Raw genomic sequence first — 72,089 nt, 5'->3', positions numbered from 1 at the left:
TGGGTGTGTGTTGCACCTAAAGGAATTTTAAGACATGGGTAGCACTGGAAAAGGAGTTTCAAGTCAGTGCTTCCAGTCAAGATTTATGTCAGGTGGCCGAAGTGAGTAATGGGCACGTTTACTTTTCGCATCCTGTGTCTGCCTGCTGTATCTGCAGTGTAACATTGCCTCAAGCACCGAGGCCTCTGCTGAACTGCCATGCTGTGTCTGCCTGCTGTATCTGCCGTGTAACATTGCCTCAAGCACCGAGGCCTCTGCTGAGCTGCCATGCTGTGTCTGCCTGCTGTATCTGCAGTGTAACATTGCCTCAAGCACCGAGGCCTCTGCTGGACTGCCATGCTGTGTCTGCCTGCTGTATCTGCAGTGTAACATTGCCTCATGCACCGAGGCCTCTGCTGAACTGCCATGTCAAGCGCTCTACGCTGCTGGCCTTATAATGTGTGAAGACTGCGTCTCTCAAGATGTGCGGTTGGGGGCCGAAGTGTGACCGGGGATCGCTGTGAGTAAAGGGCGCATCAGACTGTCTCGCCTGTGGTGTCTACCCGCTGTAGTTGCTGAGTAACGTTGCCACACAAGGCCACTGCTAAGCTGCCTGGCTGGGCACACACCCTACGCAACTGGTCTTGTGTTGGAAAAGACTGCACACTCTCTACACAACGCGCCTGTTGGAGCCAGTCCCCTACCGTTTTGGGTCAGTGTGCAGTGTGGAGGTGGATTCATCAGTTCTGATCTGTGGCTGGGGCATTTCTGAAGGCGGAGAGTCATGGCTCATGTGACACATTAGAGGAAAGGCTGTATCCTCTTTCTGAGTAGACTGTGTGGTTTTCAGTAGAAGAAAGTACCTCGGCAAGCAAGACCCAGCAAGACATTAACCCTTTCAGAGCTCCCCTGGCATTTAATTATGGCACGTTCCTCAATTGTGATTCCACCCCCATTTGTGGCACAACAAGGTCAACCTTCAATTCAAGGAGCGGAGTGGATAGACCTGTTTGATAATTACATTATTGCACTGGATGGGCTGGAATTCACTCCTGAATGGAATAAAGCATTGTTATTAGACACCATTAGCAAGGAGGCTCATCATATTTTTGAATATTTAACTTGCTGAATAGTGACAATCAGCCTGTCGAGGATGTGTTCAAGGAGGCAAAACTACCTCTGGAAAAAAGGTTTGCCAAGGAGGAAAATATTGTAATGTAATGTTACGAGTTTTATAGCAGCCCTCAAAAAGCAGGCAACTCTCTGGAAGACTGTGTATCAGACTTATGTAGTTTGAGAAAGGTCTATAGTCAAGTGAAATAACAGGAACTTTAGAGCACTATATGTGAATACCACCATTAGAATTAATGGTAGTAATTGTCGAGAGTAAGTAAACTCACCACCCAAAAGAACAATATTGGATTATGTACTTTATTTATTCAAATATATATATATATATATTTATTTTCTTTTCATAGAGGTATTTCATCTTTATGTGACAATAATGTTATATACATATATATCTATTTTTTTCTCATTTTATATATTCATTTTTCATATGACTAATTTATAGTTCATGAGCATATAGGTTTAAAATCATTTACAAACAGACATTGGACATGGAACACAATGAAGTGATATAGGCAATACAGCAAGGTAGTTCACAACGCGCATTTCGGCCAATTAGCCTTCCTCAGGTGGCCGTGTATTGTAGTGGGACAAATTTATCCAAACCGTATGTTAGTAGCGACAAACTGCTAGATATCACGCCTCATTTCTTGTAAATAAAACTAATGTAGACTGGAGTAAACCATGATGATCAATGCCACACTTTGGCGGTTTGTTAATGACAATATCGTGAAGGGTGGGTTTTCGTATGGCGTGTTAATATTCCTATTTGTAGCTGCAGCAACTTGATTTGATAATTTCTATGTCCAAGCTCGACTCGGGCCTGATGATAAGCCAATATGGATGTGAATATCTTCCGGGTATATTGAAAGTTTTAATTTACGAGACGTTCGTGGAGCAACAGCTCCTCCATTCTAGTCCTGAGCGTATATAGATACAGACGCCGAGAGTCAAGATTCAACGGTTTTGTAATATCTCCTTGTTCGTGGCTCATCAAGATTCGATGATTAGGTAATATCACCTTGTTCGTAGCATGGAAGACTGTTTTCCGGGTATGACTCTCGATTTTATTTTCGCACCATGACAGATCTTCAGATACCGGCTGGCTGGATTCAGACTTATGTACACATTCTATAAAATTTAATTTTGGCCAAATGACCGACGATCAGGGACCAATATATTGTCCAGTGGCAGAGTAAAAAAACACAAGAGCATCTGTGGGCAGCAAAAAATCCTTCCTTGAAGGATGCCATCTCCATTGCCAAGGTTGTTGAAGAATTGGAGGGATTGTATGAAAGAGATGAGTAGGAAAGAGGCTGTAGAAGGGGAAGTTGCTGCAGTTGGAAAGACCGAGCAAATACAATAATCAAGCTCAGAGAGAGGCAAAAGTGAATGGTTGCTCCAGGTGCTGCAGTGAGTGTCATACCAGTGACTCAAAGTGGTGTTTCACTTCAAACAAGGAGTGCAGAAGATGTGGGCATAGAGGTCAATATGCCCTGGTTTGTAAAGAGTCTGACAAATCCCGTGCTGCAGTTACCGATGACTTCAGTTGGGAAGACGAGAATGAGGATTGTGTGTTGATGGTTCTCCCTGGCTTGGTAGAATATGTCAGAAGGATTCATCCAAAGACACAGTTGTGGCCAGCATGGCTCACGGATGGGCGGGCCGGGCATGGGGTCACGAGGGAAGGGGGGTCGCGTTGGGAGGGGGGTTCAATCATTTAAGAAAAATAGAACCTATCTTTCTGCCGGCCTGGGTCTTGCATCTTCACTGCTCGGTATGCTCCTACTTTCCTGCCTCCGGCTGGAACAGGAAGCAGGCAACCTCCCTCCCCTCCCCTAAGCCAATCACAATGCTCCAGTGGAGCGTTGTGATTGGCCGGGACGCCACCCTACCAGGGGCTATAGGGGATTGCATATTCTCCATGTCGGCTGCAACCCAGAATACTTATGACTGGTTTGGGCGGCCCAAGAGGGCTGACCAAACCAGTCATGCGTACTCAGGAGTGGGCAAACCACTCCTGCCCTGCCCGGGCAGCTCTGCCCACCCCCCGCCCCCCGCAGTTTGGAAAGAAACATAAAATGGTAATACCCAAAATTTATTATCATTTTATGTTTTGGCTTTCTCGCACTGCGAGAAATCAGTGGGCCAACGCTCCTCCGTCCAGGAGGAGGAGCCGCCCCTGCAAAGGCATCATTCAAGATTCTGGACAGATGGGTGGAACTGATGGATCGACTCCAGCTCTTTATTGAAGATCGTACCTGGAGAAACGAGAGGCCTTATGTTACGTTTCTTCCCAAAGATATTAATCCTAGAGGTTACAGGGAGAAAAGATAGAAATGTTGGGATTTTTTTCATCTCCCATTGAGTTCAAATCACAACAGGTCGTGGGAAAAGCTTATGTGGCTGAAGATGGGCCAACGATTTTGGGGTTGGTCCATCAGTTTGACCTGGGGTTGCTGCTTCTGGTGAGTTATTACTATGTATAAAGAGTGGCCAGGCGAAGAGGTAATACGACTGGCTGGCTCACCTTAGTTCCCTTGCTGTACTCTACTGGAGCATCCCAATCGGTGCAGTGACACCGCAGCTCTTGCCTCCTTGCCCAGGACAGTACTGTAATGCCGGTCTATTCTATGTGGTCCTCCGTGTTGCAAGCTCCAAACATCGTAACACCTGGGCACCCGGCTCGCACACCTCCTATGCAGGTGCTGGTGCAGTAAGGTCGGCTGCCAGAGATGCAGGGGGTGCAGGGGTGCCGGGGGGGTCCTCCTGTCTTCAAACAATGCTGGCCGCTGCTGCCGCCCACCGTCTTCTATTCACCTGTGCGGCGGCGGCAACAGCCTCTCAAAAATGCAGGGAGTACGGGCGGGGTCCTCTGTATTGAAGTCTTGCCGGTGCCGGTGCCGCTGCACGCCGCCTTTTCTTCACCACGGCGGCGGCGGCGGCAACAGCTGCGAGTTAATGGGTTTCGCTCGGAGATGCAGAGAGGGGGTGCGGGAGGGATCTTCTTTGCCGAATCTGATGTCTGCTTGCCGGTACTTGCCGCTCCCGCAGCCCGCTGCCGTCTCTTCAACTCGGCGGCGGCGGCAGCGGTGGCAGCTACGGATTTTTCTGCGGGTTTTTTCAGCTTCTCAGCTCCTTTAGAGTTCGGCTCTGCTCCTCCGTACTGCTGCACCCTCCGCTCCTGCTCTCACTCGTTGCTCCTCCTCCTCGACACAAGTATTCCTGTTATGTCGCGAACTCCATTCTGAGACCCATAGAGTACAAACCGGGGTTTGTTCAAAATTGATGTGAAGGTATTGGAGGGTTTTTTAATCCAACTTTAGAGTCTGATGCTTGCAAAGTCTGATCGAATTCTTTTGAAAATCAGTTTTTCTTTGAATGATCTTATTCTTTGTCCGAGAGCTCCTAAAAACAACGTCTCAGTTAGAAGACCGTCTTGTCTGTCTTTAATTCAAATTAATACTCCGCATCCTATATTTGCCTACTACTACTGCTAAGTCGGCGCCCGTTTAGACTGAGACTGGTGGCGATCAAAGCGGGGGGATTGCTGAGAGTTGGGGTCTTCACGTCCCCACAGGCAGAAGTCACTACGGAGCTCAGGTCTTCACGCCGCCACAGCCAGGAGTCACAAGGAGTCACACCAAGTATTCCTTTAAGTCAGTCCCCTTGCTTTAAGCGGGAGTGGCAAGGAGTCCAGAGCAGGCCCCAAAAAAACTGCATAATCCTATAGGAACGAACTTGGGGAATTGGATCTGGGTGCTGGTGCTGGTGCTGGCGTTGCATGAGCGGCGCGCCGGGCATTGACCCCGAAGTCTAACTACCCGACTGTGTTTATTGGAAGCAGGCACTTCTATCGTGGGTTAAAAGTAGGGAATAGAAGGGGAAAATATATATAGTCTCCACCCCGCCTGGACCTCTGGACAACAACGTGTCACCTCTAACTGACCTAATACAGTGCAATGGCTTATAAGAAGCTCAGATCCAGAACCATCTTCATGAAAAGAATGGGAACGGACGACGCAATCAGGCAGTAAGAAACGGAAAGACAATAGCAACCCCTGCAATCAGAAAGTATTTTGCAAAAGCAAACCCAGATGACCAGGACCATATAGTAAAAGAAAAGGCAAACTCGGAAACAGTAGGTGTCATGGAGGTTGGAAACGGCACCCAAATAATCCCAGAAGCAGGGGAAAAAAATACCTTTATGGAAGAAGTGGACTCAACCTCAGATTTAATGGCAACCGGATCAATAACACCGGATCTTTCTAAAATACAACAGTCTTTCGACTGCAACATCATCTCCCCAGACACCAGTACCAAGGATGGAATATCTCAAATGAAACACCAAAGGAGGATCGACAACATATAGATCAGTACGGTATAGAGACAAAATATCGACTCCAAAATATCGACTGGACATAATATTGAGTTTTAAATATAGACTGGACAAAATATCGACTGGACATAATATCGACTACAAAAATATCGTTTTTCAGGTAAGTGAAGTAATATCGACTGTATAAAATATAGATAGCAAAAATATCGATTTTTTAATAATATATAATATTTTATAGTGTATTTTTATGTAATAATATGTGTGAATAGTGTGTATTAATGTTATAAAATATTTTATTACATGAATTTTGTTTTGATAATAATTGCGTAATGTGAGGGGTAAAGGGGTATTTTTAGGGTTCAGGGTCAACAAATAAGATTTAAAAAAATTATTTTTATTATTTTCATTTATTATTTTATTATTATAATTTAATTTAAGTCGTTTTAAGTATATTTTAGTAATTAAAATGTAATATTAATTTAATTTAACACTGTTTTTAATAAAGTCGATATTTTTTACATCTATATTTTTGTTAACGATATTTTGTACTCGATATTTTTGTACTTACCTGTTTGTAGATACAAACTCGATATTTTGACTGTCGATATTTTGTCCACGATATTTTGGCAAGTCGATATTTTGTCAGTCGATATTATTTCAGTGATCCGATCAGTACTCCACAAAAATCAATAGATATAGAGGGCCAGCTCGAAAATTCACCAGATCTTTCTATCTTTAAAACCACTGGCCTGATCAATCATTACACTCCAGTTTCTAAATCAATGTTTGTTTTACAAAATATCCTGGAATCAGTCCTCAACCATTTAGGTAACATATTGGAAAATTCTGATCAAACACAAATTGGAATTCTAAAATTCCTGGTTGAGGAAAAAAAGAAGAAAGAACAAATTCGGTCATCAAAAACTAAAAAAATAACAGGAATCTGTGGCAAATGTCAAGAGATAACTGGTGATGACTTAAAAATAAAAAAGGACACTATGCCGCCTCCCTCGAAAAAAGAAATTGCAACAGAAACCGGGAAGAAATCATCTGGCGAAAGTGTGGGAAAGCAGAGTGACATCACCGTATATTCCCTCAGGAAACTCTTTAAAGAGCAAACTAACTTAGAACCACATCAACAATCTGTGACGTTCTACCCAATATTTACAAAAAGCAAATCCAAATTAAACATGACCAATCCTGTAATACCTGATCCTGGAACAAACACTGGGTTAACTAGTGAAGATGTACAAGACTCGAAAAAAACAAAGAAGGAACGGCAAAGAAAGATAAAAAAGAGAAAGGCGCTAAGAAGATTCAAAAAGAAGAAGGCCACAAAAATCAAATCTCAGATTACCACTCCCCTACTTAACGCCTCACCAGGTTATGAAGGAAGACCAACACTGCCCCCGACACCGAGTATGAAGCACCAGAAGATACAGGTGAAAACCAACAGCAAAAACCTTTACCAATACTCCACATTAAATCCAAAGGCTACTGATTTCATACACAGCTCGGAAAGTGCAACTTTAAGTGGAACACTCGTAGGACATCCAGAATCACAGAGAAAAGAATCCCAAGTAGAGGAGATAAGATCCAACTACTTACAAATCACAGAGTTATTCCCTATTGATGAAGCTCCACTCAATCTCGGCCGAATCATTAACCTACTGCAACAGATACAGCCGCTAAAAATTTTAGCGCAAAATGAGATCAAACTAGTAATGTTTCCGGACAAAGCGAAAACAAAAATTGCAATTGTAGAATTCTGGTCCCCAGCCTTACCAGGAATTATCCTTAAGGAGAGCGAGATCCTCCACAAATGTGGCTATGACTTTATCCCAGTATTAAAAAATGAAGTCTACAATATGATGTATCCGCTTGAATCCTCTCAAAAAACGTACCAAACCATAAATTAAAAAAACTATCCCTTAGATCAATCAGCAGCAAATCTATTTGTTTCAGTAAAGAATGGCGAAAGGGAAATTTGGAGCAAAAGCACTTGCAGTAAGGAAACAACACAGAGGGACCAGTCATGGGACTGGATCTCTGAGCCCCTGAACAGTAACAAACAAACGAAGGACACTAGCTCTTCTGTTTAGCACAGGCTTAGTAATCTCTTCTTTGAATATAGCTGGAAAAACTAAAGAAAAAATGGCAGAATTAGTAAAAAACTCTCCCGCTATCGTGGCCCTACAAGTAACCTGGAGTACACAAAATTTCAATCTCGAGGGATACTTCATGATGTCCCTGCCCTGCGGGTCAAGCGGGGGCACGCGAAGGGTGGGATTGCAATTTTACTAAGTGAAGAGTATGACTGGGCCCAAGAAATAATCTCCACGGATTCTTATAATTACCAATGTATTAAGGTCAGGTGCAGACAAACCTCTCAGACTCCCAAAATAACGTACTCATCTGTAATGTATATATCCCGCCTGGAGGAAAAATGGACGGAATGATGACAGAGATCCTGGATGACATAGATCAAATAATTGAAAGGCATGATTATCCACCGTTGCTCATCATGGGGGATCTAAATGGAAAAGTTTCCAACAAAGAAATATCAAAATGGTCTAACTGGTATAAAGAAGAGGCGCTGGAAATTTCCACACCATTATTCCCCAAAGGGAACAAGGCGGATCAAAGAGGAAAAATTCTACTAGCATCACTCCCAACGCTAAATGGAATAATATTAAACGGGAATGTGGAAGGCGACATCCCCGCTTCAAATACGAGACAGGGGAATAATAGCAACACACTTTTGGATTATATGATATCCAGTCTCGACTTGTTCGGATCCGCCCTACAACTAAAAATAAATTGTGTTCACGGAAGCGATCACGCTATCCTACAGTTATCTACAGAGTGGAAAATACTTCCATGTTCACCTACTCAAATCATGTACAAGCACAGTACAGTCATGGTAAATCAAAACCAAAGGCGGATTTATTGGAACTCAGCGACACTTAATAAGATAGCTAATATAATAGCCACTAACCAGCTTCTTCAAACAACACACTCTGTGAACCCAATAATGAATTTTGAACTGATCATAAAAGAACTAACGCAAAAATTGCAGAAAAAGCTGACGCAACCGAGAACTACAAAGACTAAAAACCAAAATCCAAAATTAGATACTGGAACAAAGCTGCTAAATAAACTGATAAGAGCACAGTTCTTAGAAGCTTCACCATCTAGGCAAGCAGAAATTTACAAACTAAAGAACCAACGGAGGAGAGAAAAAGAAAAACACAAGAGAATAACCCAAGATCAGAATTGGGTGGATCTGCAGATAGCAGCTAAACAGAACAACCAACGTGCCTACTGGACCATAATCGCCAAAGAAACGGGCACGAAAAACACATTACAAAGTATTCCTGTGCCCCCAAACGAATGGGAAACCTATCTCACTAATCTATACAAATTAAACAATAATTCAGAAATTGCCTATACGTTCTCTAGTAATTCAGAAACTGAAATCTCAAATACAGGAACATCGACTCCCCTCTCTATTGAGATACACATAAGAAGGGCGAGATCAACAGGAGCAACTGGCCCAGATCAAATCCCAATCAAAGTCCTCCAGATCAATCCTAAAGGGTGGAGCAGGATGCTTTCCCTCCTCTTCAACTACATTCTCAGCACTGGGGTAATCCCGAAGTCGTGGAAGGGGAGTATCATCACACCTATACATAAAAAAGGATCAAGACTACAACCTGGTAACTACAGACAAATCGCTTTGCTGGATGCCACTGGAAAGATCTTCACGGCGGAAGTCCTGGATCAACTTAAAAACTGGGCCTTCTCATCTGGATTGATCCCTCGATATCAAGCTGGCTTCAGACCAAAGCATTCAGTCACGGACAATATTGCCATCCTTCAAACTATCCTAGATAAATATGTGTCCATCAAATCTCAGGCTGTTTACGCAGCTTACATCGACTTTTCGACTGCGTTCGTTTGGGTGGACAGGAGAATACTCTGGGAAAAACTTAGTGAAATGGGTATCCCTGACCAGTTACTACGAATATTAATATCACTGCATACAGACACCTGGTGCCAGGTACAAATGGGGAGAGAAAAGGGCCTAACCAGCCCTATCCCGACCCCCAATGGCCTCAAACAGGGATGTCTCCTTGCTCCCCTACTCTTTTCACTCTATCTCAGTGATATGCCTCAATGTCTCCAGCAAGCACGCAATTTTCCACCAAAAGTTGCCTTCCAAAACATACATACACTGTTATACGCAGACGATATTGTCATATTAGATTTAACACCATTTGGACTACAAAGCAATCTCCAGGCACTGAACAAATATACGGAGGAAAATTACTTAATCCCTAACATTACCAAAACAAAAATAGTTTATTTTTCAGGAAAGAAAAATAGTTCTAAATATAACTGCGGAATTCGCGCCGCGGTGATGAAGTTAAGACCCGATGTGAGCTGGCAGAGTGTTGTGAGTGGTACAGTGCTAATGAGGGTGAATTAAAGCTAGCTGCAATATTTACCGCATACTTTTATTCTGGCTGCCTTATACTAGGGTTAGAAACAGCAAGGAGAACATACCAGGCAGTGTATGAGTAGGTATACAGCTCATGGCGGGTGGCTCACTATGGGCCCGATTCACAGAATGAACTTAAGACTCAATCCTAAACTTACTACTATTTTGATATTCACAGATTGAATTTACTACTTTTGGTATTCACAGAAGTTATGATTTTGTCTTAAGTCTGTCTTAAGTTTGTCTTAAGACAAACTTAAGACAAAATCCTAACTTCTGTGAATACCAAAAGTAGTAAGTTCAATCTGTGAATGCCAAAAGTAGTACGTGCATTCTGTGAATACCAAAATAGTTGTAAGTTTAGGATTGAGTCTTAAGTTCATTCGGTGAATCGGGCCCATTGAGTTGTATACTTACTCATACATTGCTCAGTATGTTGTTTTTCGTTCCCCTACAGGTACCACCAGTGAATCCACCATCTTGCTACCCCTGGATCACTGGTCTAGTATCAAATTCAGTTTACTGAAACACTTACCATTCTTGTTATTTCTTTTCACTATTACAGCAGTAGCTCACTCACTATCCTGAAGAAAAACATGATACTTTCAAGGTCATAGGCTGAAACATGTCGACTTAAGTTGAGGATGACTTGAACTAATGGTTCCTGTCGTACCTCTTTTTCTCCTTGCTGTTTTTAACCCCAGCACAAGGGGTTTTGCTTGGTCTTTTGCTTTCTCGCCCTAAGTGCGGCGGGTATGCCCCCAGAAGTGGGTCCCGGGCTCACTGTACCAGTGGATTCAAGTTAGCCTGGCTGATGAGGGGGTTGAGATCCCGAAACTGGTCCCAGAATGTTTATTTCCAGTCCAGGGAGGACCTAATTTGGCAGTTCAGGCTGGACTGTTCCCATGAGGCACAGGGTCAAGACTGATTTGCATATGGCCATGTCTAAACTGGGGTGGCATGGGTGAGCAAAAGAATGATGGATTTAACCCAGATCTATTGACTGGGGATGAATGTTCTGATTTGCTCGCCATTCCGTCGGTCAATTTTGTTTGGCGCTACTGCTGGAGGTAAGAGCGGTGGGGCAGTTGGGCCGGCTTGAGGGGGTAAGGGGGATTTTGAGAGACAACTACAAGGGAAAATTAATTATTCATTTAATTTTCCCTTGTGGTCGTCTCTCTAAATCCTCCCAGCCAGCCCCACCGCTCCTACCTGCAGCGCTGATTAGTGTGTCTTTTGCTGTCTCACCCTAAGTGTGTGAGGTATGCCCAGATGTGGGTCCCGGGCTCACTGTGCCACTGGATTCAAGCTAGCCTGGTTGATGAGGGGTGAAACCCCGAAACCGGTCCCAGGATGCTTGTTTCCGATCCAGGAAGGACCTGGTTTGGCAGTTCGGGCTAGACTCTTACCATGAGGCACAGGGTCAAGACTGATTTGCATATGGCCAGTTCTAAACTGGGGTGGCATGGTGAGCAAAAGACTGATGACTTTACCCAGATCTCTTGACTGGGGGTGAATGTTCTGATTTGTCCTGCATTCCAGCCATCAATTGTGTGTCTTTTGTAAATGTGAATGTCCAGTATTTGTAATACGCAAACAGTTACCCGAAGGTGTCAAGGCGCTGGGGGCCGTTGGGAAGATTAAGCGAGCTATTGCCCAGAGTCACATGGTGCTGGGCAGACTCCTGCCGTCGGAGCCGGGGATCGAACCGTGCTTCAAAGGATTATGGTGGAGCTTTTCAGAGATCTGGAAAACCTAAAGTTTTTCCAAGATAATTTTCTGGTTTTTGGAGAGTCCATTCAAGAACACAGCAACATCTTAAGGCTAAGGTAGGCTAAGGGAGGCTGGTCCTACCATAAGGAAGGAGAACTGCAAGTTCCTTGTGGAGGAAATTGAAAACCTTGGCCGTACGATTTTGGGGCAGGGCATCCAACCTAAAATGTAATTTTTGAAAGCTATTAAGTCTGCACCTATTTGACATGATAAAGACCAGTTACGTTCATTTATGGGCTTGGTCGAATACTATACAATTAATTTTCCCAATTTTGCAAACAAGACTGAGGAATCTAGAATGTTATTGCGGAAGGGGTGTGTTCATTGGGTTAGGGCAATGCTCAGCAAAGTGATTTTGATCGTGTAAGGAGAGACATTTGTGAGGCGGGAATTCTTGCACCTTTTGACACTCATCTTAAAACATTTCTAATGGTGGATGCCAGTGCGCATGGATTGGGGGCAGTATTATCCCAGGTGTGGATGGGTACGCAAAAAACTGTGGATTGAGGAAACGTGAAAGCAACTATTCAGTTATAGAGTTTGAGGCCCTAGCAGCTGCCTGCTCTGTCGAGCATTTTAGGACCTATTTATGGGGTTTACATCTTTGCATACACACTGATCACAAACCCTTGGTGAAAGTTTTGAGTCCTGGTGGTACTGGTAAGGGCTCAGTTAGGCTAGCTAGACTCGCTTCCAGACTTTAGGAGTATCGTTACAACGTTGGCCACATATCAATATGGAAGAACGCGCACGCTGACTGCCTTCTTGTATGTCTTTGGAGTGTCCCGGGGAAAACGGTCACAGTGGGTCTGCCTGGGATCAGGAAGGGGCTTTGGTTTCATTGTGCGATGTGGAAGAATGTAGCAGTGGCTGGGTCTGTGCTGATGAATTAGGTTCGCAGGAAGTCAAGTGGGATGAAAACTGGGGGAGGGTCTCTCAAAGGGGTGTGGCCGATGGTATTAAGAGCGTGGCTTAAAACATCTAAGCTAAAAACCTATGCTTAGCATAGTGTGCCACCAGACAAATATTTTGCTGCTTCTGTCATTGCATTCACATATATAATACAGCACAGAAGATTTCACCTACAACAAACTAGGACTATTGGCTTTGTCATTGGTTGTTATTTGTATAAGATAAATAAGCAACAACTATGGCTTTGTTGTATATAATATTGAAAATACTTCCGTTCTGAAATGAGACTGTGAGAGAACTAAAACGAGGCTCTTTGAAGTTACATGAAAGGCAGTGAAGGATGGCACTGCTGCAGAGTCAAGATTTTTTTTTTCACCCTTTGGGTAAGGTCAAAAATGGGGAGCCCATCTCAGTACCTGCTTTTTAGAACTGCCAGTGCGCACCGGCAGGACCTGGCCCGCTTAACGCCTTGGGTGTTCGTACATGGATCGGGACGTAGTGTTGAACAAATGGTAGTGCATGGCGAGCTTAGGGAGAGCATGGTTGGTCCTTCTGTGAGACCATTTGTTAAGATTCTGGATGAACTAACTCTGAGTGACACAAAAGTTCTAATGTGAAATTACAAGTTTGTACCACCTGAGGGTTTGAGGTGCTAAAACATTATCGTGAGGGGCACTTAGGGCAAACTTTGGGAAAAAACGGGTGAGGGAGAATTTTTGATGCTCCTGTATGGATGATCAGATCATGGCTTGTGTGTGGATTGTGAAGTGCGTAAGGAGAGGGGAAAATGGCTTAAGACCAGTGTCCTTACAGCAGAAGGACACATTTAGTACCCTGATGCACCTTGGAGTACGGAGTACGATACCCTGAATAATAATTAGGAGAAAACTAAGGCAGAAAAGTGATGTTACAAATTTATATATATGATTTTGTTTAAAGTCCCATTTAGTATCATACCCGGGCCTTTCAGACTCTTAAAACAACAACAACGGGTCGGTATTCATCTTGTGGAAAGGGGTCAACCCTACCTGAGGTGGCAGCATAAAAAGCACAGCATAGACACCTCAGGGCAACAGGACCCCCCACCCCACAATTAGCATGCATCCCGCAAATAACACACTAGACACCAGTGTTATGTTGGGAAGAAACTGTCGCAGGTTTATTTTATTACATACAACGTTATGTAATCATAGTGGGTTATCTGACGGGCAATCCAAGGGCAGGCCGCGTTCTCGCCACCTGCCCGCCTGATGAGCCAGGCAGCACCGTGGCGAACCACCATGTGCTGCCCCTTATGGTAAACATACTACTCACGCCCCTTGTGGGGCGTACTAGGCAAATCCCGGTTGCTCAGGCCCACAACCGCCCGAAGGACTAATGGGGTGCCGACACGCGTTCCCGGAACCTCCCATGAGGCCCCTGGTCTTAGGCTCTGGCACCCCTATGTGCCCGCTGAGGTCCAGTGCTGAACTTCTCTGCTTCCGGATTGCCCTGTAACTCCGCCACAGCCCGGCCGGCGGCAACCGCCGCCGCCCGGGCCCCCCTTCACCACTTAGCTTCTTTCCTACCTGCAACCTTTGTACGTATGACTTTCACATAACCTTTCACAGTTAGAAGTGCATTCTTATAACCGGACTGCTTCCTTCCGGTTGGAAGAAAGGTCCCTCCCACAAAAGGGCAGAGAACCTATCCCCCCCAAAGTAGGCCGAAGCTGTTACCCAAAACATTCTTGCCGGCGTAAGCCACTGAGGCTGACAAAGAAGGACTATGTAGACCCTGCGCAGAGCACACTTACTCTACATAAGACTGAAGGGGTAATGCTATCCCTCTGTGCTAGGGAGTTATGCCGCTGAGTTCCGTATGGATCATACTCTGACCCCGTTGGAAGCTTGCAGCACACTCCGACATCTCTAACCTGATTGTGAGATATGCAGCATAACCTTCATATTCTACGTTAATGCCTGCACAGGCCTCTCCCTTATTCCAAGGCTACCTCTAAGATAGCCTTAAAACCACCCACTAAGGGATTGCTTAGACTGGTACAAGGTGCCTCCAGTGAATTGGAGACAACAAACATCAGGCAAACAGCTCACATTGGGGGGGTGGGGTGGGGGGCTCCATGAGAATCTAAGGATACTCCAGTATACCCCAGAGGCTGTTCCGACACCGGCCAGTTCGTAACGCCGAGCGTTCCATTCCTAAAAGAAACACCCTAGCCAAGCCACCCCCCTCTGAGTGAAACAAGCAAAGGGGGAGAAAAGTTCCCAGACCGCACCATCAGATCCCCCCAAAAGCTGGAAAAGGTGTGAGGGCCACTTCCCAAAAAGCGATAAGAGCAGTACCAATAGCTAAAAACACAATGACACCTAATGGCACCTGGGGGGAACCAAAGGCAGACCCAACAACCGGCAGGCTGCCCCCACTGAGCTAACCTCACACCGGATAGTGGTTCGCGTTGGCCCCCCCCAAGGAAGGGCACTTCTCAAACTTTGGTCCTGTATTGTAGAGAAAAAACATCCATTAGAAGCACCGCACACCTTCATAAACCAATCTGTAACACAGAAGCGGGAAAGGTGCCGTATATGCTCCCACGCTACCAAGGCCAGGCGTGATTGTCCAGAGGCTCGATTACCAGTCAGTACTCCATACCTAACAGGTTCCCCGAACGCTGGAATAGCAGTGGCGGGCCCTGCCGCACCTAAGTAAGTTCGGGCAGGCACTCTCACTTGGTGAGGTTAAAAGTTAGAGAGACAAGTGGGAACCCCGCAACTCTAGGCGAGGAAAAGGAAGGGCCCCTCCCCCCCTAGAATGGCACAGGTTGGCTTCTATTCATGGATGGTGTACGCATGCAATATATTGTGCCCCGGCATAAAAACCCCCAGCAACATGACGGGGAAGACAATAGCAGAGCCTAGCCATGCGAAGCTTGGCACAAATAGACAGGCAGTACATCGTGACATAGCAGTCCTCCAAGCCCTAACAGGGCTGCAACACATAGCCCGCTAGAACTCTATGCTAAGGGAAATAGCCAACTGTATACACGTACTACCCTCTAGTACCTGTCAAAGGACATGCCCCAAGAAATGCCGGGCGGTCATCTCTTATCTTGCACTAGTTAGAGGCTCCCAGGACCTGCTGCCCAAGTGACCCTAGGTGTGCAACCAACCATGCCCCGGATCACTTGCAGCCGCAAGATAGGTAGCCCTCCACCCGCGAGTGTGGCATGGGCATGCCTGAATCTAGTGAAGACTGGCAGGCATCTGAATATGCAGCGCTTATGCTACCAGCGCCCTGCCCATTTTGATGCCATTACCAATTACCAACCATGCGGTGGGGCCAGCAGTGCCCCTACGCCACCAAGGCCAAACCTGCTTGTCAGGTACGAAAACTGGAATGTGCAAAGTACCTACTCGTGAGGGTAGGGTGTGGTAAAAACATGCCTACCTCCAGCCCTATGGTCAATGGTGTGGAAAGTGTCATGTAACTACGACGACCTTACAACTGTTATCTTGAAAAATGTAGTGCTTGCGTCCACCACAGCTTACGAAATAGTTCTAGTGGAAACTTCTGACATGAGAATGCATTTATACCTCGACATGTACCTAGAAGCATATGTAACTTGCCCATAAGACCCATATCCACTTGAAATGGCTAGTTAGCTATGCCATGACACATTTGCCCCCATAGGTCACATATCTACCTGCAACTGGTGTTAGCTATGTAAGATGGCACAAATCACAATAGCAGGGCATGGTTTGTGTAAGTAGAAACGCTTCCACTCGCCTCCTGTTCCTAAGCAAGTCTGGCTGTTTCTATCTATTCTGGAATTATGAAGACCAAAGTCACTGAATGCAACTGGTTCTATGTGATGCGCTTTTGACCCCTACGCTGTACCTGACCGGCCCGAAACAGATGCCAAACACCTGAAAGTGGCTGGAAGTAAACACAATTGGTACAGTAATTCCACACTGTTTGTGGCCTGCATACATTCTGTTATGGCAGGCGCAGCGCTTACCAGTATTGAGACAATGCTAGATGTGTTCCAATAATACGCTCCAAATGGCCTCACAAAATGCGCAGGAACAGTTGTCCATACCTATACACAGAGCGCCCGACTACGCGTCTGCATGGTCTTAGCGTGCTGAACACCGCAAGGAGCATGCCGGGAAGCTGCCCCTTGCATAGGGGAAGGAGGAAGACGTGCAAACATGCCCTAATGCAATGACCGGGCACATGGGAGTGAGGATAAATGTTTACCCCTCACCATTACTCACAGGACACCTCATCCTAGACCTTCAAAATTACCTCAACCAAATACAATTGTGCCCCCTAGTAAAAGGGGGACCATACATAAAGCTAGCGATATACCCCTTGCTAAGGAAGTGTCTTACCAGATGTTCAAGTGCTTCGGAGTCTGCCCTATAGCGCAGTACTAGCCTTCTACCTGCGTTTGGTACTCTTATGTAACCTGCACCAGACACTTATCTCTTGTAACCTAGATAGTGCTCCTTCTGAGCATGATTTTTGTTTCCAGTACTTGCCCACGTGCCACTATAGCCTACGGAAACATTTGTACATGAGTTTGACTGCCTTTCAAGCATACCAGAAAGTCTCTTCCTGAACCCTGAACGCTTCTGTAACTTGTGTTCACGACACATTACTTCTTGTACTGTACCTTTTGCTACCTCTAGTGTAGCATAAAACAATTCAAGCCATAGTCATCTTAGAATCTCACCAGGTACTTCCAATTCGTAGGCAGATGAGTACGTGACAATGCACCGCGGAGGGCTGCGGAGCGTCAGTAAAGCTAGAACCCAGAGTTAGCCCCGAGAACACAAACAGGACAACCTTCCATACCCACAAGGTGCACTGGGATATTTGGACTACTGCTGGTTAATACCTAGCCCACCGACTCATTAGCCAATACATAGCTGCCAAGCTTTCAAATTGCTGTGTGTGACATTTTCATAATTTCAGTCAAATTATGAGTGACATTTCAACGACTGCCTCTCCGCTTGACAAAACATAGTGTCAGTTAGGTCAGCTGAGCCCAGCCCGCGGCGGCACCAGCGCGCAGTTCTTCTTAACTTGCAGGCTCAGGCAGCTTGCTAAAACTAAATTATTATGAATGTGTTAAATCAGAAAGCAACATGAATTGTCAGACCTGAGTTGCGATGGGACGAGGATGATCTCTTCTGTCAGCACAGGCCGCATTGTGGCGGCCCTCAGATTACTAGAGATCTTCCCTCTGCACAGGTGACTGTCCATAAACCGTGTAATGCACTGTGTGCAAACTCCCTTAGAGCTCGCACACAATTATCGCTTTGATTTGGTACACAAAGTAACCTGCACATTTCACTTTCAGCGCTGCTTTAACCAAATCAGATGTTCCGGTTCTAAAATAATACCAATAACTTCGTGGAGCCCCAGGTCGATGACCTGACACGGGGGCATCACCTGCGCCGTGCTAGGTCGCCTACGCTTCCCCCCCCCGCTCGGGGAACCATAGATTGCTGCATGAAGGCCCTCGCTCTGCCGTGCGTACTAATCATTCCGTTGGCTGCCGCGTGCGAAGCAAGGGGCCGGGCCTAGCATGAAATTAACCATGGACCCATGTGCGCATCCGAAAAAGTCCCCCCTCCACCCCGGATCAGGACGTATGTCTTGGGATAAGACAAACCTCTAACCCTGCGAGAAGGCCACAGGACAAAAAGGGAGGGGGGGGGGGGGTAAGCCTTGGGTTACGAGGGCTGGACGCCGCTTCTTGAACAGTGGGGGAGCAACAGGAAAGTTGGCACAGGGCGGAATCGCAGAACATGGCACAAAGACCAGCACACCGTCAGCAAAGGCTGGCCAGAATCTCGAGAGCGAAAGCTTCTCTCTCCGCTCCCGGTGATATCCGAGTTGCGCGGTGCAAGTCAGATCCGTGCACCCTGAACCGAGTACAGTGTCCGGAACACCTATGGCCCACGCGACAGCAGTCTGACAAAAGGGGGGCAAACGGCGACTCCGCAAGTCATCAGCCAGTGAAAGTGCATTCAAATCACATATGAAACGAATCGACCAACATGTCCCCCACCATAGTAGGAAACGAAGCGCTGTGCACCATTACCCAACTGCGCCGGACATCCCGCCGAACTAAAATGGCCGCGAACGGACGCCATGGCCCACGTGCGCCGAACAATACAAGCATACTATTATTAAAACCCTGTGGTGATCTCAACCTCAGGCAGAAGTAAGGCTGCAATAAAAAATCGGGACTACTTTGAAAAAAAAAAAAACTTTGAAAAAAAAAAAAACCGGGACTAGAAGGTAACTAAATTAAGCTACGGTTAGCATGAGGGCGGGGCACCCACTGAGTGAACCGAACCCTTCACGTCTTCCTATGAATCCATGGCCGCGCAATATGGAGCCAACCCGCCAAACTGACAGTTCAGCAGCTGAGTCCGCCGCAGACGTGCTGAAAACTTAACCCAGGGGCATGGCCGTATGCCCATGCCCGCCTAACCCTCGAGCTAAACCGGGGAGGACCATACCTAGGCGCACGAACACGGAGAATGGCCAGCTGCTCCCCTGACGTAGCCCCTACGGTAACGAAGCCCACAGCCCCTCCGATCAAAAACGCTTGCGCCCTCGCCAACCTCCGGACAACGGAGATCGCGAACCGGGAAACCAGCCGGGCTGCAGAGCACCACATGCGACATGTTGAAGATGAAGGCCATCTCACGCTCCCACACCAAGGCCCAATTATAAGAATTATTCATTTGAGATAATCGGAGTTCATGTGTCAAAGAACCGCGTAGTTGGGAACGAAGTGTGAATTCCTAACACTGGGCATACTTGTTACTGACAAGGACCAGGGCCTACCACCCTGAGCCGCCTAAACAAGATGTGAAGGCCGATAGAAGTCCAAGGCCCCATCTGTGTCCTGCGTCCTGGCTCCGGGGGGAGCTTGAAACCTTCCAGTTAACATAAAACAATAACCACAGAAAAACCCAAGACATGCGAAAAGGCAACCAGGGCTCGTTGCTCTGTACCGAAGGCAAGGAAGCAACGTACTGTGAGGGGAAATAATAAGCGATACTGAAAACACAAAAAAAAAAAAACGCAAGCCTACTCGATCACCTTCTGGCCTGCCACCCTCAGCCGAACCTAAACAAGCTGTGAAGAATGAATCAAGCCCAGGCTCCATCTCAGGCCCGCGTCCTGGCTCCGCAGTACAAGAATATAATCAAAGTGTACCCCCCCCCCCCCACAATTTCGACAATTTAGCCCGCACAACCAATCCTATTGCTGAAAGACTGTCCCCGTCGGCAGAGTAATAAAGTTGTGCATCACAATCGAGCTTAGCTTCCTGTCCTCAAAACGGGGGAGGGGGGGTGTTTGGGAGGCGCTTGAAACATTCCAGGTCACCTTAACACAAATAAAAGAAAAATGGCAGGACATGCGAATAGGCAACCAGTGGGGTGCCCGCCGCGAACCACTTCAAATGCCCAGAGGGGGTTAAGCAACAGCAAGCGCCGGACACACGGTGACACTTCTCCGGCCACCCCTTTTGGGCTCCGCGTCTCTGGGAGCGCTCCCCTTTTCAATGGATGCCCTGCTGGGGCAATTACCGGCTCTTGTCTCAGACCTTCCCCAAGGTGCTTGAGTGGCAGGCGCACCTCTGCTTGTGACCTCAATGCTTAGCTTCCCCCGCATAACGAAGACAACCCCAGAACAGCAAGACTATTAGTTCCCCTTTTGCAAATGGCGCACCGGGCCCCGGTGCTCAAAATACACATGTTCATACTCGGGCATAACACCCGCTACTTACCCGGGATAGCCACTGAGAGACCTGAAGCAACGCCTTGAGCACTTCATTATACCACCAAGTTTTGTAGCACCAATGCACTAAAACTGAGCAGGCTGTAATATCACAAGCCCGCTATTGCATTGACAAACGAGCGGAGGTGGACTTCAACCAGCAAGGACAAACGACACGCTCCTTATCAATAGAGTATATCCCGAAGTTCCGTCAACTGTGGACTATACTCGGCGAATATCACATGAAAGCCAATAAAATTGTGAGCGCTTTCATATAGCTTATAAATCTCTCATGCGGTGTCCGAGAATCAATCAGAAACCCGTTTAAATGCCACATCATGCTCAATCAAGCCAGACAAACGTGAACCAGTTACCCGCGCACGAGGCCTCTGTATTCTCTAGCTGCACAACAACACCCCCGGCGGACCTCCCTGCCCCAAACCCTTCCTAGCAGACCAGAGCGACCCGACTCTCACACGGAGCCACCGGCAGGAAGGGGGGGAGAGACCTAGGCATAGTGCCCACACTCACCGGAGTACACCCGACGCCAGACCAAAATGTGTGTCACCCCGCGAGGACACTACGACGAGTCCGGTGCGGCGAAGAGGCAGGGAAAATGGCGAGGGGTGCTTAAGTACCCCTCGCCCTGCCTGCCGCACCAGACATGCCCACTCAGCTCCTCCTAGCTCCCCTCGGGGCTCCGCCTGCTCGGGGGAGGAGAGAGGCTAGAGAGGGGCGTGGGGGAAGCCCTCGGTGTCTAAGGGGCCGCCCTCCTGATGGCCACTGCGTGGCCTCGGGCAGCCGCAGAGTCATAGTGGGCTCTGCTCAAGATTGCAGGATGGGGGTGGAGAGGCACAAGAGGCTAGCACTGAGCTGTCTCCTGCTGTCATAGGTCCTGAAAATTAGATAAGGAGGCAAAGTGGTTAAATGAAAGGAAGAGTGACTTGAGCTGGCGTGAAATACCCTGGCCTTGTGCACCTGCAGAGTCCAATGTCTGACACATGTCTAGTCATCAATGAAAAGTGTGTACGGGCTGTAGGCAGAGCCAGCAAACACAACCAAAACAATACACTTACGTGTTGGCACTGCCGTAACGAATCCAAAAGGCTATTCTTTTAATTTCCGCATTAAAGCATGCCTTATGCCAAACTGAATTTGATCTGGTGGATAAAACATCATGGTATTTTTCTCTATTTACATTGCTATATACCCTGCTGTGCATTTGAACAACCCAATAAAGAGTTTAAAAAAAAAAGAAAAAAGAAATAAGCTGCCAGTTTAATTGTACCACTAACACATATTCTCATATATTTAATGAAATACAAAGTCTCGCTTCCAGTTGACAGCTTCCTGTAAATACTCTTTAGTCCTCTGCATCAGTGGTTTGAAGATGTGAAGTAAAGCTGTAAATATTTTTTTACAGCAGCAACCGAGAGTGAGACCCTGTATCTTGGACTGTGTGTGTCTTAAAAAAATATCTGTGGTATCTAAAGCCCAGGTCTTTCCTGCCACAAAATGTTTGATCCTGTGAAATGTGTTCACTCCTGGGGACTGGGAATGGAGGTTCTGTTAGTGGCCACCAGAGGGCGCACCTCGCTTTCTGAGGAAACCACTGAGCACATTGTATGAAAGGAAAGAGTTTCCTTTTCCAGGTCGGCGGTGGCAGAGACAGCACCGGCACCGATGCTGACATCACTTCCGGCCCTTTATCTGTTGTCTGCTGCAGAGGAAGAAGGACGCCCTGTCTGTCTGTGCAGTTATCCTCATCTTCAGACCTTCACCAACCCCCCCAGACCGCAGATGTGCACCTGCCCCGCCCTAGGACGTGGAGAGAGCCTGTAAATGTCTGCACAGGTTTCTACTCAGGTAGGAAATTGTCAGCACCTTCTGCTGTGTTTGTACAAATAGACGGTATAATCCTGGGGAAATCCCTGTCAGGAGCCGGGCTCCTCTACGGGGTGGGGGTGGGGGAGGGGAGAGGTGGGGGAGGGTAGAGGAGGGGAGGCTTTCATTTTGGCCCTGTGGGTGTTTGTGATCATCATTTGTGTTAACATCTGTGCAAGGTACTTTGCATCTTACTGCACTATGAGAAATCTGTGCACAATGCAGTGCATCTTACAGCACTATGATGGATCTGTGTCACTGCATCTTACTGCACTGAAGAATCTGTACCACAGCACTGCAATTTAGTAAGATGAAGTGCAGTGACACAGATCTCTCATAGTGCAATAGGATGCACTGCGGTGTGTACAGATTCCTCATAGTTCAGTAAGATGAAGTGCAGTGTGGGCAGATTTCTCATAGTGCAGCAAAGTGCAAGGTGCACAGATTTTTAACAGTGCAGTATATGGCAGTGAGGTGCATAGATTCCTCATAGTGCAGTAAGGTGCACTGCAGCGTGTACAGATTCCTCATAGTGCAGTAAGGTGCACTGCAGCATGTACAGATTCCTCATAGTGCAGTAAGATGCACTGCAGCGTGTACAGATTCCTCATAGTGCAGTAAGATGCACTGCAGCGTGTACAGATTCCTCACTATTTAGTCATATGAAGTGCAGTGAGTGTGTTTAGAGTTTAAGAAATATGTGTGCTCTTCACTGATTATTGCCCACACTGTGAGAGGTATTTACTTTTTGTGGAAACTTTCACACACTGTATCTTTTATGTCTGGCACTTTGAGGGGGTTTAAATAAATGCGGGTGTCTGTGACCATTGCTCTGCATTGCACTCCCACTGTATGCAGTGCTAACAGAAGAGGAAACCACTACACTGCACTTCACTGTGTGGAGACCTTCACTGAAGACTTAATCTGTGTATATGGAACTGCTTTTTACCTTGACTGGGGAAAATAAGTTGGGATATGCATAATCATTTGTTAAGTGTATTTGTAGAACGCATTATCACCCGAGAGGTATCCTGGTGCTGTGCAGGTGTGAAAGTCTAGCCTAAAGGGAGGAGTCATTCAAAGAACCAGGGCATCAGCTTCTTGGTTAGCTCAAGAAGTGAGGAGGAGGCTCTGATGTGTTGAGGGAAATCGTACTACGCTTTAGGATCCATTACTGTGTATGCGTGGGATGTGTTTGAGTATGAGTCCGGCTGAACATAGGTGCATAGGGGGTTGATGGAAGGAGATGCAGTTGTGAATGTAGGCAGGGATTTGTTGGTTAGTGCCTTGAAATGTGGCCGCTTATATATCTGGAGCTAAGCAGCTCTGAAATGTGTTCTGAGTGGGAGGTTGTGGATACGTCTGGTTGCTGCATTTTGGTTGGTTTGCAGCTGTCTGGTGAGCTGTTTGATGATTCCTACACGGAGAGTGTTCACATAGTTGAAACTACTGGTGATGTGTGCGTAGATGGCGGTCTTCTGCGTGAGCCATTATACATTTTTCTGCAGGGTGTGGAAGCAGTGACATCATAGACCTGGGCAAATAACTTCAGCTTTTTGTAGATGATGATCCCTAGGCTGCTGGCAGGCGAGTTAGGGGTGGAAGTAGGTCCTTGGTTGGATGGCCTTCAGGTGGAGTCCCATGGGCAGGTGTTGTTTCCAAAGATCAACACTTCTGTCTTGTCAGTGTTGGTTTCTACTTCCGTAATGCAGGTAGTGAACTTGTTTCTTGTGTTGTAGATTTTGCCCAAGAGTGTCACTATTAGTTGTGTGTTGTCACTGTAGCAAAGGATGTTGATGTACTGGGTATGAATGATGTTAGTCAGTGGGGTTATTTAAGTGTTGAATAGTGTTCTTCTGAGGAGTGAACCTTGAGGTGCTCCGCAGATGAGATTTCTGGTTTGCAAGGAGTATGACGTCAGGTTGAATGTCAGAGTTCTTTTTATCTGGAAAGAGTAGATCAATTGCATGCAGATTCTTGAATCTCGATCTTGTGAAGGCGCCTGATGAGGATGTGTGACACACCGCCATGAGGTTCAATAGGATGACGGTCTTACCCTCTCCTCTGTCCTGGATCATGCAAATAGCATAGGTAGGTTCAATGGGTGCTGTTTCTGTGCTCTGGTTGGGCGGCATCGAGATAGGGTGGCCTTTGAAAAACTGGTGGTTGATGAGGTTGCTGGTCAGACACTTATTGATGGTTTTCTCTAGGACTTTGGCCATGTATGGTAGGAGGGTGATTAGTCCGTAGTTGGAGAGTTTGTTAAGATCCTCGGAGGGTTTCCTCTCTAGGGCTGTGACAGCTGCCTGCCTCCAGGTTTCTGGGAAGAGGACCACATTGATGGAGTCATTCAGGATGGGAGTGAGGACTTCACTGATGGTGGTTAGACCTTTGTTGAAAGTGTGGTGGGGGCATGGGTCTAGGGGGCCCCGGAGCTGAGGGTCTTCATGGTTGTGTCAGTCTTGTTTGCGGTGATGCCGTTCCACATGGTCAAGGTCCATTCTTCAGCTGAGATTGGAAGGCTGGCTGCGAGGTCACTGGAGTCAGGTTGAAGGTTGAAGTTGCGTACGTGTATATAATCTTCCTCCAAAAGAAGTTGGAGATTGCTTCAATGGGTTTTGTAAGGGGGGTTGTTGCTGACTTCAATGCGGTTGTTGTGGGATGTTCACGTGGCATTTCAGACATGCTGGTGGACGAATGTCAGGACAGATTTGAAGACGTTGTTGTCTGCCGTGTCTTTGCTCATTCTCAACTTGCTTTAGAGTTGCTTATACTGCTGCATCACCACCCTGAGTTCTTCTGTGTACCAGCTGGCATGCTTTTTTTATCTTGATTTTATTTTTGTGTTGCTATGCTTGAGGGGGTGCCGGTGGTGATCCATTCATTGACGCACTTGACGTCTTCTGTTAGGCTGCTGGTATGCTTGAGGGGTCCACGATGTTGATGCAGGTGGTGAGCGATTAATTGAAGTTCTTGACGTCTTCCGTTAGGCTGCTGGTGTGCTTGAGGGTGTGCAGGTGGTGATCCATTCATTGAAGTTCCTGATGTCTTCTGTTAGGCTGCTGGTATTCTTCAGTGGGCTAGGATGTTGGTGCAGGTGGTGATCTAGTCATTGAAGTTCTTGACGTCTTACGTTTGGCTGCTGGTATGCTTGAGGAGGTCTAGAGTGTCGGTGCAAGTGGGGGTCCATTCATTGAAGTTCTTGATGTCTTCCGTTAGGCTGCTGGTTCGCTTGAGGGGGTCCAGGGTGTTGCTGCAGGTGGTGATCCATTCATTGAAAATCTTGTCAAGTCAAGTCAGAGGATTTATATAGCGCGCTACATACCCGGAGGGTCTCAAGGCGCTTGAGGAAGGGTGGGGAGTTACTTGTCGAATATCCAAGTTTTAAGTTGCTTTCTGAATGCTAGGTGGTTCTGAGTGAGACGAAGGTGAGTGGGGAGTGAGTTCCAGGTTTTAGCTGCGAGGTAGGAGAAGGATCTACCTCCCATGGTGGTTTTATTGATGCGGGGTACGGTAGCAAAGGCTTGGTTGGAGGATCGTAGCTGGCGGGAGGGGATGTAGAAGGAAAGTCGTGTGTTGAGGCATTCGGGTCCAAGTTCGTAGAGTGCTTTGTGTGCGTGGGTTAGGAGGCGGAAAGTAATCCTCTTATTGACGGGGAGCCAGTGGAGGTTTTTCAGGTGGCTAGAGATGTGGTCTTTACGCGGGATGTCTAGTATGAGTCTAGCTGATGCGTTCTGGATGCGTTGGAGTTTTTTCTGGAGTTTTGCGGTGATACCGGCGTATAGGGTGTTTCCGTAGTCCAGGCGGCTGGTAATAAGAGCATGGGTGACCGTTTTTCTGGTGTCGGTGGGGATCCAGCGAAATGTTTTTTTGAGCATGCGAAGAATGTTGAAGCAAGATGATGAAACGGCGTTGACTTGTCTGTTCATAGAGAGTGAGGAGTCCAGGATGACGCCCAGGTTCCGTGCGTGGTCCGTCGGGATGGGTGCCTTTCCAAGGGCCTCTGGCCACCAAGAGTCGTCCCATGCGGAGGGGGAGGTACCTAAGATAAAGACTTCTGTTTTGTCTGAGTTCAGTTTCAGACGGCTGTGCTTCATCCACTCGGCTACTTCTTTCATTCCTTCATGTAGGTTGCTTTTGGCGGTGCTAGGGTCTTTGGTGAGTGATAGGATCAGTTGAGTGTCGTCCGTGTAGGAGATGATGTTGAGGTTGTGTTGGCGAGCGATGGCCGCGAGGGGGCTCATGTATACGTTGAAGAGGGTGGGACTGAGTGAGGACCCTTGGGGTACGCCGCAGATGACTTCAGTGGCCTCTGAGTTGAATGGTGGGAGGCGGACTCTCTGGGTTCTTCCGGTGAGGAACGAGGTGATCCATTCCAGTGCTTTTCCTTGGATTCCGATGTTACTGAGGCGCTGTAGAAGGGTGCTATGGCAGACTGTGTCGAAGGCCGCGGAGAGGTCGAGGAGGATGAGGGCGACTGTGTCTCCATTGTCCAGTAGAGTTCGAATGTCGTCTGTTGCTGCGATGAGGGCGGTCTCCGTGCTGTGTTTGGCTCGGAAGCCGGACTGTGAGGAGTCGAGGGATTTGTTGCTTTCGAGGAAGGCGGCAAGCTGGTTGTTGACAGCTTTTTCAATGACTTTGGCCGGGAATGGAAGGAGTGAGATGGGGCGGTAGTTTTTGAGTTCGGTGGGGTCAGCTGTGGGTTTTTTCAGAAGGGCGCTGAGTTCGGCGTCTTTCCAGCTATCCGGGAAGGTGGCGGAGTTGAGGGAGCAGTTGATGACGTCTCGGAGGTGTGGTGCTATGATGGAGTCTGCTTTGTTGAAGATGTGGTGAGGGCATGGGTCTGTGGGGGATCCTGAGTGGATAGAGTTCATCAGGCGGATGGTGTCCTCAGTGGAGATTGGGTTCCAGTCATTAAGGATGTTCAAGGGGGATGAAGGTCCTGCAGAAGGTTGGGTGGGTTGGTACTCCGGGTCGGTTGTCGAAGCTATTGTGGATGTCTGCAATTTTGTTGTGGAAGAACGAAGCTAGGGAGTCGCAGAGGGCTTGAGAGGGGGTGATGTCGTTGGAGTTGGCTGAGGGGTTGGTAAATTCTTTGACGATGTTGAATAATTCCTTGCTGTTGTGGGCGTTGTTGTCTAGTCGGTCTTTGAATGCGGTTTTCTTGGCAGATCGGATTAGTTGGTGGTGTATGCGAATGGCGTTTTTGAAGGCGTCCCTAGTGCTGGTGTTTGGGTCTTTTTTCCAGGCCTTCTCGAGGAAGCGACAGAGTTTCTTCGATTTCTTAAGATCATCGTTGATGTCTTCCGTTAGGCTGCTGATATGCTTGAGGGGGCCAGGGTGTTGGTGCAGGTGGTGAGCCAGTCATTGAAGTTCTTGATGTCTTCCGTTAGGTTGCTTCTGTGCCTGAGGGGGTCCAGGGTGTTGGCGCAGGTGGTGATCCATTATTTGAAGTTCTTGATGTCATCTGTTAGGTTGCTTCTGTGCCTGAGGGGGTCCAGGGTGTTGGTGCAGGTGGTGATCCAGTCATAGAAGTTCTTGATATCTTCCGTTAAGTTGACGGTATGCTTGAAGGGGGCAAGGGTGTCGGTGCAGGTGGTGATCCATTCACTGAAGTTCTTGATGTCTACAGTTAGGCTGCTGGTATACTTGAGGGGGGCAGGGTGGTGGTGTAGGTGGTGATCTAGTCATTGAAGGTCTTGATATCTTCTGTTAAGTTGCTGGTATGCTTGAAGAGGGCTAGGGTGTCGGTGCAGGTGGTGATCCAGTCATTGAAGTTCTTGATGTCTTCCGTTAGGTTGCTGGTATGCATGAGGGGTGCCAGGTTGTTGGTGCAGGTGGTGATCTAGTCATTGAAGTTCTTGATGTCTTCCGTTAGGTTGCTGGTATGCTTGAGGAGGTCCAGGTTGTTGGTGCAGGTGGTGATCCAGTCTTTGAAGTTCTTGATGTCTTCCGTTAGGTTGCTGGTATGCTTGAGGTGACGTGTGTTGTGGGCAGAAGCCCAGTCCTTCTCTGAGATGTTCTTCCAGCAGTGGCTGCCTGCCCAGAGGTGGTGGATCTCCTGTGATTCAGGGTGCTGAGCTTGAACCTTTAAAGGGTGTTTCAGTTCAGGTGATAGGTGTTTGTTTGTAGACTCAGATGTTATTTAGTGTGGAGAAGTTAGGGTCCAGGAAGTGTTCAGCTGTGTGGGTGAGTCTGGTGATGTGCTGAGTACGGCCGAGGGTCCCAAGACATTTGAGGAGGGAATTTGAATTGGAATCATTACGGTCCTCTAGATGAAAGTGCTAGTCTCCATGGAGGTTGAAAGTGCTGGAGTCAATGATAATCTCAAGTCTAGATTCGTTCTGATGTCCATTCTTTCTGTTACACAGACCTATATCTCTATATTATCAAAGTCAAAACAAGCCTTTTCCAATCTTTCTTCTGCATTTTTCTTTGGGACTTCTGGCTTCTGATCATTCACTTTATCGTTAACAGGAAAAGACATAGGTTGGCTAGTTCACTTTAATGCTTCCAAATATTTTGAGGATACCCAGTGCTGAATGCTTCAATCTGTGACCCAAATTGAACCTCGTTTAGTTCGTGAACATCTGAGGAGAAAAATAAATGGTTTTATTTCCCCACACGGGACTCTGTCCTTGTGAAGGTCACCTTCATCAGATAGGAGCCTGTTGTATCCTCTCTGGTTGTCTACTTGATGTCTGGAATACTACGTGTAATACACATCCAGGCTCCAGTGATCCCATACTCTTTACCAAGAGACTAAAAACAGCCAAAGTTTACCCCAGTCAGACTCAGGGCTAGTGAGCGGAAGGTTTATCTTCCAGTGCACTTGTGAAAGAACTCAACAAGGTGTGACTGCAGGACTCGTACTTCAAGATTTTGGACATTTACAGAGATACTGTCACAAAGACAATCTCAGCCTAATCTAATGACAAAAACATCAAGCTTGATCTGACTGTCCAAGCAACCGTAGATGTATCCATGAGAAGGCTTCTGGTCCTGGTACTTAACCAGAGTCAATCACATCATTTCACCTTGTTTCACGCCCAACCATCCATTCATTTTGCATTTTGTGCAGTTTTCCGATCCTGCTGACCCAGGGAAACATCGCTAGGGCTATTTCCTGCATTTAGGCTTCAGGCTTCAGGTTCAGTGGGTGGAGGCAAGATCTATTTTATTTCGTCATTGTTTTAAAAAAATCTTGAATAACCCTGAACACCTACCTGACTTATTACACACTCTTGCGCCCCGGTCCACCGCAGCCCTGTGGCTGATTGATGTAGAGGGCATAGACAAGAGCAAAGACCGGAACCACTCACTACCGGTAGCGCGCCATTTTGGGCGGCGCTCTGCTTGCTGCACGCTGCATTTCCTATTTAATGCTAAGAGACGGCGCGGGCATACTGTTTGTGCAGTTTTCCAATCCTGCTGACTCTGGGAAACATCGCTAAGGCTATTTCCTGCATTTAGGCTTCAGGTTCAGTGGGTGGAGGGAAGATCTATTTTATTTCGTCATTGTTTTTAAAAAAGCTTGAATAACCCTGAACACCTACCTGACTTATTACACACTCTTGCGCCCCGGTCCACCGCAGCCCTGTGGCTGATTGATGTGGAGGGCATAGACAAGAGCAAAGACCGGAACCACTCACTACCGGTAGCGCGCCATTTTGGTTGGCGCTCTAGTTGCTACACGCCCCCTGACAACTATTTTAATCCAATATGGCGCGTGACCGCAGCGGACGCATGCAGCGGGCGTGCCGGCGGTGTGCCAAATGGTGCGCCAAAGGCAAGCCCGTCTGCACCCGTCCCTGCCAGTATGTCGCCTCTCGCCAGAAACGCTGGCCAAAATCTGCCAGGTAGCTGTCTTTACTCCAGAGAGGTTTTATTAAATCTGCGTTCTTCATCTCACCATTGTAGCTTTCCCCCACTTCATCCCCTGAGTGGCCCGTCATGCTGTCCGTGCGGCACGTTTGTACTTTCTAAACCTATGCCTTTATCCGTATCTCCTGTCATACCCCCCTCAACATGGGCTAAAAATACTGCAGTTAAATGTTTGGTCATTAGCTAAACACCATGCAGAAATATACGACCTTATCATTGATGAAACTCCGGATATTTTCTTTCTGACCGAGACTTGGCTTAGTGATGATATGACGAATGCACTGAATCTGGCGCTACCCCCTGAATACTCGATTTCTTTGGTGAACAGAGCGACTAGGGGAGGCGGTATCGCTGTCATTACCAGGTCTAGCTACTCCTGTCTTTTTGATAAAGTTAATATGGAGGGAGATGAATGTGCTCACTTTAGTATCTCTGTGAGCACTCATTTTACCCTTTCCGGTCTATTAATATATAGACCTCCCAGACCTGCCTCCGGTTTTAACAATGCTCTCTTAGAGACAGTTGGAGCATTTGCTGTGGAATCGGCTAATTTTAGCATTTTTGGCGATCTTAACCTCCACTTTGATCTGGATCAGGATCAGACTATTTGCACTATGCTTGCTGATTTAGCCGCATTTCAGCTCCATCCAATAGTTAAAAGCCCTACACATAAAAGAGGCCATATTTACCAACATTGAGATGGCCACAGCGACTACCCCTACGGCCTGGTCCGACCATCTACTAGTCGAAATGACCACTCCCACATCTACATCTTCACACAACAATACTCAAAGTTCGGTATATAAAAGACTGTGGCGTAAGTTTCAACTTGAAGATTTCCACGCACTTTTAGGGGCGGACCCTTTAGGCCCTTTTAGTAATGTTGAGACAGGATATGATTCATTTTGTGCCTGGATCACCCGGGCTCTTGACACTCTTATCCCGGCAACCTGGATTAAGGGTCGCACGCAGGATTCTAACCCCTGGTATAGTGACACCTTGACTCCTCTGAAGAAGGCATGTAAAAGGTATGAGCGCAAGTGGAGGAAAGACTATGCTCCTGGAAAAAAAGCTTACTATCTAGCCGAACTTAAAACATATCATAGAGCTGTAGGCAGGGCTCGAGCGGAGTGCTATGCTTCTGAGATTAAATTGAGCTCCAACCCCGCTAAAGTCATCTTAAAAATTCTCAAAGATCTCAGTGCCAAAAAATCTCCAGCGCCTATTCCTACGTCAGAACCCCAATGTGAAGAATTGGCCTCCTTCTTCGTGGAGAAAATACAGGCTATTTATCAATCTTTTCCTTCCATGACTATGCCCGGTCCATCTCTTTTCATTAGACCAGCCCTAGCCTCTAATCTGACGGCTATCCCAAAGATTTCCTGGGAAGAATTTAGCAAATTGACTGTGAAAATTAAGTCCGGCTCTCTGGCCGACCCACTCAAACCTGCTCATTTCAGAGAATCCTCTCTGCCCTGCATGGCTCCGCTACACAGCTGATTAATGCCTCTTTCTCATCCGCAATTGTTCCGGTGAAATGGAAACAGTCGTGGGTCTCTCCCATCCTTAAAAAACCTAGTTTAGACCCTATGAAGCCTGAAAATTACAGGCCTATCTCTTTTCTTCCCTGGGTAGCGAAGGTGGCAGAATCACATGTTAATACTATACTCACCAACGTCCTGAGCTCTAATAACATTCTGGACGAAACGCAACATGGTTTCCGCGCTGGTCATAGTAAGGACACCACTCTCTTGGCCATGACGGAACACCTGCGGATTATCCTTGACCATGGTCAAACGGCGGCACTGATCCTGTTAGATCTCAGTGCCGCCTTTGACACTGTATCCCACAAGGTTCTGCTCCACCGTCTTGAGGAGGCAGGGATCACTGATTTGGCCCTTACTTGGTTCAGATCCTTTCTGACCGAGAGGTCCTTTCGTGTTTCCACCCCTCCTTTCCTATCTCAGGTACATCTTATTGAGCAGGACGTCCCCCAAGGCTCGGCATTGAGCCCCACATTGATTAAACTTTATGTTCAGCCGCTAGCTGATGTCGCCAGACAATGGGACCTCACCATCATCTCATATGCTGACGACACGCAGCTAGTGGTTGCCCTAACTGAAGGATCGGCCCCAAATGTCTCCAGGTTTAAAAGCGGCCTAATTGCCGTGGCAGACTGGATGACATCTAACTGTCTGCAACTAAATGCAAACAAGACAGAGGTGCTACTGGTTGGAAAAAACGTAGACCTATGGGGCGATCACTGGTGGCCCAATGCTCTGGGTAAAGCCCCAGAACCCAAAACAGAAGTCAAAAACTTGGGGGTGTGGCTGGACTCCGCCCTTAGTTTTTGCTTACATACAAAAAAAGTTGCTGCTACATGCTTTGGCATTTTACGAGGTCTAAGACCTATTTTAAAGTAATTTGACTCATCTACAAGACAGCTGATAGTCCAGTCCAGGGTTCTTTCCCGATTGGACTACGCTTGTTCCTTGCTTGTGGGAGCCAATCAAGCTGAGATCTCTCTAATGCAGCGCACTCAAAATGCGGGTTTGTTTTGAAACCCAGTGAAAAGTGCACGGTGCTAGTAAGTTCTCTTGCTAGTACTTCATAGTATCCCCACTGGATAGCCAGCCTGTGCCACACGGCACCAGGGAGAATCTCCCCATGCTCGGTATTTTTCCTCCCAACCATAGTCCTGTCAGCACCTGCATCCTTCAGGGTAATGAGCTTCCTCCCTTGGAGGATAACTAACAACACAGACCCCATGATATTTAAATGGATGCACCAAGGGCCATCTGTGTCCCCTTCCAAAATGGTGATTGCTGCTAGATTGTGCCCAACAGGGGCACATTACCCAAGTTAACAACTCACTATAATGGGTGCTGCTGGGACACGTCTGTCACCTGACAGTTCTTTAGTGAATGCCCCCTCAGTGTGACCCCTGTAGCAAGTTATCCTTTTGAGCTTGAAAGGATGTTCTTTTTCTTTTGTACTGACTTGAAACCCAATTCCTTTTTGCCTGCGTCCTATCCATGGGAATGTTATCGGTTCCTACGTATTAAGTAGGACTGTGTATTCTGGACAATATAAGCGTTAAAATATGGGAACTTGGTTCATGAGTATCATCAGGAATTGTTGGCCTGGTTCCTAACTAGCTCACAGTGCCCCATCTGAACCCCCTAAACTCACTAGGATACCAGATGGTATCAGCGACCACGAACATGACCCCTTTTGTACTCCCCAAGGGAAACATGGAAACAGACCTAGCCTTTTGTTGTTTACTTTTGCATGCCCAAGGTAAACACAAGAAAGATGCAAATTGTCTTTTCAAACATTTATTGAAACAATCGTATTCTTGTGTAAAAAGAGTGTGTTGCAATTATCAGGCAAAACAAATAAAGCAGTGTAACCAGCATTACAAGAATGGTTAAAAGACAAAGATGTAAAGCTTTCCCTTTTGGGTCCACTTTGGTTCTCCCTTAGTGTTGCATTTTAGGTTTCCTCGGCTCGCTCTGCATAGCCACATATAACACATTTGTGTTATTAGTTTGAGACTGTTCAAGTTACAATGCAGGGGCCAAATATTAATAATAATTACTCAGTAATACAATTGTCTCGGGTTAACCTAGAACAGCGCCCTGCCCTTTCGCCAACACGAGAGGGGACCACAGGGATAACAATCAGTCAAATCGACCCGTGCCTTGCAGGCCAGGTAGAGTGCTCTGTAGTATATTGTCAGTCAGCCAAATTCAGGACTGAAATTCCCCCCTGGCTCCCGCATGTTAAAAAAACATTAGTGCTGATGTTCAGAGGGCCTCTCATTCGGACACCCAATATGCGAGGAAGGTGGCATGCCTGCATTGTGGGGGTCATCATTCTCTAACAGATAACACTTCAATGGGGCCCAGATATCGGCCGGCCTAGAGGAAACCGGCAGTAGTTCAGAATATGTAGCAATCTGTTCCTGACAGTATGTGAGATCGTGTAACCAGTTCTTAAATTTAGGGGCTCTGCCTCTTCCCCATCTGCAAGCTACCCTTCTCTTAGCTACCAAAAATGGCAGCACAATAAACTTACGGTGTGCCGGCGGTATCGTCTCCACATACCCTAAAAGAGCGATTATTGGAGAGGGCGCCATGTCTGTATGTATCATCGTGGACACCGCAACGAATACCTGACGCCAGTAATCTTGCACTCCTCCACATTCCCATGCCAAACGTAGGAAGTCCGCCCCGGGGGCATTGCATCTATCGCAGGTGTCGGAGTCTCGCAGGTGAAATCTATGCATACGGACTGGGGTATAATAGAGTCTATGTATACCTTTGTAATGTATAATTCCTAATCTGCTGCTTGATGAAACGCGTTCAGTTTGTTGTAAACCGAATTCCCATTGTTTGTTACCCCTCTGCTAACACTATATACTCCAGTGCCCCTCTAGTGCCTCTCTGCTAGCCCTCTAGTACACCTCTACCCCTCTACATATCTTCTACCCTTCTATCCAGCTACTGCCCCTCTAACACTCTACACTTCTACACCTGTTGTACACCTCTAATACCCCTCTACTATACATAGCCCTCTAATGCCACTGTTCTACCCCTTTACTACCTCTCTACAAATCATCTAACTGTCTATACTTATATCGATCTAATAACCCTCGACCCCTCTAACCCTATACCTTTCTACACCTATTCTACCCCTCTACTACCCATCTACTACCTCTCTACCCCTCTTCTTTCCATCTTCTACACCTATACCACTCTTATACCTATTTAGCCATCTTCTATCCCTCTACACCTCTTATAGCTTACTAGCCCTGTTCTAGCCATCTACTAGCCTTCTACACGTATAACCCTCTACTACCACTCTAAACCTCTAATACTCCTTTACTACCCCTTTTCTAAACATAAGTCCATCTTGCCCTCTTTCACCCCTTTAGCCCTATACTAACCCTCTACTATCCCTCTATTAACACTACAACCCTCTTCGACTCCTATAACCCTCTGCCCTTCTATCCATCTATCTAGCTACACCTCTAACCCCCTAACATCCCTCTACTACCCGCTAAACTTTTACAACACTACTCAGTTACTACCCCTCTTCTTCCCTGCTAACACTCTAATAACCAACTAACCTTGTACTACACCTCTAAACCTCTAATAACACTCTTAATACCCTTAACCCCTCTACCCCTCTTCTACTCTTCTACACATTTACTTTTTACAACTCTACTAACACCTCTAGCCCTTTACTACAGCTCTAATACCCATCTAACCCTTTCCTAACGCTATACGCCTCTAGCATTCTACACATCTAACCTTGTACCCCTCTACCCCTATACCAGCCCTCTAATATCCATATCCTACACCTCTTATCCTATTCTACCCCTATAACCCTCTACATTTTTAGCCATCTACACATCTATCCTTTTTGCACCCCTTTAATATCTATCTACCGATCTTCTTTACATCTTCTACCACTCTACCACTCTTCTACCTCTATACCCCTATTGTATCCCTCTAAACCTTTTCTACACTACCGCTCTTGTACCCATCTACTATCCTTCTATAATTCTATCTCAATACCCCTCTACTAGCCCTCTACACAGTTAATACCCCTACATCCTTCAATCCTCGACTAAAAATCTATCATTTAACCCTTCTCATAACACTCTACTACCCATCAAATACCCTTCCACACCTTTAATGTCACTCTAATAACTCTCAACTACCCCAGTGCAAACTTTATTATACCTATTTTATAATACTATACCACTCTGCTAACAGTTTTAAGCTTTACCCCAGTACCCTTATAGTGCAACTCTTCTTCACCTATACTACCTCTCTACACCACATATACCTTATAAACGTCTATTAATCTACTACCCCTCTACTACTCCTGTACACATGTACCCCCTCTACACATATACTACCGCTCTATCATTCTAACCCTCTTCTAACCCTCTGCTACACCTACATCCTTATACCTCTCTACTACCCCTCAACTACCCCTCAAAAACATTTCCATCCCTCTATTCACCCTCTACTACCCCTGTACTAACGTTTTATACTCCTATCCTACTCCTTTATCCCTCTGCTCTCACTCTAGTCCTCTACCCTAGTACCCCTCTAGTGCCCCTCTTCTACATCTTTACTACCCCACAACATCTCATCTACCGTTCAGGCCTTCTATCCATCAACTAACCCTTTACACATAGACTACCTCTATAGCCTGTACTATTCTACACCTATTACACCCCTCTACTAGCTCTCTAATAACCCTCTACACCTCTTCTTTCACTATTCTACCCCTCTGCCATTCTTCGACCTCTATACCCTTCTTCTATCCCTCTACACCTGTTATAGCCTACTAGCCGTCTTCTACCCATCTACTACACTTCTACACCAATATCCCTCTACTACACCTATACAACTCTACTACCCTCTATCCTTCTACACCTCTTCTACCCCTCTACTACACGTCTATTCTTCTACCCATCTACTTCCCCTCAGCTACACCACATCTACCCAGCTAAACATTTACTATCCCTCTACAAACCCTGTACTAACCTTCTTCTACTCCACTTATAATCCGATACCCCTCTGCTACCACTCTAACACACTACTCCAGTACCTCTCTAGTACCCCTCTGCTACCCCTATACTACCCCTCTACACCTCTTCAACACTTCTATACATCTACTGCTCCTCTAACACTCTACTTTTCTAGATCTAATCTACACCTCTACTAACCCTCTACTATACCTACCCTTCTACTCCTTTACTATCTTTCTATACCTCATCTACACTTTTATCCTTATATCCATCAAGTACCCCTCCACCCCTCTACCCCTGAACCCTTCTACACCTATTATACCCCTCTAATACCCCTCTACTACCCCTTTGCCTCTTCTATACATGTAACACTCTTATACCTCTCTACCCATCTTCTATCCCTCTACACCTCTTATAGATTACTACCCCTGTTCTACCCATCTACTACCCTTCTACACTTATACCCCTCCACCTCTCTACTACACCACTACTACCACTCTGCCCCTCTAATACTCCTCTACTAACCCTTTTCTAAACCCAAATCCATCTATCCCTCTTTTACCCCTTTAACCCGGCCTATACTAACACTCTACTATCCCTCTACTAACACTATAACCCTCTTCTATCCATATAACCCTCTACCCTTCTATCCATCTACCTAGCTACACATCTATACCGCATACAGCTCTCTACTACCCCTCTAACCTTTTCCAACACTACCCCTTTACTACCCCTCTTCTTGTAGCCTACCTCTGTAATACCATCTTCCGTTGTACTACAACTATAAACCTCTACTAACCCTTTTCTTCCCCTCAACCTCTCTAAAACTCTTCTACTCACCACTCTACCCCTCTAATACTCCTCTACTAACCCTTTTCTAAACCTACATCCATCTAGCCCTCTTGTACCCCTTTAGGTCTATACTAACACTCTACTATCCCTCTACTAACACTATAACCCTCTTCTATCCATATAACCCTCTACCCTTCTATCCATCTACCTAGCTACACATCTACACCGCATACAGCCCTCTACTACCCCTCTAACCTTTTCCAACACTACCCCTTTACTACCCCTCTTCTTGTAGCCTACCTCTGTAATACCCATCTTCCGTTGTACTACAACTATAAACCTCTACTAACCCTTTTCTTCCCCTCAACCTCTCTAAAACTCTTCTACTCACCACTCTACCCCTCTAATACTCCTCTACTAACCCTTTTCTAAACCCAAATCCATCTATCCCTCTTTTACCCCTTTAACCCTATACTATCCCTCTACTACCACTATAACCCTCTTCTACAACTATAACCCTCTACCCTTCAATCCATCTACCTAGCTACACATCTACACCTCGAACCTCCCTCTACTACCCATAAAACCTTTTCCAACCCTACCCCTTTACTATGCCTCTTCTTGTAGCCTACCACTGTAAGACCCATATTCCCTTATACTACACCTCTAAACATCTACTAACACTCTTCTTTCCCTCAACCCCTCTAAACCTCTTCTACTCGTATACACATTTACCTCTCTATAACCTCTCTAACCCTTTACTACCCTTCAAATACCCCTCTAACCCTCTTCTAGCCCTATATGCCTTTATCCTTATACCCAACTAACATTATAACACTATACCACTGTAATACCCCTCTACTATCCCTCTAATACTCTTCTACCCCTATAACCCTCTACCTTTTTACATATCTACACATCAACACCTGTAGTTGTTTATTCAATAACTATACCATCTTGCCAGTTTGCTTCTTCATCCGGCCCAAAGCATCATGCTCCGAATGTAAACAAATGATTTATTAGCGCCAAGACGCCCAAGGGTATATGCTGCGCTTTATAAATATTAAAAATAAATAAATAAATAAATAGCACACCTCTACTATCCCTCTTCTTTACCACTTCTACCCCTCTAACACTCTTCTACCTCTCTTTTATCCCTCTACACCTCTTCTAAACCACTAACTCTCTTCAACCCCTCTACTACCCTAATATACTTCTATCCCAATACCCCTCTACATCTTTACTACCCCTCTATTCTTAAAAACCTCTTCAAACCCTCTTCTATACCTATTTTCTTCAAACACACCTCCTAACACTCTACTAGCACTCAAATAACCTTCAACACCTTTAATAGCCCTCTAATAACCCTGTGCTACCTTTCTTCTACGTCTTTTCTAATACTATACCCCTCTGCTACCACTCTTTACCTGTACCACAATAGCCCTATAATGGTCCTCTTCTACCCCTCGACTACACCACATATACCCTTCTATCCATCTACTACCCTTCTACCCCTCTAATACCCCTCTACACATGTACCACTCTACACATCTACTACCCCTTGATCCTTCTAACCCTCTACTACACCTCTATCCTTATATCCATCTCCTACCTCTCTACTATACCCTCAACTAGCATTTTACATCTTTTCTATCCCTATATTAACCCTCTACTTCCCCTGTACTAACATTTGTATACTCTCCTACTCCGTTACCCCTCTGCTCTCACTCTACACCTCAACCCTAGTACCCCTCTTCTACTTCTTTACTACCCCTCTACAATTCATCTAGCCTTCTAGCCTTCTATCAATGTACTACCCCTCTACCCATGTACTACCCTTCTACCCCTGTACCATTGTACACCTATTATACACCTCTAAATACCTATACCCCTTTTTCTACTATTCCACCCCTCTACCACTCTTCTACCTCTATACCCCTCTTATATACCAACTACCATTGTACACCTTTTCTATACATATATTAACCCTCTATTACCCCTGTACTAACATATTTATACTCTCCTACTCCTTTACCCCTCTGCTCTCACTCTACACCTCCACCCTAGTACCCCTCTACTGCCCCTCTTCTACCACTTCACTACCCCTCTACACCTCATCTAGCCTTCTAGCCTTCTATCCATCTACTACCCCTCCCCATGTACTACCCCTCTACCGCTGTACCCTAGTAGACCTATTATACCCCTCGAATAACCCTATGCCCCTTTTCTTTCACTATTCTACCCCTCTAACATTCTTCTACCTCAATAACCCTCTTCTACATATTTTATAGCCTACTAGCCCTCTTCTACCCCTTTACTACCCCACTACCCCTCAACTACCCTTCTGCATCTTTTCTATCCCTCTATTAACCCTATACTGCCCCTGTACTAACGCTTTTATAGCCCTCTCCTACTCCTCTGCCCTTCTGCTACCACTATGCCCCTCTCCCCTAGTACCCCTCTAGTGCCTCTCTTCTAACCCTCTACTACCCCTCTACACCTCATCTAATCTTATATCCTTCAATCCATCTAATACTCCTCTAACCATCTACTACCCCTCTATCCCTGTAACATTATAATCCAATTATACCCCTCTACTACCCCTCTACTAACCATCTATCCCTCTTTTTCATTATTCTACCTCTCTACCACTCTTCCACCTCTATCCCCCTATTCTATCCCTCTACACCTCTTATGGCCTAATAGCCCTCTTCTACCCGTCTACTACCATTCTACACTTCTACCACAAAACCCCTCAACTACACCTCTACTATTCCTCTATCCTTCTTCCCCTCTTATACTCCTGTACTACACCTCTATCCTGCTACACATATCCTACCCCTGTACTACACCTCAAATACCCTTCTACACATTTACTATCCCTCTACTAACACTACTACCCCTCCGCTAAAATTCTTCTACTTCACTTACAGTCCTATACCCCTCTATTACCTCTTGAACACTCTACCTTTGTCCATCTATTCTATACCTCTACTACACTTCTACTACTTTTCTTCTACCCCTAAAGCTATCTGCCACCCCTCTAACTCTCTGCTACCTCTCATCCCTTCTACTACCCCTCTACACCACTACTACCCCTCTAACCTTCTACTATCCCACTAACCCCCTTCTACACCACGACTAACCCTCTAACATTCTACCCCTCTACTACTCCTCTACCCCACTTCTATCCCTCTAACCCTCTTCTACCCGTATACTACCCTTCTACCCCACTACCCCTCTACTACCCCTCTATCCTTCTACCCCTCTACTACCCCTCTACAACTCCTCTACCCTACTTCAATCCCTCTAACCCTCTTCTACTCAAACTAACCCTCTTCTACCCATATACTACCCTTCTACCCCACTGCCCCTCGACTACCCCTCTACCCGTCTACCACCCCTCTATCCTTCTACCCCTCTCCCTATTTATGTTTTATTTTTACTCAGTTTATATGTATGTTTGTACATTTTCACAGGTATCGCATTACAGGTGACAATAAAAACATACTTAACGATGAAACCAGTGCTTCTGTTATAACAATGTCAACATGCATAAACCCATATATGTTGCTCCCTTCTTCCTTAAACATTGAAATAAAGTTCTCCATGTACATGGTCAAAGTTAGACTTCTTGGCTTTATCGCTGTTTGCTTGTTAGGCTCAGAGCGGAAATCATAATCATTTACCTTTTATTTGGACAGAGAAAGTTCCTAGGTCAGGCATTTATCCACCTTTGACACTCAGCTTGCCAAAACACAGTACCTGCAGGAGTGGGTTTCAAATAGTTCTATACATTGAATATAGGCTGGGATTTCCTCTAATCGATAGGGACGACTCCCCTTGACAGTCTATGAAGGACTCTCACCATAGGGTTTAGGTCATTTTATTGCAAAACGAATGCAAACAATGTGTTTGCAGTGTGTGATTTTGCTGGCTGTAATCATAATCTTAAACAATCCCATGTAAGTCCCAGTCTCCCACATATAAACTCTGGCCCCTGGTTTTCAAGCTGCCTTTATTGAGGACTGAAGGCTCCAGATTGTTGTTTCCTGTATTAAAAATAGGAATGACTAAAAATTCTGATGTTTTCGGACAGAAGTTCGTTTGAGGACACATTTGTTTTCTATTTGTAAATTGACACAAGAAAGCGCATCATCTGAGCTTAGTATTTTGGCAAATTAACTAGAAATGCTCAATCCATTTTGAAGTTGCAGCCACTGAACTTCAGCAGTGCATTCCTTGCATTCTGTACTATATTATTAAAGACATAAAGATGGATATTTGTTATCACAAGACAGACTTTGTGGCTTTCATAATAGAAATATTTGGTCAGTACTAGTACTAGTACGGACAACACATGATTGAGAATCTCTGCACTTTGGAAACCCGATAAGATGGCCAACAACCCGTCACCTCTTGGCCTATTTGTAAACATTCACGAATACTGAAAATACATACAGTCACAGGGAGAGTTTAAAGTGTACGTGCCATTGAAATTAAGAAATAAACAAAGAATGTTGAGGAAAGTATTTAAAGTATGCGGTCTGGATGTGCATCTGCAAAGGGCATAGTTACAAGGCAAGTTTAAAATATATATGTGAATATCATTAAAACAAAACTATTGAATGAAGTATTAAAAAGAGAAAAAAAAGCCTCTGGTAACGAAATACATTCACACAGAGTATGCCTGTGAGGCTAAAACTGTTCCGCCTCAACCTGTCCCAATCCGTATTCCGAAGCATACACACCACAGAGACTGCCCTACTCACCTCCACAGATGATATCCGTACCCTCATGGACCAAAACCACTCAGCAGCCCTCATCCTCCTTGACCTAACAGCGGCCTTCAACACCGTCTCCTACAGCACACTAGTCGCCAGACTACACAACGCCAGCATACAAGGAAAAGCCCTGGACTGGATCTGATCATTCCTCACCAGAAGAAGCCAAAGGATCAGACTCCCACCCTTCCTCTCCGACCCCACGAAAATCACCTGCAGAGTCCCACAGGGTTCGTCACCGATCCCCACCCTCTTCAACATCTACTTGGCCCCCCTCGCAGCCATTGTCCGACAACACGGCCTCAACCTCTAAAGCCGTGACACCCAGCTCATCCTCTCTCTCACCAAAGACCCCACTACTGCCAAAATCAACTTCCAGAAAGGAATGCAAGACGTTGCATTCTGGATGTCCAACAGCTGCCTGAAGCTCAACGCCGAGAAGACAGACGTCCTCGTCCTCAGTGCCACCCCTTCTGCATGGGACAGCACCTGGTGGCCAACCGCCCTCGGAAGCCCACCTACCCCCTCAGACCACGCCAAGAACGTTGGGATCGTACTTGACTAATCACTCATTCAAGTGGATCCCCCCTGAGTCAAGGAAGACAGTCACCCATGCACTCATCACCAGCAGACTGGACTATGGAAATGCACACTATGCCGGCATCAACAAGTCCCTAATCCACAAATCCAGACAATACAGAACACCGCCGCCAGACTCGTCCTCGGCATCCCCCGACATGAACACATCAGCCAACACCTACGAAGTCTCCACTGGCTCCCTGTGCAAAAAAGAGTCACTTTCAAAATCCTTACTCATGCCTACAAATGCCTACACAACAACAAACCCAAAATCCTCAATGACAGAATCAACTTCCACGTACCCAAAAAAACCTCCCATCTTCCAACCTTGCACTGGCCGAAACCCTGCACATCCAGAGAGCCAGAGCAGGTGGAACATCCTTCTCTCACATTGCAGCCAAGACCTGAAATGAGCTACCGGCAGACATCAGACATGCCCCCTCCCTGCACACCTTGAGGGAGACCCTCAAGACCTGGCTCTTTGGCTCAACAGATCTGCGGGCTCCCCCCCACCTCAGCGCCTTGAGACCCTCACGGGTGAGTAGCAGGCTTGCAATTCCTTGATTGATTGATTGATTTGTAAGCAGACATCAAGGGAGCAGGGAAAAGTAGATCCCACAACCCAAACAGTGGAAGGACACTCAAATACCATGGCATTCTTCAGAGAAGGTCAAAATTAACGGAAGACGATATGGTAGAATGCGCTGACCAATGAACAGAAACATAAATATCGACAGACCTGATTCTGGTGGGATACTCAAGAATTTTGAAGCAAAAAATGCCTTTATTTTATGTTTCACAAATACCCTACTAAAAGCCCACCAGTAAGCCCACCTGTAGGTTGGTCACTGGATGTATTTCTGTGACCGAATTATACCAGGTGATTCAAATGTAGAACATGGAAGGAAACATAGAGCAAACAATTCACTGAGGAGAAATGGGACAAGCTACGGGACTACTCACAACTGATATCAAGAAACGCAACGTCCAAATGCTCATTTTATATCTATCTGTATCATGCCGGTGACGTCAGGTGACTCTGGTCAGTGGTGACGGAGATAGTGTCCCTCATAGTCATTGAAATGTCACTCATAATTACAGTAAAAATAGGCAAATGTCACGCATCGCAACCTGAAACCTTGGTAGCGATGTATGGATAGTCTTTTAAAAGCAAATCACAGTTATGGCACAGGTTTACATGAAGAGGAATGAATGCTGGTTGTACTTCTACATCGGAACACTGGCGCTGCTGCAACAGACGGACCCTATGCATGGCCAGCCTGCAATAACTCGTCGTGGACTCCCGGGCCTGTGGTGCAACCAACACCACCCCTGCATGATTCATGGTCATGTGCCACTGTACACACACTGGTGGTGACAGCACTCACTTTAACACAACCTGAAGGGGGGAGAGGTGACATCCCTACTCCGACCTCCCCAATTTATGACTGCAACACACACAAAGGAGTGGGGAAGTGGATAATAAAATGTGGCACATGCTCAGTGAGAAAAAACTGCCCTCACTCATAAAATTGTGAAGTGCTTCATCATTGGGCTTGCTTACTAGCACAACGCCTGGTGTGGAGCAAAGGGGAGGGGATAACAATACAAACAATGACAATTTGGGATCACCGAAGAAAAGTGCAGCTAGTGAAAGTTAAAACTAGCTCCAATGTGTACCCACTCAAAACTTTATTCCTGGGTCATCTGGCTAGTTTTTAAAATGTGAAGGGTCGTGGTGACAGGAGAAGATTAAGATGCCTTCACCCCTCCTTACTGCCATGGTGTTGACATGGTTCTGCCGTTTAAATCGTGCCCACAGTGTCGGGTCACTCCGGCATTCATCAGGACCCTCCGCATCCCAAAGCGTAGTACCCTCTGATCCTGGCATAGGTATCTATGGAATGCATTCCTTCCAACTTGGGGTTCCCTATTTCACGTACACTTCATAATCTGTGGGAAAAGCACACGGAGGGGAGAGAAATATTACTAAATTACAATTTGACCCTCCACAAAGTATCAAGGAGTGGAAAATATACACCCATGGGTGCTTATTCCCTCTTTGCACCACATCCATGGACCACCTCAAAGCTCACAGTACCATCTAGGAATAATATTTGGAGCATTGCATCCAAATCGGACTAAACGCTCATCGTGGAACAGTGTCCACACCTCATAACACTCAGGAAAACGCTTTTACCATCACTAATGCTGCGCAAGAAAATATCACTCACCGAGTTTCACCAATCGAATCGCTTGAATTAGCGAGGTGTTGGGAGGGACCCTGTGTAGTCAAACTCTATAAGGAGATGAAGCACATACATAATGGTGTTATAAATAGGCATGATTATTTGATATGTATAAATGGGGAAAATCAATAAATCTGGAAGCAACTCATAGTGCCATTTCACACAGTCGTAAGGGTAATGACCGCTGAAAGAATGCCTGGATTACAGTGGAAATGCTCCAGTTCACGATATACTTGCGTATACCACCACACATGGTCAAAATTAAAGTAAGCGATCACGTATTTACTTTGTCGGTGTAACTGCACACCCAGCACTGTAATCTATGTCAACATCTTGTAGATGTTCCGTCCCAGACCCCACCTCTAGCTCCTTACTTCTTCAAGGTGGGTACATTTTCTGGACATTCTCCGACTCTCGCCATACAGGTGCGAGTTGCAGTCCTCCTCCTACCCTAAGACAGGAGAAGTTCAGGTAACGCGGGGGACATAGGAGTCACATGATCTCAACGTCTACGGCATCAGGTGTCCGATCTTCAGATCTATACTGTGATTTTTTTACAGGTTATTGGAAAGATAACTTTATTGGATGCTTATCTATTCCTCAAGTTACCAAGGGAGCCACTAATCAAAACTGGAGTCTATATAGTGGTCAACTTTATATATTCAGGGTGTTCCCAGGAATATCATCAGTCAATTCCAACACATGGCTTTTTATTATGTACACCCACTTCTGTTCCCTCATCAGGAGTAGTCCAGGCCCGTCCAGGATAGGTCATTTACTGTGTGGTGTTCCTCTAGGTAGTGTGTAGTAAACCTTGTATTATATTTCTGCCATCTGATGGTACTTCTGTGTTCTTACTCCTAAGGTTCACATTAACTTGTGTCTCTCCTACGTTTTCCTTCATCAAGTTTTTTCTATAGCCACACAGCATGTTCAGTTGTTTGTATTTCTCGTATTTTATTTAGTTTTATTCACAGATAGATGCTCATGGGGCAAGGGAGTATCATGGAACACAAGGTTGTTAGTAATCAAGCCCAATGATGAAGCATGTCACAATTTTGTGAGTGAGGGCAGTTTTTTCTCACTGAACATGTGCCAACTTTTATTATCCACATTCCTACTCCTTTGTGTGTGTAGCGGTGACAGTACTCACTCTGACAGGGGGGCAGGCTGCTGACTCGTACTGGCATCAGCTCTATTGCCAGCGCTGGTGGGCTCAGCCTGTGTGTGACATAGCAACTATAAATAGGAAGGATAACTGCCCCTGCCCAGGAAGTGGGAATCGCTGCTCCTTTATCAATGGCATTCATTAAAAGTTGGATATACGTTGCCCATAGTGCCTGGTCTTGTACAAAAAGGTCTGCAGGGATGCAGTCAATACCTGGAGCCCTCCCTTTTGGAACTTGTAGAAGGGCTGCTTCTACTTCCTTATTGGTAATATTAAGGGGAGGAGAATGCACAGACACCAACATTCAAAGAAGTCCTGGACCCCCGGGTCATTTGCAAATTGGCCTCTATTGTGGCTAATCCATTGATCCGGTTCCACATGATTAAAGGGAGCTTTGCAAGTATTCCCACTCCCCCATTTGACCAGGCGCCAAAAACACGTCATGTCCCTCCCCGAGCAGGCCTCGAGGAGTTCAGCCCAATCTCGTTTTGCTTTGGTTTTGGCTGCCTTATATGCCTGCCTTTTTCCTTTTATAGAGGCCTGATCCTTACTCCAAACTGCAGCTGCCAAAGACTTATAGGCAGAGCGAGAAATAGAATTATACCAAGGTGCCGCCTTGGTAGTGGATGAAGCGGGTCCTTTTTTGGTTTTAACAATAAAAAAACTTTTCAATTGTTTAAAAAGAAGCTGATGGGTCTGGGTAATCCTGTCCTTAGCTAACCCAAATTCAGCCTCTGTCTGGAGAGTAGCAGTGGTATTTGCTACTAGATTACTCATGACTAGGAGTTTCTCAGGATCAAGTACAACCTTGCACCATTTAAGGCATCTGGTATCATTAGTTAAGAGGCCGTGTACAAAGTCTGCAGAAATGGGCATGCCTTCTCTACAATTAGGGCCATTTACTGCTCGTAGCCCGTGTTCCAAGCAGAAGGCTTTTAATTGGAGTGCTGCCCTGGTCCATTTTTTTATAGGATGTAGTTCCAGTGGTGGAATTGACCACTGTTCGTTCTCCTCAAAACTAAAATTCAAGTCCTCACAACGGTTCATAAGTACAATTAAAATCTCCTGCAAATATAATATTACTTTTGCCTCTGTGATGCGTTAAAAAAAGATCTAAATGATCTATCGTTTCAGATGGCTTGCTGCCTTGCAGACCCCTAGATTAAACATTAATCAGTACAATATCCGGGGAGTTGTCATGCGATAATTTGACAATGAGAATGTCCCGACAGTCAATAGCAATCTCCTTTAGTCGGTAAGAATGCAGCTGTTTAACCCAGATCAGTAAACCCCCCTTTGGTCTACCCCACTCACCCTGTACCGCTGGTTTGGAGAAGTTAATGAAACCCTCACTGAATACCTGGTCCACTGCCCATGTTTCTTGTAGGAATATAATATCTAGCTCATCAATGAATGAGATCCATTCAGTGGTAGCAAGTTTGCTTACAAGCCCCGCTATATTCCATGAAACTATTTTAAGAGCTACACGGGAGTCCATTGGTACATTGGTAGGACAGGGTTCCCTTGGTACATTATTGGGTTGGCCTATCTCAGGGTTAGGTAAAGGAGTAGGTGGGATATGGTTGTTAATCATACCTAAAGAAGCCTCAACATTAACACAAACCCCTGGTATTGCTATGAAACCAGGGGCCACTTACAGTCGGCTCTAGGTCGCCCCCATTACTTATGAGACACTTGGCTGCCAATACCTTCCGGGACCCGTCTTTGATAGGCTTTACTTAGTGCAATCACCGGGCCCAGTCAATCAATGTCCTCCAGGTTAGTAAATGATTCAAATCTGTTACAGGTCGGGACAGAAAACTCATACATGCCCTGTGTCTGGGTTGCCAAGTTACAATAGCCCGTAGGCATTTTTGGCGGCTGGGTTTCTTGGTAGAAAAACCCCAACGGGCCACAATTTATACCTTCTTCGCTCATGTACCTTGAGCCAGCCCCATCAAGGATTGTTTTGACCAGGTGCGGGGAACCGAAGTTAACACAATCACCTCTGCTTGTTTTCCTCGAGTTGCCTATCCAGTTAATTCTACGTGCCATTTTAAAACTCCCAAATAGTGGTCCACCCAATATAGTTTTAGAATTAATTAGCTGGAGAGCTTTGTTCCTCAGAGAAGCCCAATTTTCTTCAACACCGGAATGTAAATGCGGGACATTAGTTGTATCCATGGGAGGATATAAATTGCAACAAGAGCGAAGCTTCTCTTCGAACCGTACGGAACTACCACAGATCTCTGCAGAGCAGCGCCTGCACGCTGGCTCAGGCTCGACCTAATAAAGGACTCTACCCGCTCCAGAGAACACCCATCTAGATGGAATGAAAAACACTTTTTCCTTCCCAGTCCCACTATCATAATAAAGGTTTTTGATTTGTTAACAAGCAGGCCCAGTTCCGCCTTGAAAGTTGAATAAGAGCCAATCAAGCGCTGTATGCGAGAGGTGTCCTGTCCATCAAAACTGCATCATCTGCATAGAAGAGAGCAGACAGCCATAAGCCTCCTGCTGAGGGAACATCTCTGCCCTGCGCGGTCAAAACCTCATTAGATTTATTGGTGTTCAAGGAAAAAAAGAAAGAGGGCAAGGACACACCCCCGTCGCACCCCCTTTATACTTTTAAATATTTCCGAACATTCCTCCGGTTTATCAAATCTGACTACTGCCCCTGCCTCTGTATACGTCTCCCAAATAAAAAGAATCATGGAGTTGTTTACTCAATTTTGAGTGGTTTACGCAGTCGAAGACCGAGGACAAGTCACAAAAGCCATTTAAAACTGGCCCTTTTTTGCACAAACATATTTTGCTGCAACTAAGGGTGAATTTTGTCTGTGGTCGATTGTACCCCTCCCCTTTCTAAACCCGTATTGTGTCTCAGGTAAAACATTATATAACATATGTCCACTCCTCCAGTCTATTTAAGAGCAATCTCCCCATTAGTTTGGCAGCGCTATCCAGAAGGGAGATTGGGCCGTAATTTGCAGGATTCGAGGGATTCCCCTTCTTATATATGGGGATAATCACAGATTTGTTCTAAGATACCGGGGCTCGCACTTTGGAAACAGTATTAAAAACTTAGGTCAAGGGTGGAGCCCTTACATTTTTATGTACAAAGAAAATATCCAGAGGAACCCCATCTGACCCTGTTGCCTTTAGGGCAGGCGATTGAGAGAGTGCAAACTCAATTTCCTCTAATGAGAATTCCATCCCCAGATGGTCAATCGTCAAGTCCTAAGGTTTTTTGTAGCGCTATCCATCTCTACTTTAAAAATGCCCTGGAACAGAGACACCCAGGTCGATTGATCTATATGAATATTGAGAGGGGCCGTCCTGAGACTGCCGAAAAGGGGCATTTATCACCCTCCAAAATGCCATGCTATCTTTGCTCCTCTTAGCCTCACACAAATTTACCCATGCTTCATCCTGTAACTCCTTTTTTCTCACTACCCTTGCTGTCTTACAGTCAGCTCATAGCTTCCTTATCATATCTTTGTTTCTGGGACTTGTTTTAAGAGCAGTGTAAAGATCTTTGGAGGCCTTTGAGAAATTTGTCTCAAACCCCCTTATCGTCGATGGAATGTTTCTTGTAGCTGGATGTAAAAGATTAGAATTTATAGATATTAAAATTTTACTAAATGCTATTACTACTTGATGACTATCAGTGTTGGTGTCTAAGCAGGATGATACTATGTCCGGTAACAGCTCCTTTGCAACCTTTGGGAGGAAGGAAATAGGGTTAACTTTCTCTCACTTAAGAGTAGATCAATTTTTCCTACTCAGAATCGTTTTTTGGGGTAAATATAGAGCTTGACTTAGCAGAAAGAGGCCAAACAGAACAAAAAAAGAAGGAAAGCATGATCACTGAACTGTCAACTCGTCTATGGAGGACTTAATACATCTCTTAAAATTAGTCTGAATAATTGTAAAATCAAATGTCGAGGTAACTTCTGTACGAGGAAAGGTGAGGAGGGGTTGACCAGTCATGCGGTGATACAGGTTTATTATAACTAGGTCACAAGTTAATGAAAAAATGTTTGAAATGCTTCCGTAGTTATGATGCATAAAATACTCTAGCAACGAATTATTAGTGTCAGTTACCCCACAAATACATTGGTCCGAATTGGGGCTACAGTACACAGGAAAATCTCCAGCTCAAATAAAACTAATCTGTCACCTGTGTATAATTCTTAAAATTATTATTATAAAAATGAATGCGTAACAAATTAATTTTCCCAGAACCTTCTGCGACGATAACATGAAAATGGGTCGAGTCACTTATAAAGGTCACCTTACCTAGGGTGATCGTGTCTGCTATAATTCTGAGTAAGCCCCCCTTAGATCTACCTGCTGCTGATGGAACTGCTGGCGTAGCAAAGGAGCTGTAGCCATTTACATAGACCGGCTGCTCTGCCCAATTTTCCTGAAGGCAGATAATATCAATGAACACTTTATACCAATTTTGATTATCCTTTTTGTTTTTATAGCCTGCTATATTCCTAGAGAGAATCTTTATATCACTTAGGGACTCCTGCGACCAAATCGCTGTCGGTACTGGTGAGATGGATGATGTAGGGTCAATTGGTAAGGATGTAATACTGCTTTGTGAATCTAAAATGTCCAACTGAACCCTCTCCACGGGTACCAAACCAGAAAACATTTGATAATAGTTATAAACAACAGACTGAGGAGGCAAATGATTTAGTGGAAAGATCAGTACAGAAATCCACATATGGTGGGTCGTGGGAACCTAGCCAGTGAGAAAAATTACAGGTTATCCCCAAACTTTGGGTTCGCCTTACCAGAAAAGAAAATGTATTTTCTTGAGTCCCCTGACTCACCCAGTGGGGCCATCCCGAGCATGTACTGCTTGGGGCGTGCTGCGACTTGAGAAGGAAACGTAGGAGCACTGGTTTTGTGAAACAATGTGTGATGCAGTGTATGGTGGAGTGGTGATTAGTGCTATTTAAAAATACCTAGCTAGGGAGCTCAATTATTTATTCCTCCTTCTAGTTGGTATGTTAAAAAAGGGGGTTAGACAAAGGAAGTATAACTTATGTGGTCATAGTCCCTAATGTCCTGTCGCCATGTTTCAAGGTGTCCCCCACACCTCTTCTTCAGGACAACATGGGGGCCAGCCCCATGTATGCCACTCCTGTAAATGAACCAAAAATGACTTTAAATAAGTACAGAACATACTTAGTGTGTGTGTATCTTAATTATACATACGGTTAACGTTGTACCCGCAGTATCTGTGATAGGGAGAGAAAAATAGTTTGTAGGTTAATACATATTGCCTGCCCTACAGGGCAGGCCACGTTATTTTCGACAATAGTGAGGTTAGTGCCTATATAATATAAACAAAGCAATAGTGTGTGTTCCTTCTTGTGCTCCTAAAATAAAGAAAATATAATCAAAAACAGTGGATTGCATTCCGGCTGCGTCTGTTCCTGGTGTTCCTGTTCAAAGGATTCTGTTAAAAGCATATCTTCCATGCACTTGTTTTGACTGTTGTGATCGTGGGCGGTCGGCGGACTGGAAAAGCAGGCGAGGAGGCCGGATATAGTGGGCGATAGTGATTTATTTGGTCTTTATACAGTGGTTTACGGGGACAGAAGGAGAGTTCCGGTCCAACAGCCAGGGAAAGGTGCACGTCTTCTTCTCTGTATCGTCCGGTTCCGACGAGGGTCCAATGGGCGTCCGGGTCTTGGGTGTAGCTGCCTCGATATGGTCGGAGAACACCTCGGAGGGCAAACAAGAGAAAGAGGGAGCCGTTAGCCGTGCTTGGACTCGAAATCCGATCCCGCCACTGTTACCCGGTAGTGTGAGGAAGCGAAGAGGAAGTGAGGGAGGTACGGGTAGGGGAAGGTACGGGCAAGAGTCGAGGAAGGGGAAGTAAAGGAAGTGCATAGGGTGGTGGGGAGAGGGGTGCTCTTTATACAGTGCTAAGTGCGTATTTACAAACTACCTAGTGCCTACTGGTGACGTGCCTAGGATAGCGGGAACAATTTTACACGGGGAGGGGTTCCTTACTATGTACACAGTGCACCTAATGTGCTCAAGAGAGTAACTGGTACTCACGCGCTCCGCCGTAACTCTCCTCCGAGTTACGGCCGCTCTCCAGCCACCTCCGTGGGACTCCACCACTCTTCGGACCACTCCTCGCTGTCTCCGTTCCCGTCTTCTCCGTCCGTCACCGATCTAGCCGAAAGCTCCTGCCACAATCCTTCGACGCCGTCTGTCTCTTCCCTTCCGTCTTTTCTGTATCCGGCCGTCTGTAGAGAGGTGGGACTTCCGGGTTCGCGGGGTAGTCCTTCCGGTCCTCCGTTACACCTGATTGGACCCTGCAAAGGAGAGAGGGGCGGGATTCCGGTCGTCATGGGCGCTGTTGTTGGGGATTCTACGCGTCTACCCGGACATGGTGCGGTGCGATGTGGCAACAGAGGTGAGGGGGCGTCTCGGGATCGGGTGTCCCGTGAGCCCGGATCACACTGTACACTTACATTGACTGACATAACATGCAACATATAACATTTATTTTTATTCCCGGTTATTTTGGGAAAGAGACATACTTTTTTGTTAGCAATTATATGCCCCATGGTCTGCCAGGGTGGAGGGGCCAGTAGACTCTGTTGGAAACGATGACAGAGTTTGAACTATCACTCAAAGATAAAAATATTTAAGAATTTAAAAAAGATGGGAAAAACTTAAGTCACAAGAAGGCCTACCCATACACCAGAGATGACTACCAGCTCACAGGTAGGAACCCAGGATATAACACGGACACAGATGGTTTAGAAACTAGCCCAACGATTCGGATAACCGCACAGGGGGACAGAAGAACCCAAGGGGTCACCCAAACTTCAGAGGTAGAATGCGGAATAGAGGCCATGGAGGATATGGCTGGCCCGCCTACCAACCCCCTTTTCATAACCCACCCTTCTTCTATGGACCTCCACCGTATCCTCAACAACAATACCCTGGGTGAGTGAGGGGACTCAAGAAAATACGTTTTCTTTTCTGGTGAGGCGAACCCAAAGTTTGGGGATAACCTGTAATTTTTCTCACTGACTAGGTTCCCACGATCCACCATATGTGATTTTCTGTACTATACTTTAAAACTTGGGAGGTTGAACCTAGATGTACCCTCCTTCTCCCCCCTTTTTGGATAAGTTAGTGGAAAGATCAGTCAATCACATGCCTCCATATCTTCCAACAATGAGTACCTATTTGATAGGGCAAGGGCATCAAAAGCCATCTGGGCAGGTTTATGGTGGAGAAGTGTGGCTCACTGGTTAGAGGAGGCAGACCTGGAAGCAGAGGTCAGCCCGGGACCAGGGTTCAATTCCCGGCTCGGCGGGGTCTTGAGTCCTAAAATGTCCATGGACTCGACAATTCTCGCTCCGGTGCCTACTTGATTCACAGGTTCACACTCTGCGACTCTGGGCAATAGCTTGCTTAATCTCCACAACGGCCCCTCGCGGCGGGATGCCTGGCTTTCACCTTGCGGATACCCTGCAGGGGTTATCTCACAGGGGAATACCAGGACGGGTTCCCTAAGCAAGCGCTTAGAAACCGCTTGGTGATTTGCGCTATATAAATTCCTGTACATTTACATTTACATTTACATTTATGACCAGTTCTCACTAAAGAAAGGCCCTGAGTGAGTACGGTGGAACTACGTACTGGTGCGGACCTATAAAAAAAGCCCAACGAGACTGCATAAATATGAGAATGGAGTGAAGGGGCAACAGGTAAATTCCCTGATAGGTCTCTCACTAGCCATGCATTGTCCATGAAAATTGTAACTCGGCCAAAGAACTGTTTAGAATCGTTAAGGAACTTAACAAACTGTCTAGCACTACTCAAACCCTCACCACTTCGGTAGAGGCCTGTGAACGAATCAGTGCCTTCTTTACTGAAAAGATCAGAAAAATCTACTCTTCTTTTAGTCCCCAGAGCCCCCCTAGTATAACTGACGTAGTAAACACCCCTATCACAACTAACGTAGTAAAGATCATTGGGACCGTCTCCGACTCGAAAGCCACACCAACCCTGGGCAGCTTCAAGCCCTTCACAGCAGGTGAGGTTCTGAAAGCTATGAGTACAGTAAAATCTGGCTCCCCATTTGACCCCTGTCCCCATTTTGTTTTCTCAAAAATTGCCCCACGCTCTGCCCCTTGATTACTCAACTCTTTAACAAATCTTTAAGAACCGCCATCTTCCCGGACTTATGGAAGCATGCTTCAGTGATTCCCTTTCTGAAAAAAGCTGGGACAGACATCCACAACCCAGAAAACTATTGTCCCATTTCCCAGCTCCCATACCTTTCTAAGGTTCTGGAGAAATTGGTGAATGGCCAGTTGACCAGCTACCTGGAAACGAATCATCTCCTGGACCCCTCTCGGACAGGTTTTAGAGCCAATAACAGTACGGAGGCAACACTGCTGGCAGTGTCGGACAGTATCAGATTATGCACCGACCAGGGGGGGGGGGGGCGGTAGCCCTGATACTGCTTGACCTGTCGGCAGCGTTCGACGCCATCTCCCATAACTGCCTGCTGAACGTCCACTCTACTGTCCTAAGCTGGCTATACTCATTTTTGAGCAACCGCACCCAAGCAGTACACATGGGCCAATTCCATTCTAAACCCAGCCCCATCAGTGGCGGTGTCCCCCAAGGGGCCTCATTAAGCCCCACCCTTTTTAATGTCTATTTGTCATCTTTAGCTAAAATTGGCAGGAAGTGGGGCATTGGCATCTGCTACTATGCGGATGATACGCAACTGATGGTGGCATTGGACGAAAAACCAGACATCACCAAATCTAAACTGCATAACTGTCTCTCTGAAATGGCACAGTGGATGCATACGCACTGCCTGAAGCTGAACGCCGGCAAATCCGAAATTCTTCTGTTCAGCGGCGCCAAACGAGTGTGGGACGCTACGTGGTGGCCACCCACTCTAGGTATGTCCCCCAACTCTAGGTATGTCCCCCATCCCAAAACAACACGCTAAAAACCTGGGCGTCCTCATGGACGACGCCCTGACCATGAAGGATCATGTGCGATCTCTTTGTGGCAAAGGCTTCGCCATCTTGAAGCTTTTAGCTAGACTATTCCCTTGGATTCCACTGGACTGCAGACGTTCGGTCACACAAGCTCTGCTGGTCAGTCTCTTGGATTATGGCAACGCCTTATTTGTAGGCATGAATGAGCATTTATTCACACGCCTTTAAGTACTGCAGAACGCAGTGGCAAAACTTGTCTGCAACAAAGGAAAGCTTGAGTCTGCTTCAGGCTGTGTGAAAAAATTGCACTGCCTACCAATGCGTCAGAGAGCAGTTTTTAAACTGCTTAGCCATGCTCACAGAGCTCTTTATAAAACTGGCCCCTCAATACTCCAGGAGAAAATCGAATTTTATGTCCCCACAAGAAATCTTCGATCTCTCCAATCAGCCCTCGCCAGAACAAGACGCATGTATTAAGTAAGGACATGAGGTCGCTCATTCTCCTATCTAGCAGCCAAGAAATGGATGGAGCTTCCTCAGGACCTAAGACACACCGCCAACTACCTCCAGTTCCAGAAAAAATTTAAAACATACCTTTTTCCCCAAACTCTAATGTACCCGCTTTAACGTCAGCCCCGCAGAATTACCAGCACTGCTATAAGCGCCTTGATATCCCTAGGGATGAGTGTTGCGCTCTACAAATAACGCATACATAAATAAAGTTTAAAATAACCAGCCATTATTGGTTAGTTTTACATCAGACCTAATTCACTGCGTTCTTTTGGCCATTATCAAATGATTTAGGATGAGATGACCTTGATTAGAGTTTTGAGTCATCCAGTGTCGAGTCTTGGCCATCAGCTGAAGTGAAGATTTTTTAAGATTGGGACGTAGTAAAGGCACATTGACTAAAACTTGAACATACTGACAAGTTGCAGGACGGAAGTCCATGTGTTGTTGATTTGGTCTGCTGTGGGCCTGAGTAGACGGGGGATTAACCTTAACCCGTGGTCTTGATAAGTCGTGTGATTGCCCCTTACCCATAGACTCTTGTATGGTCACCTGTGGTGAGCAACACCTAGGGACCAAATCTACATGGTCTGGACCTATAGGATCCCTGCTGGGAGCCACTGATTTTCAACACAAGGATGACCAATAGAAGTAGAGGGTGATTTAGCTAACTCACGACCAAGGATCATGTTTTCACAATTAAAACGCAAATTATGACTTTCACAATTATAATTTTTTAAGAGTTTTACAGACCTCAGAGGGATGACCGTAGGTGCTATCTGTAGAATCTAAACGGGCATAGATTGGTTGCAAAAGTTGTTTAAAGTTATCAAGAAGATCACACCAATATGAGGAAAATACAGGGCCCGATTCACAGAATGAACTTAAGACTCAATCCTAAACTTACTACTATTTTGTTATTCACAGAATGCACTTACTACTTTTGGTATTCACAGAAGTTAGGATGTTGTCTTAAGTTTGTCTTAAAACAGACTTAAGACTGACTTAAGACAGACTTAAGACAAAATCCTAACTTCTGTGAATACCAAAAGTAGTAAGTGCATTCAGTGAATACCAAAAGTAGTAGGATTCAGTCTTAAGTTCATTCTGTGAATCGGGCACGTAGTCTCTGAAAGTTGCTGGCTATTCATACATGTGGAACTCGCTGGCATAGAAACCTTTCTGATCTTTTTTGGCAGGACACTTGGAGGGCAGTGACTCATAACCTCTTTTTCATTTACCATTTACGGAGGTAGCATCAGTTGGATTCCCACTAAATGTAGAGGCAGGCTGTGAATGTTCGGGGGTTGGTACAGGGACTGCCGGTAATTCTGGAAGAAAAACCCCATATAGTTTTGTTACACCCCGCCTTAGTTGGAGAAACAACTAGATTAGATGACTGCCCTGTCCCTAACCCTAACGAAATTCTCATTTCTGTGAGTGCGATTTATTCTTCTAATGCTGATGTTGCCTTGGCAAGAAAGGTATTTAAAGAGGTAACAGTTACCTCCTCTGTTGCTCTCAGCTTTTTCTTGCCCATGGTGGGCCTGAAGCGGGGGAGTGTAGAAGTTAGAGGGGGGGCCCAGCCTCCTCTGGGCTCCGACGGGCATGGATGGGTCTGCCCTTGGCCCATGCAGAGGTACCACGCTGCTACCTTTAAGCAGCTGTAGTCCGTGCCCCGGCTCTGCTCTGATGCGGCCTTTAAGCGCCTCTGGGCGGGAGTGAGTGATGCATCGTGTGGTGGTGCCTTAGGGCTCTAGTCAGTGCCATGGCTCTGCTCTGATGTGTCCCCCACAGTGGGACCTCACTGCTGCCTTTAAGCGCCTCTGGGCGCGGGAAGAGTGATGCATCGTGGGGTGGAGCCTTAGGGCTCTAGTCAGTGCCATGGGTCTGCTCTGGTGTGTCCCCCACAGTGGGACCTCACTGCTGCCTTTAAGCGCCTCCGGGCGGGAGTGAGTGATGCATCGTGTGGTGGTGCCTTAGGGCTCTAGTCAGTGCCATGGCTCTGCTCTGATGTGTCCCCCACAGTGGGACCTCGCTGCTGCCTTTAAGCGCCTCCGGGCGCAGGAAGAGTGATGCAGCATGCGGTGGAGCCTGGGGACTGTATTCAGTGCCCCGGCCCTGCTCCAATGCGTCCCCAGGGAATCTCTAATAGAGTGCACTCACTTCAATTGTCCAACTTGAGCATATTTGGAGACTTAAATCTTTCAACAATAAAGAAATCCAGGACTTTACTAATGACCTGGCCACTTTCTATTTAGCTCAGTTAGTAAAACATTCAGTTATGAGGCCGGCCATCAGCGGGACCCTGTTTATCCAACCTGGCCACCCTTCAAACTGCTCCCCCTATTCCAGTGACCTGGTCAAACCATTATTTGGTGCCTATGACTATTGATAAACCTAGCATTGAAAAAACATTACCGGTAACCCCACAATGAGAAAGTAGTGGCATAAACTGGACCCTTCTGCCTTTTCAAGGTTTATCGAAAGGAGTGTGCCTCTATTAGACTTCAATGTAAAACGAGCGGAGACTTCCACCGAAGCATGGAAATCTGCTCTGTTCTGAACAACCTGATTAAACCTACCTCCACTCGCGGATTAGCGGAAGCTTCTAACAGCCACTGCAGCAAGCTTGGTCAATGATCTTTATCTTTACTTTAACAGGGGTGAGGAAACAGTCAAACCTTTCTCTCTTGACACAGGGGCCTACCACTCGCAATGGGCTCCCTTGGACCAATTGGCTCTACATGACGCAGATTCTATTTCCACCTTAATGCGTCAAGTGAAATCTCGATCTCCAGATGACCCATTTAAACCTGATAATATTTTGAAATTTCAGGAGAGCGTCACACCCATATTTCTAGAATTAGCCAAACTCACGCTGAGCACAGAAGTATCAATATGGAAAGACGCACAGTGATCCTTCACTAAATGCCACTCAGCCAGAAAACTATTGACCCATTTCTCTTCTGTCGTTTCCGTCCAAGAATGTGGAGAAACATGTAAACAATCTCCTAACCAAAATATTAGAACAATACAAATATTAGATTGTTCCCAAAATGGATTTAGATCATACAGCAACAAAACTGCTCTTTTAACAGTTACTGAATCCCTTTGCAGGACTACAGATGCCGGCAAATCCCAGGCTCTGATACTCCTAGATTTAAGTGCGGCCTTCGACACTGTCTCACATGCAATAATATTAACTCGCCTCACTGACCTGAGGGTACAGGGCAAAGGTCTGGCCTGGTTTTCTTCCTTTTTAAAGAAGTGGTCCTTGCAAGTTATACCCCCCTTTCGTCTCATCACAAAGAGGACTGGCTCCTGGCATCTCCCAGGGTTTGGAGCTCAGTCCTACCCTTTTTAATATTCACGTCAGACCTCTGGTAAAGGTAGTTAATTCCTTTGGAATCTCACCAGTGTTGTATGCAGACGACACTCAGCTAATTATTTCCCTGTCAGCAGAGTTGACCAGCGGTTGTTTCAAATATAGAAATTGTCTAACAGCGGTGGTCGCATGGATGCACAACAACTGTTTAAAACTTAACTCCTGCTGGGCAGGCATACCCATCTCTGGAGTGATCAATGATGTCCAGAAATACTATGTACCCGTCGAACATAAAGTGGTGGTAGAAAACCTTGGGGTATGGATGGATAGCTCTTCATCCTTTGAAACCGAAGTCAAGATTGTAGCAGGGGAACTGTTTTGGTATCATAAGGAACCCAAAGCCAATTATAGGATACTTTTCCTGGCAATCCTGCCAACTGATTGTACAATCCCTTCTCATTTTGCTCCTGGACTTTTGCAAATATCTCTTTTGGGCTCAAAGAAATCTTTTCTGAACCGATTCAGCTCTTCTTCCCAACTTTTGAGCAAGTTCCATTGGCTACCTATTGGAAAGCTTTCAAAGTTCAAAGCCCTATCCATCTCCCGCAAAATCCATGCAAGCAAGGAGAACCCAGCCTAGCTGCTTGGATGCAATTTTACAAGCCCTCCAGAACACTACGCTCTGCCAATCTAAACAAGGCCCTCATCCCTCGTCACAGCAGAGCCAGAACAGGAGGTTGCTCCTTCCATGTCTTAGCTCTGACCCTATGGAATTCTATGCCTCCTAACCTTAGATAGAGTCAATATTACTTACTGATCCAGAAACAGTGGAAGACCCAGTTCTTCTCCATCTAGGCTGACGATTTCGTCTCTCTGCGGCTGTGTTTCATAGGATCCATTCATGTCCCTTGCTGATATTGTCTCACACCCGGACCCTCACCTTCCCCTCGAGGCAGGCAGTCTCCAGGTGTTGTGCTATCTAAGGCTCTGCTCTCTTCTTGTAAAGGGTCAAAGTGGTAACACCCCTGCAGCAAGTGCTTCTATCAGCCGCAGGAATAAGATATAGTGCACACCAATACCCAGCCCAGTAAAGGCCTGAAACAGACCGAAAAAGGAGCATGTACCTACAGGTTCGCCTCCTCTGTTTGTACCTCATTAGTAGCTACCTGTGCACTTCCTCCGTTTGTATGTCCCGGGTGAGCCTCTTTAATGACACTTGTGATCCTGGTACTGCCAAGCATGGCTGTTTGTCTATCAGATCATTACCTGATGTCTGTTGTGTGCATCGAGTCACTCCTCTGCTTTAGCTGTGAGTGAACCCTGTGGAGCGAGTACGCAGACATAAGGGAGTATGGAAGGCGATGAACAGGGAGTAAGGTGAAGCTGATTTCAAGGAATACCCAAAGTTGTAAATGCTGCATGCACCTGCAACCGACATCTTGTCCCACTCTGCCAACGCTCCATCCACCCACAGAGTAGCATGCTGGCACCAAACGGAAAACATTAAGTCAGATGACATGGTGAGGTAGAAAAAGACAAAAAGCAGACATGTATTGACAGCAGAGATATCACAGGTATATTAGTGGTTGTGATGGAATCTCTATAAGCAATGCTGTAATCTTCCCACAAATGTTTGAACCAACCCCAGGAAAGTGGCAAAGATAACTTAACAAACAGAAAAGTAAAGACAGAAGTTGGAACTTCAGCTGCTCGAGTGTGAACAGGAACGTATTGTCAAGAAGAGTGAACGGAGCTTCATTTCTTATATACTTCCTGGAGCGTTACCTTTATTATATACTTCCTGAAGAGTTTTGTTTGTGATATGATTCTTGAAAGGGTTACTGTTGTTATACACTTCCTGAAACTGAAGTGACAGCAGCACATCCTGATCCATCTCTTTTACCACAATCTCTTCGTGTTTAAATGAAATCCTGCTCATGTTGCATCTTCCTAAAGCTGTACCTCTAGCAAGAGTGCGCTCCGTGTTATGTTATTTTGTGTCTTTTATAGCGCTCGGCTACTCAAGAGTGTCCCGGCGCTTTATTGACAACCTGAAAAAAGACAAACACAACACGCAGATTAAAAGAAAAGCAGGGTCAGCAAAATAAGGAAATCTAGGAAGTGAACAACCAAGTTTTCAGGCCCTTCCGTGTGTGCTCTTTCTGTACTAAGTTACTCTGTGAACACTGGAAAATCACCTCCTTTTCTGAAGTAGGTAAGAGTGACATGTTCAATGAAAGATTTACTTAAATATCTGTGTATGGTGAAATATCTCTTGGTAACTTTCATAAATGGTAAAGAAGAGATATCTTTTACAACTAGTTAAATATTGGGTATTCACATTCTCTTACATTTCCATTTAGTGATTTTAAATCTCTTTACATCCAATAGGAAACCTGCCTTGAATGCACAAAGGATCGTGAATAATGACAGTAATCGTGCAATTCTGAAAAAAGTGGTAAAAAAAATGAGCTCCAATATTCAGGAAAAGATCTGCACAGTCAGAGACTGAGGACCCTGAATATACACCGATAGATCCTGGAAGAAGCAGTCAAGAGCATATCAGTGGATGCACGCAACAGGACTAAGAACTGATCTATAGAAAATTAAGGCAACAACACTGACAAACCACCTCCTGTATAAACAGGCCTGCACCACCAGCTTTGATCATGTGTCCGGTATGCGGTAGATACAGCATTGCTCTGCTTCCTGTAATGATGGCAGACCACCATTCAGCGTGCTAGGTGTATTATAAACTCTTTCTGGCACGAGAAAAACACAAGGTAGTCGAGCCAGACAACTGAAGGGTAAAGGAAAGAGAGGGTCTTTGATCTACAACAGACTGTGCTAATTTGCATCGACCAGGAGGAAGACTAATCTTTACCCGTAACACACAAAACTATTATGCAATCTAAAGACATAACCACCTACAAAGAAGCTTTACTTGCCAAAATAATAATATATGTAGTTGGTGAGTCTTGTATTTCATTGTGAAATCTGAAATCAACCATCCCAAAATACCACACACACACCGGGAATTTTAGAATAGTGCTTTATCAACCATGTTAGCTCCTCAGGAAACGCACTCATGGGATGCAGACAATTATAAACCTGACCCACAGACCCTAACCAAGAAAAAAAAATCATACACTAGCAGCAAGAGCTTTAGTTTGTCATCGCTACTAAAGAACCATCAGCAAACACACACAGGAGAAGCAACATGCAATTGCAATGAATGTGTGAAGAACTTTAGTCAGTTAACACTCCTAAAAGATAATCAGCGAACATATACAGGGGAAAAATTATACCATTGCAATGAATGTGCGAAGAACTTCAGTCTGTTATCACAACTCCAAACACCTCAGCGAACACACACTGGAGAAAAACCGTACCATTGCACTGAATGTTTGAAGAAATTCAGTCAGTTATTAGACCTCCAAGTACATAAACGAACACACACAGGGGAAAAACCATTCAAGTGCAGTGAATGTGGAAGTAGTTTTAGTGATTCCTCAACACTCAGGAGTTATCAGCGAACACACACAGGGAAAAAGCCATTTCAGTGCAGTGAATGTATAAAGAGCTTCAGTCTGTTATCACATCTCCAATCACATCAGCGAACACACACAGGGGAAAAACCATACCATTGCAATGAATGTGGAAGTAGTCTTAGTCATTCCTCAACTCTCAGGAGTCATCAGCAAACACACAAACGGGAAAAGCCATTCCAGTGCAAGGAATGTGGAAAGAGCTTTAGTCAGTTATCAACTCTCCAATCACATCGGCGAACACACACAGGGGAAAAACCATTCCAGTGCTATGAATGTGGAAGTAGTTTTAGTGATTCCTCAAATCTCAGGAGTCATCAGCGAACACACACAGGGGAAAAACCATTCCATTGCAATGAATGCGGAAGTCGTTTTAGTTATTCCTCAAATCTCAGAAGTCATCAGCGAACACACACAGGGGAAAAACCATTCCAGTGCAGTGAATGTGGAAGTAGTTTTAGTCATTCCTCAACTCTCAGGAGTCATCAGCAAACACACAAACGGGCAAAGCCAATCCAGTGCAATGAATGTGGAAAGAGCTTTACTAGGTCATCAGACCTACAAAAACATAATCGAACACACACTGGGGAAAAACCATTCCAGTGCATTGAATGTATGAAGAGCTTTAGTCGGTTATCAACTCTCAAATCACATCAGCGAACACACACAGGGGAAAAACCATTCCAGTGCTCTGAATGTGGAAGTAGTTTTAGTGATTCCTCAAATCTCAGGAGTCATCAGCGAACACACACAGGGGAAAAACCATTCCATTGCAATGAATGTGGAAGTCGTTTTAGTTATTCCTCAAATCTCAGGAGTCATCAGCGAACACACACAGGGGAAAAACCATTCCAGTGCAGTGAATGTGGAAGTAGTTTTAGTCATTCCTCAACTCTCAGGAGTCATCAGCAAACACACAAACGGGAAAAGCTATTCCAGTGCAATGAATGTGGAAAGAGCTTTAGTAGGTCATCAGACCTACAAAAACATAATCGAACACACACTGGGGAAAAACCATTCCAGTGCTATGAATGTGGAAGTAGTTTTAGTGATTCCTCAAATCTCAGGAGTCATCAGCGAACACACACAGGGGAAAAACCATTCCATTGCAATGAATGTGGAAGTCGTTTTAGTGATTCCTCAAATCTCCGGAGTCATCAGCGAACACACACAGGGGAAAAACCATTCCACTGCAGTGAATGTGGAAGTAGTTTTAGTACTTCCTCAAATCTCAGGAGTCATCAGCGAACACACACTGGGGAAAAGCCATTCCATTGCAGTGAATGTTTGAAGAGCTTCAGTCAGTTATCACAACTCCAAACACATCAGCGAACACATACTGGGGAAAAACCATACCATTGCTATGAATGTGGAAGTAGTTTTAGTGATTCCTCAACTCTCAGGAGTCATCAGCAAACACACAAACGGGAAAAGCCATTCCAGTGCAATGAATGTGGAAAGAGCTGTAGTAGGTCATCAGACCTACAAAAACATAATCGAACACACACTGGGGAAAAACCATTCCAGTGCATTGAATGTATGAAGAGCTTTAGTCAGTTAACAACTCTCCAATCACATCAGCGAACACACACAGGGGAAAAACCATTCCAGTGCTCTGAATGTGGAAGTAGTTTTAGGGATTCCTCAAGTCTCAGGAGTCATCAGCGAACACACACAGGAGAAAAACCATTCCATTGCAATGAATGTGGAAGTCGTTTTAGTGATTCCTCAAATCTCAGGAGTCATCAGCGAACACATACTGGGGAAAAACCATACCATTGCAATGAATGTGGAAGTAGTTTTAGTCATTCCTCAGCTCTCAGGAGCCATCAGCGAACACACACAGGGGAAAAACCATTCCAGTGCAGTGAATGTATGAAGAAATTCAGTCAGTTATCAGCCCTCCGGAGGCACCAGCGAACACACACGGGGAAAAAATCCACACCACCCAGCCAGTGAGGAACAGCAACAAGACTGCTCTTCAGCACACCCATCCTTATATATAACACACTCCAGGGGTTTGCTCTAGGGTCAAACTCACTTTACTTTCACGTTAACAGCAACAAGTTCTAAACTGGAGAATTTATATTTAGGAACAAGTGGTTTGCACGGCCATTAGTGGCATAATACATTTGAAACCCAATACTTTATAGATCTGTATTAATGATACATAACCAAACACCACCCATGTATGGACATCCAAGAGCCTTTAAAACCACACTACAGAGGTGTGTACCAGGATTTACTTTAACATTAACAGGAACTAAATTATGATACAGCAAAAACAATCATGATGCTATGAAATGTACACAATGATGGCTAGATGTTACATGTTAATAAGAAATTTATGTTTTTAGACAATAAAACAACAAATGTATTTGAATTCATGGTATTTGACTGCTGAGTGTATATAAGTCGATCTTAGATGCGATTTATTCCCTAAACTTTAAAGATAATTTGTGATGTCAGCAAGAAGCCTAGTTTATTTGGTAATAGAGGGGTCAAATCTCGATAGCATGACTGCTTTCAGCTGGGAGTCTGGTGCAGGTGGTATCAGAGGGGACTATTCTCACCAGTGGGCCTTCTCTCAGAGTGAGAAGCGGTTCTTTTCTAGTTGGTACTACCTCTCCTTCTGTGTTAATGAAGAGAGAAGTGCTACCAGTAATACTGAGTTCTGGGATTCACAGCTGTGTTGGGAACTTAATTCAGTCTTTTTTACCCAATCAATACCTGATTTATTTAGGAAAGCTAAAATATGTCTGTGTCTTGGCAGTCCTCTTGTTAATAATCCATAAAAATACCACAGGGATTTAAACATGAATTTGGCAAATACAAAATTGTTTTTTTTTAAGGTTCTTGTATAGCACTGCTTCATCTAATAATGTCTGATGGGTTTTCGTCGAGCCCTTCGAGAAGTTTTCCATTGACTGACTCGATGGGATTTCCGATGAAAGGCTGACAATCTGTCCAACTCTAAACAAGGATGTTGGGTGGGCCTTTGGTCTGGCTGGTGTAAAGCTTTGTTGCATTGTTGCCCTAAATCCAACCCGCCTATCTTTAGTGATTTTTCTATTTTGAGTTACATTTGAAGACTTTCCTGCTCATTTATAGTTTAACAGGGGTCCACGGTCTGCCAGAGGAACAGGCGTAACAACCTCCACTATCCCGTTAGACTACCTTCCACCATATTTAGCCATCTCCACCAACCTGGCTATCCCTGTGTCTTCAGAGGAGCAACATGAGCTCCTCCAAAAGCATCTAAAGTTTGCTGAGTCGTTGCCATTTTTCACACAGTTGCACAACAGACATTTTGGTTTTACTCCTTAAGTGAGAGTTTGCTCTTTGTAAAACCAATAGATCAGGTACTTGATATCCTGAGAGGTTTCTACAAGGGAGTCTAGGTCATTTTTCAAAGATTCTTTCTGTTTGATACAACCAGTCTTTTGTTATGTTCCTGAAGAGAAACACGTAAGTCAGAATGCCTACCATAAGTAGGGCGGACTGTCTGATGTACTTACACCAACGGCCCCATGTATGTCGGTCATTGTTGTGAGGGTTCCTGAGGTTCTGACCTCTGTTCAAACCGAGGGGTACAGTGATAGCTTCGTCTCACCAACCTCCAAAATTCGCCAATTTATTTTTATAATCCTTTTAATACAATTTGCTAATGGATTATACATGAGAACCACGGCCACGCTTTCTTCTCTTCTCATGCATTCGGCTGCAGGAGGTTGTCTCTATGATTCTTGGCCTCTTCTTCGCCTGCTTTAGTCCTTCTGGGGTAACCTCTTCCAACAATTTATCCTTCAAGGATTTCTGTTGTTTCATTAAAGAGCGTTATTAGAAACAGTTTCTCCAAATTTGTAAAACTGTTGAAAGTTACTGACATACCAAGTGAAGTTGTCTTTATTTCCTGCTGACAGGAGAAGCGCTCTTGATGGCTTGCTAATGAATGTAGACTAAGGGTGATATTTTTCTTCCTGACTCTTGATTTGAACAAGACTTGAAAAGGTGTGACTCTCTCGCCCCACTATCACCATTCACTGAAGAAAAAATAGTAATAAACTGTTTTTGAAACTTCGTTAGCAGAATCAAGATTTACACATCATGCCAGTGTGAAAATAAGTAACATGTTTGTGCGGGTACCACAACTTTTATATTAAAAGCACAAGCTGTTTTGTTGACATGCTTGTATTTAAAAGATGTTGCTACTGCAAAAGCCCCGGCTTATAATAGTGAGATGTTCAACTTCATTTAATCAGGGAGGTAGAGAAATACCAAGCTGGAAAAAAATAAACGCTGTTCAAAATGATTGCCATAAAATAATCTTCATCTCAGACATGCTGTTCTTTACCTTTAGGAGGGACATTTCCCTTCTTACATTTTTAAAGTAAATCGAATGAACCAACTTTGTCAAAAAATGTAAATTTAAGATATTACATTCTTTGTGTGCACCTTTGAAATATGCTCTCCTGTTCTTTCACACACATATGTGATTTCTCCAAATTGCTCTTAATATTTACAGTTCCTATCTGGCAGGCATGCAGCAGTAGTTACTACCAGCACTTCGTAAACACCAATCACATAAACCGAATACTCAATACAGTGCCCAAAAACCCTTGGATGAGTGTGTTTTTCACAAATACATGTATGAGTCCCTATCTGGTACATATTTTCTCCCAACATTGACATACAAACTGATATGCTTTGAATCTGCATTCTGCCCATTCCTCCTTCCTGCTCATTTCTCTGCTTCTCCCACTTAACGGAGGATACCATGCTTGATGCCGACAGCACCACATTATAGTTTAGGCCGTCTGGGTTGCAGAGCTAAGTTGGTCTAGGAACGAGATTCTGTACTGTACTAAAGTGACAATGTGCATAAGTCATGATGTAAGGGGGTAGAATTCCAATTATATCAAAAGTAAAAAAATGAGAAGAGGATGGGCTAGCTTCCGCTTGGAAAATTCAGAGGGTTGGCAGAAAGGAGGTCCTAGAAGGAGGAGTCTGTTGTAATGTAGCTTGTGCATCCTCCCGATGCTTGCCCCTGCTCTACTGCTTGGCCCTTGATGATGTCATCGGAATGTTGGGAGGGTTGAACAGTAAGGAGATGTCAGTTGGTATGAGGGACTGAGCAGTGGAACTGCTCCTGGTGGGGTCTGTTTCTTGTATCTACATAACATCTTGTACTAAGGATCTTAAGTGAACAATAAAGCTATGATCCTGGATACATCTATGGACTACAGATCATCCTTATTTTAACACTGGCGACGAGATTTATGAACCTGCGTGTATTTTTATGGACTTTGGACTAAGGGAACCTCAAGCAAATTTGGATTTGAAGAAACCTGGCACTGCAAAGGCCCCACCAGTGACCACATCATCGGTCGCCCTTTCATGTAAGTGCCAGTTTCTGTTTCACTGACTTTACTTAACAACATTGGTCTGCTGTAATTTACTACAAGCTGTTTGGATAGAGGGTATTGTGTTTAATGCTTAGAGTGTGCTCCCTGCTGCTCAAAAAAAAAGAGAGTGACATGGAAATTTGAGCCCCGTACTCATTAGGAAAAAAAGTGTGGTTTTTATTTCTGGCCTGCCTCACTATTTAGGATCTGCAAGCTTTTCATGTCCGGTATTTGACTCTGTACAAATCTGGTGAGGAGAAAACATCAACAAGTCTTGGTGTTGTGGGATGGCACAATCGACTCTTTGTCTCTCTGTTCGAATCGGAAGAAATATGTCAAATGAGTCAAGCGTTTGGTTTGCTGTGCTTTACATGTTTGGTTAACAGAGCCTATAAATCAACAAAGCCATTTCAAAATGCTTACTAATGTAATGCTCGTGAATTTATGACCGCAGTTTATTTTTGTAACAGTATGCTGCCCGGCGTGTGAAAACTGAAAGCAGATTTATTGTTTGAGAGCTGTGCTCTGTTTCTGCAAACGGAGCGGAAATTAACACCCTGCTCACACAATGTTAATTTAGGCTTGATGAATGACTATCTACTGTGAAGCTCGAGGGATTTGGAGTTTCAGGATCGGGGAAATATAGCAGCAGTGTTGGAGGTCTTGGCTGTCTTAAAAGAATAAACGGCAAAGTTGCCTGCTCGTGTTTAAACTGGAACTGTGCTAATGAAGTGCGATGTGGCAGAGAGGAGCGGAGGGGAGTGGGAAGCACAGGGATAACACGTAATTAAATGCTCTGAAGTATGCCACGTTTCATCGCACTTTGAGGAAGAGATGTGTGGTTTTCTTTTACATTTAAGCACTGGTGAGGTTTTTTCGTTAAGCAACTGTCATGTGGCTGTGCTCTTTGCGTAACGTTCAAATATTCAAATGTAATCAGCTTGCGCTATCACGCGCTACTCACCACTCCTTGCAGCACAGCTGGCAAAGCTTTTGTGACGTCCTGTTTTTTGTTCATGTTTGAGAGCACGCTGAAGCCGGTAACCACCCGGCATGACGTTCTTGAACTTGCCTATATGCAAAGTAACAACCTAGGCAATCAACAATTTTAAGTATCTTATTGGTAAAGGGTAATAAACAAATAGCTACAACTGGCTAAAAGACATCATATTTTATTCATTAATTAAAACAGAAAACATTTCATTCATATGACACAAAATTAAAAATCACACATTATTGTATTACAAGTGACAACAGTTAAAAAATAGTAAACAGTAGACAGTAAATTCTTAATCTAGATAAGATGAGTGGCGAAATTATATGACTCTACGCGCGTTTCGGCGGCCAGCGCCTTCTTCCTGGAGTAGCCTCGTAATATTCCTAAAGATAATTCCCCTTTAAAGAAACGACCAAGTTCAGATGTCTGCTTCTTTTTATAATTTCTTTGGCGTCAGGAGTCGCCTAAACTAGATAATGTGGAGAAAAGATATTGAACATCCGCCACCGGAGCCCTTAATATGGTTTCGAATTCTGTAGAGTTCCCAACTTAGCTTTTCGCACGGTGTCCTGGGAAGCTAGCTACAAATTGAAACTGCTGAAAAAATACGAGAAATTGATCGTATCAATTTGGAGAAATCACTTTCTGTAGTAGACAATGGGTTAATGACTCTGTCTTCCAGAATATATTCTTTGGACAATATTGTATCCTCTGCCTTTGATGTGATAGACAGAGATTTGCTAATGTTACAACATGGCCAGTCTCAATTACGCTCTATTATAGAACTAGGCTGGACGCTGCAAAATCTTCGTTCAGGCTATGTGCCTTGGCGTTTAATCAACACAACGTCATTGTTTTCCATTTTTAACCTTACTGATAAACAGATCAGTTTGGCACAGAAAGGAGCAGACTATACAATTTTGAGCATCGAGAAACTCGAGAGATTACCATTGACAATGTCAGAGAGCCCTGTCATTGAATGGATAATACACGGAATTATCACAATTCCGCTTACAACTTTCCGATTTCATAAGTGCCTTGAGTACATACCTGCTGGCCAATATGAACAATTGGGTAAAGGATATATAAAATCCGAATGGAAATTACCATACACTCATTCTTGCTATAGTGACAGCGACAAAAATGTATTTCTTAGTGGTAAGAACTGTAAACACTCACTAAGCGGTATACTTTTGTGTCAGGGTATTAATTTACACGGAGCATGTGATGGCGATTCTAAAAACCTTTCATGCCACCAGCTAGTCACACCTGCAACTCAGATAGAGCCCTTCTTTATGCAACTCGCAAACGGGAGTTACATTCTAAGAACGGATCACAGGTGCTGTGGCCTCGCGCCCGGACTAAGTTATCTAGTAGAAGTAACGTCCATGGTCAAATGCTGTATGCAAGCATTGTTCCCGAGCGGGCCTCCAGACATAGTGACTCCCATCTGGCCTCGTCTGAATCTCTATTCTATACGAATTGATACATTAAGCAAAATGAAATCTGTGCTTTTACAGACAACAGTGCCTATAACGTCATCTAAAGAGACGTATGATCTTCTAGTCGCAAGGACGGCTACTGAAGTCCATGACCTTTTATCAACAAATTGCCCCGTGCATTTCGTACAAATGCTCGACCAACTCCTTAACATGTCTAGTGCTACAAGCATCCCAGGCATATTTAAGACAGTCTTTACGGGACTGCTAACACCCTTCCAGGCAATTTTGGGAATATTTCCTAATTTTGTGCACTCCATTTTTGGTGGTATTCCACTATTTTTTGGACTCATCGCAGGGATTCTATTTTTGACCCTCCTGCTACGTTATGGCAAGCCTCGGCTCAGACATAGCTCCCATGGGAATGGAAGAGACAATCCTAGCAATGCGCTACAGGGACAGGATAACTAACGTCCTCGGATTGGCCAGGCTGAGAGATCTAAACATGACCTGGTTCCTTTCATTCAGACCGATATGGCAAAATTGCATTTTACCTGTGCTACGGTGTATGCTTTGCGGCGAGGAATGCGTGTTGGACATCTGTCTTTCACTTCCATCAGCAGTACCAATGGACGTCGATACTTTGCTAAGTCCAATAACGGCTCACGCATTGTGTTGTCCCCAGCGGCTACCAATCCTGATGACGGCATTTGTGGAGACTCCTGTACTACAGCCAAGTGGTAACAGTGGAGCGAGTGACAAAAGCAACATCACCCAGGTACAACGTGCTGTGAGCATTGCTGGTCCTGCCTTCGATGACAGCAATCATTCTCACACCTGCCAAGTTACAGCGCTATCTAATTTGGTTGAACTATCACCTGATTTTGTAGACCAATTCTTTGCGAGCCTGTCTGATACGATGTTCTCACCCATAGAGAAACAATAACTTTTGAAAAGCTTTCCGACACACAGCGTTCCTATGAACTCTGAATTCGGCCTTCAGTTTTGATCAACAAAAAACTGCCAGGAGCTTTGGTAAAACTGATTTTTCTTTGAATTGGACAATGTTTAAAATATTGATTTTTTTTTGGCACGAACAATTCTTTGCTTAACGTAAAAACTATTCTTAGAGAACAGAAGCTTCACACTTCTATTTCTAAACACATCTAGAGACATAACAACATAACACCAGCCTCTAGCACACATGTTATTACAAATGCATTTTTATGTGATGGTTTATCTCGCATTTCTTCTGTCAGAGATACTTCATGTGTAATTCTTTATGCATAATCGTTCATTGATTTCATATGCAATAATTTTTGAATGATTACTATGCTTTTAAAAAACGTACAGTACCTAAATTCCATGTATTACAAGTACGCCTATTTCGAATGCATTTATGTATTTTGGGGTGGGCTATGTTACACAATGTTACACATGCATCTAATTGCTTAGTTTTAGTAATTTTGATGGACATGAATTCGTGGAGTGGGTGTCATGTGCTTATCTAGGTT

At 45.2% G+C, this 72,089-nt stretch overlaps 1 protein-coding gene and 1 pseudogene across 1 annotated transcript; one reads left to right on the top strand and one right to left on the bottom strand.

Annotated features, from left to right (window-relative positions):
- Positions 1-19,941: 19,941 nt before the first annotated feature.
- Positions 19,942-20,335, bottom strand: LOC147662723 (Nuclear RNase P; annotated as a pseudogene).
- Positions 20,336-22,168: 1,833 nt separating this feature from the next.
- Positions 22,169-65,117, top strand: LOC147662722 (uncharacterized). The gene is made up of 2 exons (XM_086950938.1): positions 22,169-22,307; positions 61,578-65,117. Exon 2 carries the CDS (start codon positions 62,249-62,251, stop codon positions 64,691-64,693), a length of 2,445 nt encoding a protein of 814 aa, XP_086807064.1. The 5' UTR covers positions 22,169-22,307; positions 61,578-62,248; the 3' UTR covers positions 64,694-65,117.
- The last annotated feature ends 6,972 nt before the right edge of the window (positions 65,118-72,089 follow it).

This window comes from Lissotriton vulgaris, unplaced genomic scaffold (assembly GCF_964263255.1).
Source record: "Lissotriton vulgaris unplaced genomic scaffold, aLisVul1.2 SCAFFOLD_211, whole genome shotgun sequence".
Taxonomy (NCBI): domain Eukaryota; kingdom Metazoa; phylum Chordata; class Amphibia; order Caudata; family Salamandridae; genus Lissotriton; species Lissotriton vulgaris.
Note: the sequence above shows the minus strand (reverse complement) of the source record. Positions and strands in the feature narration are given on the sequence as shown.

Bases quoted from the DNA above. Each gene is read 5' to 3' on its own strand.
- LOC147662722 (XM_086950938.1), top strand. From the start codon at position 62,249: ATGTTAGCTCCTCAGGAAACGCACTCATGGGATGCAGACAATTATAAA.